This window comes from Hippopotamus amphibius, chromosome 14 (assembly GCF_030028045.1).
Source record: "Hippopotamus amphibius kiboko isolate mHipAmp2 chromosome 14, mHipAmp2.hap2, whole genome shotgun sequence".
Taxonomy (NCBI): domain Eukaryota; kingdom Metazoa; phylum Chordata; class Mammalia; order Artiodactyla; family Hippopotamidae; genus Hippopotamus; species Hippopotamus amphibius.
In genome coordinates this window covers 38,843,149-38,915,237 of record NC_080199.1, presented here as the reverse complement: position 1 = coordinate 38,915,237, position 72,089 = coordinate 38,843,149, and the positions used below count along the sequence as shown (strand labels likewise).

The 72,089-nt window shown below is 34.5% G+C and overlaps 1 pseudogene; it reads right to left on the bottom strand.

Moving 5' to 3' along the window:
• Positions 1–15,348: 15,348 nt before the first annotated feature.
• On the bottom strand, positions 15,349–41,367 carry LOC130835562 (eukaryotic translation initiation factor 4E-like; annotated as a pseudogene).
• Positions 41,368–72,089: the final 30,722 nt, after the last annotated feature.

Sequence of the window (72,089 nt, the reverse complement as noted above, 5' to 3'; positions counted from 1 at the left end):
CTATAATATAAAGTAATACATAGTTTAAAAAAATCATTTTCCTAGTTCTTAAGTCATTATATTCCTTAGACTGGATTAAGTTGAATGAATGTAGTTAATTTTAGAAAAATAGACTTTTCAACTCAAAGATTGTTTTTTAAACAAAAGGGTCAATGCTTACAAATTCTAGTAGTAATAAAGTAAATCACTATTACAATTTATTGTATTGTGAAATGGGAAGTGTAGATTAAATACCAAGATCACATAAGTAGCCATGACTATGAGACAGCCTAATTCTCTCTCCTGATTTTTGAATGTGCTATGAATTGAGAATACTTAGTTGTAAGTTATAAAGTCTCCCCTTAAGAAGCATATATGTAGGGTTTTTAAGTTCAGGCCAGATATGACATTCTTCTTTGCTTCCCATTGCCATGCACAAGGATTAGGATAGAGTAGTATCTCATAAGAATGGTGATTTTAAATCAATGACTTTATTTCTCAAATTAGAAGTGACTGTTATTTTATGGGAATTTAGAGTACTGCAGCTGGGTAAATGTACAAAAAAACCCTCATTCTATCTCATCTATTTCTGTTTGCTATTAATTTGATCAACAACAAAACAAAAAATAGGCAAGTGAAAATCTAAAACATGATCTCAGGAGATATGTTAAATGTCATCATACATCAATAAAATACATGTGAGGTTTTTCACAGTAGATAAGAAAATGAAAGGACAGAGTGAAATAAAGGGTACACTGGCATAAGGCAAACAATAAATCACTGTATATTTTCAATACTACAAACATTCTATCAAGGGGATATATTTTAGATAGATAATCAAGTACTCTTGAAAGATAACAAGACAGCAATACATCATATTTTAGGAAAAGACTTTTGGCATGCTAATAGTGTTTAATGAGAGCAAAGAATAGGATGGCTATATGTCTATAAGTCTTCTGTCTGTGTAAAGTATAATTTTTTTTAATGAGTTGTTGTAATCCTTTAATTTGTAGTCAACTTATCTGAGTATCTTTCAGGTAAAACTAGTTTGGAAAAATCCCCATAAACTAAGTTTCTTTTCCAAGTAAATGCTATTATCTAGCTATAGGCTAAGGTTCCCTTTTGCTTTCATGAGAATCTTGGATTCATCATCCATTTCCTAAATATTCTTTAATTAAAACCCTAGCTTTTTCCTCTTAACATATAAAAATCTTTTAAAATCAGTCTGACCCTTGGTCTCATTACACTTTTCCTTCATCAGTCAAGCTTTTAAAATATATTATTCTCCACTTTTTCACTACTTAATATCTAGTTAATTTCAAAAAACATTGTATTATTTCATCTGGATTATTTCCTTACACTGCTCTGAAATAGTCATCAACCCCACTTTAGTTGTGAAACCCATAGGATCCCTTAAAGATGAAATGAAGCTTCATTATTTACTTAAAATCTCCATACTTTTTCTCACTGTCAGGATTTGGACTATTTATTCCCTGTACTTGAAACCTATACTAAATTTTACCACTAGTTTCTCTTCTTCAAATCCCCTTCCTTTTCCTGCCTATTAACTAAAAAACATTCATTTTTTGGTGATCTCTTTAAATATTAATTTTTCTAAAAAGTCTTCCTTGCCCTTGCAGACTTGGTTAATTGATCCGACAACACCATGTAATTATCTTTGCAAAGTATATATACCGCATTAGAAATTGTTTGCTTAGTTGTTATCTTTCCCACTAGATTGCCAACTCCTATAGAATAGGATCCAGGTCTTTCTTGCTAGCAGGCATGCAATAAATATTTTCTGAATGAATGAATTGCCACCCCTAATATTTGCCTTTGATGGCAATCACCTTCTTATGAAAATGCTCAGCCTTTTTCTTTCCACTATCTTTATTCTTTCTTTCAGAGGTTTCTAAACATTATTTGAATGTCCTTCTTATATCTTGGAAATTTCCAACTTTGTATAACCTACCATTTATGTGTAGAAGCTAAGATCTTACTTTATTTCCTTGCTTGTACATGGATGCAGGTTTATGATCTGGGATCCACCAATTTGTACAAGACTTACAACAAGGAATCAAGCTTTCATGTAAGACTTTCTACAGCAACAATGCAGAGTTTCTAGTGTACAATTCCCAATGCAAGCAGTGCCCACTGGAATGTTTGCTCCCAATTGTGACAGGGGAGTTTGCAGTGGAGAATCATTATAATGTGTTGTATCATTCATAAGCTGGCTCTGAGCCAAACTCTCTTGCCTTCCCAGAGATCCACTGAGCTGTCAGATTTTTTTTAATTTTGTCATCTTTATTGGAGTATAATTGCTTTCCAGGATTGTGTTAGTTTCTGCTGTACAAGAAAGTGAATCAGCCATATGTATACATACATCCCCTTATCTCCTCCCTCTTGAGCCTCCCTCCCAACATCCCTATCCCACACCTTTAGGTTTTCACAAAGCATCAAGCTGATCTCCCTGTGCTCTGGAGCAGCTTCCCACTAGCTATCTATTTTGCATTTGATAGTGTGTATATGGCAATGCTACTCTCTTACTATGTCCCAGTTTCCCCTTCCCCCACCCCATGTCCTCAAGTCCATTGTCTACATCTGCATCTCTAATGCTGCCCTGCCACTGGGTTCATCAGTACCATTTTTCTAGATTCCATACATATGCATTAGCATATGGTATTTTTCCTTTCTGATTTACTTCATTCTGTGTGACAGACTCTAGGTTCATCCACCTCACTGCAAATAATTCAATTTCATTCCTTTTTATGGCTGAGTAATATTCCATGGTATATATGTGTCACAACTGCTTTATCCATTCATCTGTCCATGAACATTTAGATTTCTTCCATGTCCTAGCTATTGTAAATAATGCTGCAATGAATATTGTGGTACATATATATTTTTGAATTATGGTCTTCTCCAGGTTTATACCTTGTAGTGGGATTACTGGGTCATATGGTAGTTCTATTTTTGGTTTTCTAAGGAACCTCCATACTGTTGTCCATAGTGGCTGTATCAATTTACATTCTCACCAACAGTACAGGAGGATTCCCTTTTCTCCACACCCTCTCCAGCATTTATTGTTTCTAGATTTTTTGATGCTGGCCATTCTGACCAGTGTGAGGTGATACATCATTGTGGCTTTGACTTGCATTTCTCTAATGATTAGTGATATTGAGTATCTTTTCATGTGTTTATTGGCCATCTGTATGTCTTCCTTGGAGCAACATCTATTTAGGTCTTCTGCCCATTTTTGGTTTGGGTTGTTTGTTTTTTTTTGATATTGAGCTGCAAGAGCTGCTTGTGTATTTTGGAGACAAACCCTTTGTCAGTTGCTTCATTTATAAATATTTTCTTCCATTCTGAGGATTGTCTTTTTGTCTCATTTATGGTTTCCTTTGCTGTGCAAAAGCTTTTAAGGTTCATTAGGTCCCATTTGTTTATTTTTGTTTTTATTCCTATTATTCTGAGAGGTTGGGCCAAAAAGGATCTTGCTATGGTTTATGTCATAGAGTGTTCTGCCTATGTTTTCCTCTAAGAGTTTTATAGTGTCTGGTCTTACATTTAGGCATTTAACCCATTTTTAGTTTATTTTTTGTGTATGGTATTAGGGAGTGTTCTAATATCATTCTTTTACATATAGCTGTCCAGTTTTTCCAGCACCACTTATTGAACTGGCTATCTTTTCTTTATTATATGTTCTTGCCTCCTCCTGTCATAAATTAGGTGACCATATATGTGTGTGTTTATTTCTGGGCTTTCTGTCCTATTCTATTGATCTATATTTCTGTTTTTGTGCCAGTACCATGCTGTCTTCTTTACTGTAGCTTTGTAGTATAGTCTGAAGTCGGGGAGCCTGATTCCTCCAGCTCCATTTTTCTTTCTTAAGATTGCTTTTGCTATTTGGGGCCTTTTGTATTTCTATAGAAATTGTAAAATTTTTGTTCTTACTCTGTGAATAATGCCATTGGTAACTTGATAGGAATCACATTAAATCTATAGATTGCTTTGGGTAGCATAGTCATTTTCACAATATTGATTCTTCCAACCCAAGAACAAGGTATATTTTTCCATTTGTTCATGTCATCTTTGATTTCTTCCATCAGTGTTTTCTGGTTTTCTGAGTATAAGTCTTTTTTATCCTTAGGTAGGTTTATACCTAGGTATTTTATTCTTTTTGTTGCAATGGTAAATTGGATTGTTTCCTTAATTGCTCTTTCTGATTTTTCATTGTTAGTGTATAGGAATGCAAAAGATTTCTATTCATTAATTTTGTACCCTGCCACTTTTTCAAATTCATTATTGAGCTCTAGTGGTTTTCTGGTAGCATCTTTAGGATTTTCTATGTATAGCATTATATCATCTGCAAACAGGGACAGTTTTACTTCTTCTTTGCCAATTTTATTACATAAATCCCTTTCCTGATTAAGAAGTTAAATTGGATGTTATTTTGTTCAACTATGAGCTCTGATAAATATGCATCTTGTTTTTGGAGTCATATTTTTCCATCAGTTTTGTAGATGTTTTCCTTATTCCTTATTTACATTTATTAATTTAGTTATTCATGAAATATAAAATGAGTCCCTTCTACTGCAATAGAAGCCAGAGATTTTTCAGAGACAGAACAGAAATATTTCCTGCTCTGTATTGCCCATATTCTGGACTGATTCAGAAAATAATATTTTGTGAGTGATAATTGTTTTGAAAAATTAAGTAGGTGAATAGTTGTGGCACATGGATGCTATTAAAGATCCGATATGCAAGGGAAAGCTTCTCCAATCTGGGACATTTTGTGAGAAAACTAAGCCTCCAAGATAGTCTTTGATTTCTGGAGGAACCACATTCTAAGCAGAGCAAACAGTAAATGCAAAGGCTTTCAAGTCATAGTGTGAATCATGTGCTTGCAAAAAATAAGGATTCCATATGGCTAAAGGCAGTGGGTGAGGGAGAGATAAAGGAGATGAGATCAGGACATTAGTTGTGGGTAGACCATGCAGAGCTTAATAGGACATTGTAGGAAGTTGTATTTCACTATGAACAAGTTTGGAAGCCATTAGAAATTTTAAACAGAGGAATGATATCTGACTTTTCAGTGTATCACTAATGATTGCTCTAATGGTAAACAGATGAGAGAGCATGGGTTGTGGTAGAAATAGAGAGATGAATAGCTTTACTAGAAAAGAGGTCAGAGCACCAAGGTTGGGCTTTTCAGTCACAAGAAGAAGAGGGATATCTATCAAAACAGGCTGGAAATGTGAAAGGAGGAAAAGAAATAAGATTGTGTCACAGAAGGCATTTGAAGACAACATTTCAAGGAAGGGGATATTAACTATGTCAACTCTGTGTTGACAAAATGAGGACTGGGAGTTGGTGATATGGAGATTATTGATAGTATGAACTTAGAATCCTTCATTTTGCTTACACTATCCCATTATTATCTACTGCCTGATGACATCCACATGCCTATTTTTTATTTATTTATTTATTTATTTATTTATTTATTTATTTATTTTTTTGGGGGGTACACCAGGTTCAATCATCCGTTTTTATACACATATCCCCATCTTCCCTCCCTTCCTTGACGCCCCCCCCAAGCCCCCCCCACCCTCCCCACCCCAGTCCTCAAAGGCATCTTCCATCCTCGAGTTGGACTCCCTTTGTTATACAACAACTTCCCACTGACTATTTTACAGTTGGTAGTATATATATGTCTGTGCTACTCTCTCGCTTCGTCTCAGTTTCCCCTTCACCCCCCGCCCCCTCCCATACCTCGAGTTCTCCAGTCCATTCTCTGTATCTGTATCCTTGTTCTGGTCACTGAGTCCAACAGTACCATTTTTAGATTCCGTATATGTGAGTTAGCATACAATATTTGTCCTTCTCTTTCTGACTTACTTCACTCTGTATGACAGACTGTAGTTCTATCCACCTCATTACATATAGCTCCATCTCATCCCTTTTTATAGCTGAGTAATATTCCATTGTATATATATGCCACATCTTCCGTATCCATTCATTTGTTGATGGGCATTTAGGTTGCTTCCATGTCCTGGCTATTGTAAATAGTGCTGCAATAAACATTATGGTACAAGTTTCTTTTGGGATTATGGTTTTCTTTGGGTATATGCCCAGTAGTGGGATTACTGGATCATATGGTAGTTCTATTTGTAGTTTTTGAAGGAACCTCCAAATTGTTTTCCATAGTGGCTGTACCAATTTACAGTCCCACCAACAGTGCAGGAGAGTTCCTTTTTCTCCACACCCTCTCCAACATTTGTTGTTTCCAGACTTTGTGATGATGGCCATTCTGACTGGTGTGAGGTGATACCTCATTGTGGCTTTGACTTGCATTTCTCTGATGATTAGTGATGTTGAGCATCTTTTCATGTGTTTGTTGGCCATCTGTATGTCTTCTTTGGAGAAATGTCTATTTAGGTCTTCTGCCCATTTGTGGATTGGGTTATTTGCTTTTTTGGTATTAAGCTTCATGAGCTGCTTGTATATTTTGGAGGTTAATCCTTTGTCCATTGTTTCATAGGCAATTATTTTTTCCCACTCTGAGGGTTGCCTTTTAGTCTTGTTTATGGTTTCTTTTGCTGTGCAAAAGCTTTTAAGTTTCATGAGGTCCCATTCATTTATTCTTGATTTTATTTCCATGATTCTAGGAGGTGGGTCAAAAAGGATGGCGCTTTGATGGATGTCATATAGTGTTCTGCCTATGTTTTCCTCTAGGAGTTTTATAGTGTCTGGCCTTACATGTAGGTCTTTAATCCATTTGGAGTTTACTTTTGTGTATGGTGTTAGGAAGTGTTCTAATTTCATTTTTTTGCATGTTGCTGCCCAGTTCTCCCAGCACCACTTATGGAAGAGGCTGTCTTTTTTCCATTGTATATTCTTGCCTCCTTTGTTTCGACCTCTGCAAGGCAGGCCAGCAGTCTGGAGACCTAGGGAAGAGTCGACGCTGCAGTCTCGAGTCGAATGGCAGTATGAGGAAGAACGCCGTCTTGACATGCCTATTTTTTTGTCTGGTACCTATATTTGTTAACTAGATGCTTCCAACTCAGATTGCTTTAATCAAATTCAGACCACTTTTCCAAATTCTGTTAGATATTTCCTCTGAAACTCAACATATTCTACTCAATAAATTATTCCCTTTACTCACACCTAGATTATTATTTTTTGTTTCCTTTTCAGTTTAGCAGAAAATTTAGATTCAATAAACTTTCCATGGTTCATAAGTCATATTAATTTCATCTCTGAAATATCTGTCAAAAGTTTTCCTCCTATCCATCTTATTACCACTTAATAGTTTATGCCCATATCATGTCTTGGTTGGTTTATTGCTATAGCCTCTTTGTCAGTATCTCAGTCTTTAGTCTTACTTCTCTTTTGATATTCTCAATCTCCTGTCACATGAATTATTCTGAAGGGCAAACTCGATAGTGTGATATTCCTACTCACAATCATTTGGTGGCCTCCCATTACATCACGATGAAAATCTGCATCTCAGGGCATGATATTCCTGATACACCCTTGCATATTAGTTAAATTGAATCTCCTGGCTATGTTCCTGGAGCTGTGCTTTAGGAACTCTCAGCTAATTTTATTTCCCTGATATTACCATGCTTCTCTCATTTTCAGTGTTTTTCCTTATTCAGCTTTCTCTGCCTACACTACTTTATATATTTGTCCAAATGGCACTGGGGAACTACATTGGCACTCTTAGTAAGCTTGATAGTGTAATAGGGACAGAAATTTAACTCATTTATAAAACATTATATTGAATTTGGGTAACTATTGGGATCTAACAGTGTTTCTAATATGCAGGACCTTGAATGTGCCTTTTTCCTACATGAACGAATGCCAGACAAAAGGTGTTTATATAGTCTTTATGGAATTCCTAGAAAGGATTTGACTTTAGCACACTGTAGCAAACATAATTTGACTTACTAAATGTTTAATTCTGAAATAACAAAGATAATGTGAAATAGATTAATATATGTAGATGCTAAATTTTAGTCTTTAAAGTATATGAAAGTAAATAAATATGAGGATGAGTCAAAAATTATCTGCACTCCAGTTATATTAAAACTTTTGTAAATTCTACAGCCAGGGTGTGGATAATTTTTGACTCACCCTCGTACATGTGCCTTTATATATATTATTGCAGTATAACCTTCAGGATCTTAAGAGTTTATTTTTAAAGAAAGAACACATATATAGTAAATTCCTCTAGAATACCACAGGAAAAACATTGTTTAAACTATTTGTGATAAATATTCATTTAGAAATGAAATTGATCAAAAGAGCATTGTTGTTTAGAATGACTTGCAATCCTCAGAATATGAATTTTGAGTAATAGAAATTATTCTACATATTTGAAAAAAATATTCAGACCATTTATGAACTCTTCACAGTTTAACTTAAGAATCAATCAAAGTTAATTATTATTGTAAGTAATAATCATACCTCAATGATAATACCTCAAATACCTATGATACCAAAACTATGAATCGAGCAAGTGTTGCAGGTTCTGTGAGCAAACAGGCTGGTAAAAGCACTATGTTCTAGCATAAAAGTAAATATTAATATCTGGAAAAGAAGCATACATGGTAACTGAGACCTGTGTTTTGTTTATAAATACATCAAGTTAAAATAATTATTGGTTGCTGTTTCAGGAAAGCAAGCTTACATATTTATTTTTTAAATAAAATAAATTACTTTAGAGAGCACATATGAAGTTTCTCTATGAAATAGAGCTCTAAAGATAAATTTTTACTCCCCTCTCCTCACCTCCAGGCCCATGCAGCCACTATTCTACTTTTGTCTCTATGAATTTGCCTATTCTGGACATTACAAGTAAACAGACACATACAGTTTTCTGTTTGAATTATTTCATATAGCATAATGTTTTTGAGGTCTATATATGTTTTAACATATGTCAGTTTTAACATACTTCATTATTCTTTATGGCTAAATGATCATTCTTGTATAGATATACCTTTAATTTATCCATACATCAACTGAAATCTGTTATATACCTGGGGGAATGTATTAACCCTGCTAAAACAGCCTGTAGTGGTTATAGCCTTAAAAAAATTCTTTGTTACCAAAACTACACCAGCAGAAAGTGGTCTAAGAAAATAGAGAAATCACCAAGAAGCACAAAGTCTTCATTAATCACCTCACTAAGGGCAATGGAAAAAAACATGGCTAGTAAATGTGGTGGGCAATAAGCTGAGTTTATTCTTGTGTGCAAACTTTCCTAGGAGTAGGGTTATGGACATTTACTCCATGTGTTATTTCTAGATCTTTGCATTTTGGAATATAGGTTTATATCTACAGAGAACAGTCAGGCTCTAATTTCAAAGATAACTTCAGTTGATCTAGTACTCCAGCAAAATAATAGCAATCTAAAACAAGACTACCAGCAATGTCCTGCACAGGTGATGATACATTTTGGTAGGTTTCTTATATTGGATTAGATGTGGAAGACATTCAATATCACACAAGTGCCCTCGTAAATGTGAAACAGTCACTATCTTGTAAAATACCTAGCAATCACAGGCAAGGTTATTTTCTATGTCAGTAACATCGTTAGTGTATATGTTTTCTCAATAAATATAAATATGAAACAATTCAGACTTACCAAAATTGTTGTTAAACACCAAGGTTGCCATTACCCTTGTTAATAACCATGTCCTTGGAACTTTATACATACGCCAGGGTTTATGATAATTTTAAAGTTTAACAGGTATACTTAAACTCTGTGTCAGATGTTTTGGGGCTAGAATATTACACCATGATTAAAATGGTAGATGGGTCCTTCCAGGCTTAATTGCAGGATGTTCTGGTATTACAAAACAGTTAATGCCTTTCTTGAAGAAAAAAAAAATTACCTAACTGCTTATATTGTCCATCAACGTTAATGCTTTGATTTTATTTGATTTCATAACAATTATAAGCAAGTATATTATTCTGAATCACATTTAGTTTATTTTTTAACAAGTTTATAAATTACAAAATGTAAGGGATGTATGAAAGGTTAGAGTGACTTATAGACTTCCACTGTAACAAACAAAAATGAAATAGACATTTATCATAGATACTAAAGAGGTCAGGAGTGCAAGATAAAGAAGAAATATATTATTATGTAACAAGTTCTACACTGGGAAAAATAAGGAATATATTGTTCAAATAGACTATGAAAGGAGATTTTTTTAAAGTTGTATGTGATCACCTCTCACTTTCATCTTGAGGAAATGCATAGCAAATATTGGTTACAATTACATTAATGTAAACCAATTAGGTACATATGGAGTATTCATATAAATTTAAATAGATTGAGCAAAATGATTGGTTGTGATCAGAATATACAGCCTTTTCTCATTTTGTCTCATGATTTTATTGAAGGAAATCTATATTGATAAATTAAGATATATAATGGATGTGTTTGTGATCATAAAATTTGAAATCTACTGAAACCTTTAAGGGAAAAGAACATTATTTATGAGGTAAAGATCAAAGTACATTTACATGCTCATTTAAAAATGAACATACTTCAAATGTACCAAGTTCATTCATCTGGAAGTTATTTCAAATTGTAAATAAATTACTGAGTGACATTATTTAATGAATTTCCTCACATTTTATATCCTAAAATTATTTCAGTTGACACAAATATAAATGACATTCATTTTTTCTTTCATAAGTGTTCACTTCTCCCTTTTTTCTGTTTCAAGATGCTGAAATAGGAAAAACAAAATCAAATCTTGAGTGTGGCAGGGAATGTAAAACAAAGTACATGACTTTGAATAATAATAGGATACACTGAGAGTATAGGAAACATGCATTTGTGGGTTTTGCTTCCTTTTTAAATTTTTTCATTAGTTGGAAACAAAAAGAAACTTGGTGAATTTGCATTCCTTCATGAGTGAAATTAGTGTGCATAATTCTAGATTGTATTTTTGGTTTCTAAGTACAATCTATAAATACAAATTAGGTAATGTCATTCCACTATAGTAAGTTATGGAGTATCAATATGAGACCTACAATGTTTAAGTTCATAAGCTGTAAGCAGATATTTTTGTTCTGTTTTAGCCTCTAGCATTTCATTAATTGGATGATTTGAAGGGTAGTGATTGTAAGATACAATGTTTTTATATACCAAATTTGTTTGTAGTGTAGTTTGTTAATTAAAAATCATTTTAACTAAAATTTAAATTATTTAAATATTTAATCAATATAAAATATCATAAAAACTTGTTTTAAAATAATCGGCATTTTAAAATATTTCAGTAGGTACTCATGATTCTCTAGTAGATAAAAAGAATTTTTATTAAACAATACACTTCAGTAAACAACATATCTAAACTTCTATGGTCCCCAGTGAAAAATTATCCAAGGTAAAAAGTTTATCTCTGGGCACTTTTGCGCATAATTAACTTATCCAAATGTGCAAAATTGTTCAGTACAAACACATGAATAACAGGATTTGAGAAATACGTGCAGAGGCAGAGCTATTATAAATATATAATATGTAATTTCATGTAAATATGAAGAAACAAAATAGTCAGTATATTTCAGAAAGGCATGCATATATTTAAAACTTTGTTTTTATGATTTTGAACAGTAAAGAAATAAAATCAATTGGTTTCTAAACTGATCAATTGAAGTTAATTTAGTTTTGTTCTGCTGAGAATTATAGTTGTATGATACTGAACTGTTCTGAATAGCTTTTAAGAATACACAATATATGTTAACTTAAGTATGTCTGTATATAACAGGTGTGATATGGACACATGTAATTGCATAGAAATATAAGGGAAAATGACTTATACATATGCATAATGCTGATTCATTGTGTTTCTTTTAAAATTGAGAGACTCCCTTTGCTTCTTTCTTCTTTTCTTTTGTAATTTTTCAGGTAGTATTTTACATAAGCAACATAGTTGCTTTATGTGAGCTATAGGTGTAATGAACTCCTATGGCTCCATCACCCAACTTAAAAACAAGAACACAAATGGTACTTTGCACCTATCCACATGCTCTCCTTTTATGTCATTCATCTGCCACCTCTACCCCAAGAAGCAAGCATTACTGTAAAATCTATTGCATCAGTCACCTTTTCTTTAATAAGAAATCACCACAAAATTTGAATGCGAAACAATATTTATTTCTTATAATTCTGCAGCAAGGATGGGGTTGTTCTGCTTTGAGCTAAGTTTAGTTCAGGTCCTTTCCATACTTGTAGTTTCTAGGGCCCATGGAGAAGGTCAGAAGCAAAAATGTGATGACACACTGTCATTTCCACTCACAATTCCACTGGGCAAACAAGTCACATGGCCAAACCCCAAATCACAGGTATGTGCCAATGAGATGGTATGTATGTGTGTGTGGGGAGACAATAATTGGTGAAAAATAATTTAATCTTTATATCTGTATTTATTATTTATTTGACTCTTCCCCCAAATTACAAGCATTTGCTTATGGCATTAAATTCCAAAGGGAGGGAATAGAGACCCTCACAGGTTACTGGTACTAAAAGCCAGTAGGGTTAATAGCACCCTTCTCTTCATATACTTGAACTCTATAGGAAGTGCATGCTATGCTCCAGGCACTTCTCTCATTCCCCATTTTCCCCTTCCAATTAGTTTTATCATTTAAAACTTCATTTTGTTGAATTCAAAGCATAAAACTTTTAAAGAAAATTATCACATAGCATAGCTAGTTGATGCTATCATATTTATTTGATAATAATAGACAACAGCATATCAAAATATACAGTGAAAAAAAATGGTACCCAGTGAATTGTTGTAAATTTCAGTGAAGTTAAGCTTATAATAATTAGATTAAATTTACCATTTAAATAATAATAACATAATAAAACAATTGACTTTATTTTCTGTTAGACTATGATATTTTATGTATAATGCTATGAAAAAAGGCCCCTTAATAAATGACTGAATTAATTTATCAGTATAAAATTTGTTTCCCCAAGAAGACTTTCAAATATGTCAGCAGTTTAAATTTTCTTACCAATTTATTTTGTAAGATGAAATTTAAAGTTTATAGCTTTTCACTTTATTTTATTTCAGGTAGAGTAAGTTTTCTTTGAGAAAATAATGAGAGTAAGTAGTTTGGGATCTGTTTGCACAACGTTTTCAGAAAATGTTTACAGAGGTAGATTTATCATTCTATTAGACACCTTGAGAATAAGTATTCAGATTTAGGTATTTTCACTAATCATATAATGTGAGTTGAGAAACTTAATTTTAATTGCACATTGTATTGGCCACATTTATTTCACACAGATAAAGAATATTAAATAAGATTTATAAAGAATCATCTATGTATCATATATTAATCAGTTCCATTTCCACTATTATAGGGTTCTTAAACTCCACATTAAAATACTGTCACAGAATGTTCAAGCAGGTTCTTTACCTCACAATCATCTAAGGAAATCACATGCAAAACATATACTAGTTAGTCTCTTTTGACACTGCCATCATAAAAATTCAAAATAAAAATGGAAGTAGAAGAGTTTGGTTTTCATACAGCAATAAAGGAACTGACCTTAGACCCAATTATTTATCACAGTCTGAAAAAGGAAATAAAGGGCCAAGAGGCATAATACAAATATCCTTTGCCCATGTAATTTTAGAATCCTGTTTTGGGAATTAGGGCCATGTTACTTAGTTTGCAAAATATTCAACATAAAAACAGGCTTAAGGAACTTGCTTAAGAACTCTCACAATGTTTAAGCCATATCACTAACTCTGTGTTGCAATAGATGTTTGTATTGGTCAATATTTTAAATTGAGCATCTAAATACTTAGGAGTCTTTTAAATCCTCTCTCTCTGCTCTCTGACAATTCAACCAGGAGGAGAAAACAATAACATACTAAGCCAGTTATGGAAGAACAAATACTGCATGTTTCCACTTATATGAGGTATCTGAAGTTGTCAAACTCATAGGCACAGAAAGTAGAACAGTGGTAAGTCAGGGACTGAGGTGGGGGAGGCAGGGGGTGGAGTGAGGAGTTGCTGATAAGTAGGTAAAGTTTCTTTAAAGTTTCAGCTATGCAAGATGGAAAAGTTCTAGGGATCTGTGCTACATTATTGGGCTTAGAGTTAGCAATATTGTACTGAACACTTACAAATTTGTTAAGAGGGTAGTTCTAGTGTTGTATTTTTTTTTTTTCCTTTTCACCACAACAAGAAAGAAAGAAAGAGAAAGAGAGAAAGAAAGAAAAAGAGACAGAGAAAGAGAGGGAGAGAGAGGAAGGGAGAGAAGGAGGAAGGAAGGAAGGAAGGAAGGAAGGAAGGAAGGAAGGAAGGAAGGTTGGTTTTCCCAAAGTATATCCAACAAAAAATATATGAAAAAAATCATACCATTATTAATGATAGTTTGGTTTTTGCTTTTGTTTTTTGTCTAAAAGACAATTCACTGTACACATTTTATTTACAGTTTTGTACACTGTCTTAATATGAATGGGACTGCTTTTCTACTTTAGCCATTTTTTAACCAAAGCAAAATAACCTAAGTAATACAAAGTGTTGAAATACAGCATAAAGATACAAAAACAGACATACTATTTCTAATTAAGAATGTAATTATGATATTACATTTTTTATAATCCACAATTATGTTTAGGAAATCACACAAACATAGGTCACTGATTTGAATGAAATGCATAAATTTGTCACAAAGCTTTGTAGTTACAAGAAAACAAATTACCAAAGGATGCACAAACTTAATGTTTATTACACCTTCGTGTCATATTCCTGGATCCTTCACCAATGTTACATGAGGAAAAAAACAAAAGCAAAACAAATGAAAAACTGAAATCAGAATCACTAATGTTATCTAGTAGAGAAATAAATTAACATCTAGCAGCCATCAGCAAGAGTACAGCACAGACAATGCCATAAAAAGAAACAAAGAAAATTGCTAGAAAACTGTATGCGTCATACTCTCAAACCAGCAAAATATGCTCCTGCATACAATGGATCATAAACAGAATCATTCCCTTGTAAGGTATAGAAATGAAAATGCTTTTTCTTTTAATATTATAGAAGGATCAAATGTGTTTGTAATGGTTAATTCTATTAAGCTATTACAGAGTGGGCCAGGAACACATTTATGAATTCTGGGGACCATGTGTACTGTAATTCTTTGATTGGGATAATGGACACTCCAGCCAATATATATATATATATATATAACACAAAAGTACAAGACAAAGACGAATGAGACTTCCCTTATATCTTAGCAACATTTAGGTAGAAACATAATTTAAATGCAGTCCACTCTGCTTTTGAAGAGGCTTTGGTTCAGCTCCCAAATCTCGATTGCTTGATGCAGTCTCCTATGAGAATACTCAAAAGATGTCTTCTTAAACAACAAACCTATTTTTAGTGGTGGAGCTGCTCTTAGTAGCTGTGTCTGCATGGGACTGATAACCAATCACTGTCTTTGGAGGAAGTCCTAACCTTTCCTTGTATACCCTCCCTATATGTGTAACAGCTTCTCTGTTTTCACGTTCAGTAGTCCATATTGTTATTTTATCACCTTTAGCTCTAACATTAACAACAGCTCCACATACATCATCACTGTAGCCATCGAAAGATTCTCCAATAAGGCACAACAGTGTCTCTAGCCAAAAGCGATCAAGGTCACTTCCTCTCTGCTGTTTGTTCAAGGTAATTAGCCATCATCTTCCTCGTTTGTTTTTCCCATCTTCCCACATAGGCTCAATACCATCCTTAAAAAGTGAGTAGTCACAGCCAGGCATTAAATTACCAGACAACTGCATACGGTTGTACAGAACCCAAAAGTCTTCAACAGTATCAAACTTAGAAATCAGCTGAGGGTTTGCTTGCCAAGTTTTGCTTTCATCATGTTTAAAAACCCAGAGTGCCCATCTGTTTTGTAAAGGATGTTTAATGTAGTGTTCTGGGTTAGCAACCTTCTGATGAGATTCTGTTTTCTCTTCTTCTGTAGGTGGGGGATTAGATTGATCTGATCAGACCAATAGATGTTTCTTAATTCAACAATTGTAAGAAAATAAATAAAACTTTTAAAAAGTTGGGATTATATGATATCACATATATTTGGAATCTAAAATACTACACAAAGGAACATATCTACAAAACAAAGACAGACTCGCAGATATATAGAATAGACTGAGAGTCGGGGAGAGAAGCATTGGGAGTTCAGGATTAGCAGATTAAACTACTATATATAGGATAGATAAAAAACAAGATTCTACTATATAGACCAGGGAAATATATTCAATATCCTATAATAAGCCATAAGGGAAAAGAATATGAAAAATAATATATATACGCATAACTGAGTCATTTTCCTGCACAGCAGAAATTAAACATGATATTGTAAATCAACTATACTTTAATAAAATTTAAAAAGAAACTTGGGATCATCATCTTTACGATTCTCATACATCACAGGCTATTGCATTGTTAGCCATTACTATTGGCAGATTCAGCTTTCTTAAATAATATAGTAAAAACTTCCAACTATGAAAGGACCTTCTGAACTCTGCATAATTTCATGTTCTTTAAAGCCAGACACAGTAGGGACAGGTAGAGATGAGTCCATGCAGGCTTTAAGACAGAATTACTTCTTTCCAACATAAGGTGGGATGTGAGGATGTGAAGCATACGCAGGTGCAAAAAAGGACATGTTTTGAATCATTGTTCCTGTTTTGAATCATTGTTTCCCTTACAATGAAACCTTTAAGAATTCAACACCACCAAACCAGCCTTACAACAATTGCTTAAGGAAATTTTCTAAACAGGAAACAAAAGAGAAGGAAAAGACCTACAAAAACAAACCCAAAACAGTTAAGAAAATGGTAATAGGAACATACATATCGATAATCACCTTAAATGTAAATGGATTAAATGCTCCAGCCAAAAGACACACACTGGCTGAATGGATACAAAAACAAGACCCTTCTATATGCTGCCTACAAGAAACCCACTTCAGACTTAGGGACACATACAGACTGAAAGTAAAGGGATGGAAAAAGATATTCCATGCAAATGGAAGTTAAAAGAAAGCTGGAGTAGCAATACTCATGTCAGACAAACTAGACTTTAAAGTAAAGACTATTACAAGAGACAAGGAAGGACACTGCATAATGATCAATGGATCCATCCAAGAAGAACATATAACAATTGTAAATATCTATATCCCCAGCATAGGAGCCCCTCAATACATAAGACAAATGCTAAGAGCCATAAAAGGGGACATCAACAGTAACACAATAATAGTGGGAGACTTGAACACCCCACTTACATCAATGGACAGATCATCCAAACAGAAAATAAATAAGGACACAGAAGCTTTAAATGACAAATTAGACCATCTTGACTTAATCGATATTTATAGACATTCATCCAAAAACTACACTTTCTTCTCAAGGGCACAAGGAACATTTTCCAGGATAGATCACATCTTGGGTCAGAAATCAAGCCTAAGTAAACTAAAGAAAATTGAAATTATATCATGCATATTCTTTGACCACAATGCCATGAGACTAGATATCAATTACAGGAAAAAAAAATGTAAAAAACATACAAAGACATGGAGGCTAAACAATATGCTATTAAACAACCAAGAAATCACTGAAGAAATCAGAGAGGAAATCAAAAAATATCTAGAAACAAGTGATAATGAAAAAACAACCCAAAACCTAGCAGATGAAGAAAAAGCAGTTCTAAGAGGGAAGTTTATAGCAATACAGTCCTACCTCAAGAAACAAGAAAAATATCAAATAAACAACCTAAACTTACACCTAAAACAATTAGAGAAAGAACAACAACAACAACAAAAAAACCAAAGTGAACAGAAGGAAGGAAATCATAAAGATCAGATCAGAAATAAATAAAAAAGAAAGGAAGGAAACAATAGTAAAAATCAATGAAACTAAAAGCTGGTTCTTTGAGAAAATAAACAAAATTGATAAACCATTAGTCAGACTCATCAGGAAAAAAAGGGAGAAGATGCAAATCAACAGAAATGAAAAAGGAGAGTAACAATGGACACCACAGAAATACAAAAGATCATGAGAGACTACTAGAAGCAACTATATGCCAATAAATTGGATAACCTGGAAGTGGATAAATTCTTAGAAAAGTACAATCTTCCAACACCTAACCAGGAAGAAATAGAAAATATGAACAGATGAATCACAAGTACAGAAATTGAGAGTATGATTAAACATCTCCCAACAAACAAAAGCCCAGGGCCAGATGGCTTCACAGGTGAATTCTATCAAACATTTCGAGAAGAGCTAACATCTATCCTTCTCAAACTTTTCCAAAATATAGCAGAAGGAGGAACACTCCCAAACTCATTCTATGAGGCCACCAGCACCCTCATACCAAAACCAGGCAAAGATCTCAAAAAAAAAAGAAAATTACAGGCCAATATCACTGATGAATATAGATGCAAAAATCCTCAACAAAATACTAGCTAATGGAATGCAATAGCACATTAAAAAGATCATACATCATGATAAAGTGGGGTTTATCCTGAGAATGTAAGGAGTCTTCAATATATGCAAATCAATCAATGTGATATATCATATCAACAAATTGAAGGATAAAAACTATATGCTAATCTCAATAGATGCAGAAAAAGCTTTTGACAAAATTCAACATCCATTTATGAAAAAAACTCTCCTGAAAATGGGCGCAGAAGGAAATTACCTCAACATTATAAAAGCCATATATGGGAAACCAAAAGCTAACATCATTCTAAATGGTGAAAAACTGAAAGAATCCCTTTTAAGAAGAGGAAAAAGACAAGGGTGCCCACTCTCACCACTATTATTCAACATAGTTTTGGAAGTTTTATCCACAGCAATCAGAGAAGAAAAATAAATAAAAGGAATCCTGCCGAGGCAAGCTCGGCGACTTGGGGCAAGTGATGGGTGCTGCAAGCTTAAAGAAACACAGACACAGATTTAAGAGAAAGATGGGATCACGGGACTCAAGACCTCTAGGATCAAGAGACTTGCTGATTGATCCCACGTTGCTTTTATTGAGTTCTCAGCATAGTCTAAGGGTCTAACACTCCCAGTTTCATCCCACAAACAAGGTTATCTTTGAAGTAAACAAACAAAGGCCTCACATGACTAGGGACAATGATCTCTGTTTGCCTCCTGGGTCATGATTTGAGCTGGGTGTGGATTTGAGCTGGGCATGGAAAGCAAAACAGCCCTGGGGGCAGGAGATCTCTCTCAGAAGGATAAAGGGTCTGAGACCCACCCCTGTTGGCCACTCTGCAACTGTGCCTGTCTTAGGTTGTTCCTCCCCTGAGGAATCTTACCCATGTCTTGCTAACCAGCCATCCTCTGGGGCCAAACAGGGTGATATGAGGTGTGCAAGTGAGAAAGGGGCTGGGGCCCCAGAGAGGGTCAATTTTCTGTTTCCATGGTAGCCGATGCCCCCATGGTCTTCATGCACAACACCCTTAGTTCCTCCGCTGCTCAAGCAGGACATCCTGCATCCAGTTGCTTGGCCCACATACTTTAATTACATTTAGTAACATTTTCAAGTTTTCAGAAAGACTTCTGAATGTTCTCCCACAGAATCCAAATTGGAAAAGAAGTAAAATTGTCACTCTTTGCAGATGACATGATATTATACATAGAAAACCCTAAAGATTCTACCAGAAAACTGCTAGCACTAACCTATGAATTTAGTAAAGTAGCAGAATACAAAATTAATGTGCAGAAATCTCTTGCATTTCTATACACTAACAATGAAAAAGCAGAAAGAGAAATTGAGGAAACTCTCCTATTTAACACTGCAACAAAAAGAATAAAATACCTGGGAATAAACCTGCCTAAGGATGCAAAAGACCTGTATGCAGAAAACTATAAGAAACTGATGAAAAAAATCAAAGTTGATACAAACAGATAGAGGGACATACCATGTTCTTGGATTGGAAAAATCAACATTGTGAAAATGACTATACTACACAAAGCAATTTACAGATTACATGCAACCCCTACCAAATTACCAATGGCATTTTTCACATAACTAGAACAAGAAATCTTACAATTTATATGGAAATGCAAAAGACCCCAAATAGCCAAAGCAATCTTGAGAAGGAAAGGCAGAGTTGGTGGAATTAGGCTTCCTGACTTCAAACTATACTATAAGACCACAGTGATCAAGATAGTATGGTACTGGCGCAAAAATAGAAAGGAAGATCAATGGAACAGAATAGAGAACGCAGAGGTAAACCCAAGCATATATGGGCACCTTATCTTTCACAAAGGAGGAAAGAATATACAGTGGAAAAAAGACAGCCTCTTCAATAAGTGGTGCTGGGAAAATTGGACAGCTACATGCAAAAGAATGAAATTAGAACACGTCCTAACACCATACACAAAAATAAACTCAAAATGGATGAAAGACCTACATGTAAGGCCAGACACTATAAAACTCCTAGAGGAAAACACAGGCAGGACACTCTATGACATCCATCAAAGCAAGATCCTTTTTGACCCACCTCCTAGAACAATGGAAATCAAATCAAGAATAAACAAATGGGACCTAATGAAACTTACAGTTTCTTTTGCTTTTGCACTGTGAAAGAAACCATAAGCAAGACAAGAAGACAACCCTCAGAATGGCAGAAAATACTAGCCAATGAAGCAACTGACAAAGGATTAATCTCCAAAATATACAAGCAGCTCATGCAGCTTAATATCAAAAAAGCATATTACCCAATCCACAAATGGGCAGAAGACCTAAATAGACATTTCTCCAAAGAAGACATACAGATAGCCAACAAACACATGAAAAGATGCTCAACTTCACTAATCATTAGAGAAATGCAAGTCAAATCCACAATGAGGTATCACCTCACACCGGTCAGAATGGCCATCATCAAAACATCTAGAAACAATAAATGTTGGAGAGGGTGTGGAGAAAAGGGAACTCTCCTGCACTGTTGGTGGGAATGTAAGTTGGTACAGTCACTATGGAAAACAGTTTGGAGGTTCCTTAAAAAACTACAAATAGAACTACCATATGACCCAGCAATCCCGCTACTGGGCATATACCCTGAGAAAACCATAATCCAAAAAGAAACATGTACCATAATATTCATTGCAGCACTATTTACAATAGCCAGGACATGGAAGCTACCTAAATGCCCATCAACAGATGAATGGAAAAAGAAGATGTGGCACATATATAAATGGATTATTACTCAGCCATAAAAAGGAATGAGATGGAGCTCTATGTAATGAGGTGGAGAGACCTAGAGTCTGTCCTACAGAGTGAAGTAAGCCAGAAAGAGAAAAACAAATACTGTATGCTAACTCATATATAAGGAATCTAAAAAATAAAAATTAAAAACATAGCATTGATGAACCCAGTGACAGGGTAAGGATAAGGATGCAGTTGCAGAGAATGGACTGGAGGACATGGGTTTTGGGGGGTGGGAGGCAAAGGGGAAGCTGGGATGAAGTGAGAGAGTAGCATAAACATATATACACTACCAACTGTAAAATAGATAGCTAGTGGGAAGTTGCTGTATAACAAAGGGAGATCAACTCGATGATGGGTGATGCCTTAGAGGTCCAGGACAGGAAGGGTGGGAGGGCATCATGGGAGGGAGGGGATATAGGGATATATGTATAAATATAGCTGATTCACTTTGGTGGACCTCAAAAGCTGGTACGAGGGTGTAAAGCAATTATATTCCAATAAAGAGATAAAAAAATGAAATCTTTAGACATCGAATTAACTTTTGTGGAATTGTGAACATATCAATATATGTCATCTGAATTCTTTGCACATTAAATCATTATATGTTCTGTTGAAAATAATAACTTGCCATGATATTAATTATATCATGTAAACTTGAAAAATGAACATGATTTATATCCAAAATTACTTATTATCAAAAGAATTTGTAAAACCAATATACTGTGGCTCAATCACATGCAAATTTCATAGCCTAAAGCTAGTTATGCTCATTTAGTCATTAACCAGTCAAAGTCACTTAACTATATATTCCATAATTTTATGTGATAATAATGTATGAATCAAATAAAATAAATGAGAATGCAATTAAAACCATAAAATGAATACATAAAGACAGTAATTGCCATACTAAATTATGGGTAGATCAGGAAATATTGGAGACATAGTCAATCTTAGAATGCATTGTGTGTCGGAATATTTTTTTTGTGCAATGGAAGACTTAAAAAATGAGAAATATCCAGACAGGTCAGATTTTTTGTTGCCCATAGTCAGTTTCCACCAAGAAACCTTCTCCTAGATTTCTAGGCTTCTTGTACTCTGTTTAGGGTTTTGGAGGAAACAAAAGTATTCCCTTTTTTTAGTGCTGCTTCTGTTGTCATTACTGTCTTCTCAGAACTCCAGTTATTTCAGCTACAGAAGCAAAAATCAGAAAGAAATGCCCCAGTAGCCCACCTCCTTCTCTAGCAATAGCAATAAAATATAAATAGCAACAGGTAGAAGGAGTTTAACATGAATATCAAGAGGAGCAAAATTAGAGTAAATTTTGCTGAAACAGGATTCAAAAGAACTACACAGTTCTGTTCAATTTGGGCTCTAATAGCAGATTGCCATTTTGAAAAATGAATCAGAAGAATTCAAGTGTACTCAAAAGCATCTAGGCATTCAGTCTAATTTCTCTTAGGCTCTCCTTCATTTCCTTTAGGAATTAGACTCATGAGGGCATATATTGAGTTGTAAGTTGCAACATTTGGGATGGGAGGGATTGGTGGCAACTCACTGAAGAATTTTAATACTGAGCAGTTGCCAGAGGCTTGCAGAACACTGCAGATGACCCAGATATGAATGATTTTAATAAGAAATATTGTGAAGGGCAAAACACCAACTAAGTTCCTAGAAATCTGCACTGAAAAATGGGAGATATAGAAGAACATTTGGTAGTTAAGTCCCTGGTAGCAAAAAAAAAAAAAAAAAAAAAAGCTTTTGAAAGAATTAGATGTTTTAAAGACTACAGATGATGAATCTATCACATGAAAGTCAAAGATTCTAAGAGTACTTGGTAGGAAATAATAAATGTGGTAGCCCATTGGGGTTATAAAATTTTTCTTTTTTTTAAATATTTAATACTACAGTAAACATCCTAGAACAATGACCAGAATGCAAGCATAAGATAGAAGATTAGTTCTAAAGATGGGAAGAGGGGACCCTCCCCAAAGAGAAGTGGATTTTTTTTCAATTTGGATGAATAAAATATAAGAATAAATAAAAATAACCTAAAAATTGCTTATGTCTTAAAGATAGACTGAGATTTTTAATAAGAAAATATTGAGATGCCTCTATTTATGAAATATTGATGATCAACAATCATATTGATCATTATAACTACACTTTTAAAGGCTCAATTACAACAGAGATTATTAATTTGAACTCTAGAGAATATTGCTCCTCCTAAACACACAACAGAAGCAAAATAAATGTTGCAATTAATATTTTTATCCTTTCTGAAAAAAATATTGTATTCAGGTGAAGTGACTGATTTGAAATGGAATTAACCATTCTAAAACTCAGGTTAGTCACATTGTATAAAAGAATGATATACACATGTTCTAATAACCTTTCATGAGAATCAGGCTATTTCTGCCCCAAATAATTTTTAATTGTACCTTTCATTAATTTGAATTTTTAAATGTTTATGGATGATTTCTATGGTGTTTCTCCTGGAAAAATTGATGGTTTCTCTTTATAAAAGAGGAAATATCATTTTTTAAAATCAAAATTAAGTGCTAATATACTTTTTCTCAAAAAAAGTACTTTCTTATTGAACCCTTGATCTGAGAAAACATGTTTGTTTTAAATCATAAGAAAATGGATTCTATTCTGTTTAGTATCAGAGCATTTATTCCTTATGTACATGCTAAATATAAAACCAGCACCAGTAGTAATTATGAAGAAAGAATTAAATTGCAGGGTGCCATATGTAGTGACTTCTATAGTTGCATTCATATTGATTACATGTAATTTGTAATGTACCTCTTAACTTTATAAGAGAATATGGCAGTTAGATGTTTTTACTTTACAATATTATTTAATAGAAGTGCTATGGAAAAGCTATCTGAATTTAGATGCATATTTTCACTACATTTAAAAATATCCTGCTTGGTATTTTAAGAATTGTAGAACAGATAGTCTGATACTACTATTTGTTTTTATGATCATCCCCATTCTGTGAAAACTAATCAATGCGATTGAATTGCAAAATTTAAAGGTGTGTTTCCCTCAGATCTACTGATATTATGATTACTGACTTTTAAACTTTTAAAAATAACATCTATATTAATGAAGACTGTCATTATCAGATTTTTAATAAAATGTTATTTTTGTGCCTCTATAAATTATATGTATGTCATTGTATTTAATGCTTATTCTCTTGCTGTTTTATAATGTGAAGATTATGGATATTACATAATCTCTCAACTGAAAGATATTCCATTTTAAATACAAAATGTATGTGTATAGGATCCTCACACTGCTGCCATGATATCCACATACTTACTAGTCTGGGGCTAATTGATTTGTTGGACTTGTAGGAAAAAATCAAATACATAAGGGTTTTTTTTTTTTAAAACAATTTGAAGGTTTCTAAGATATCTATAATTTGTTCAGAATGTGGATTTCCGTTACGGTAAATTGTCTTTCTTTCCCATATAACATTTTTAAAAGACTATTTTTAATATGATTTCCATTTTCCCCAATGTTTTTTCTCTTTAACAAATTTAGTTTTAGTTATTTCTGTGAAGTTTTCAAGCTAATTTATATATAAAATCCTATTGTAGATTGTGATTTCATTTTATTCTACGTAAAAGCAAAACATGTTGCCCCTTATGAATAACATTTTTTATCTACATAAACTAAAAATTCCATTCTGATGTTTCTATTTGAAAAATGAACATTTTCATGTCTCTCTTCATGCTGCATTGGCCAGCACATACTCCAGAGATGTGATTGTACCAACTTAAAAGATGAGAGAAGAACATCTTAAATCTACATATCTAACTTCACATATTACAAAACTTCAACATTCAAAACATTTCAGTTCTCCTTCAGTCACTGCTTGATAACATTTCCATGGCATTTCTTTAATATAAAAGCCATTCATTCTAAATACAATGTGCTTCTGGAACAAAAGCGTACTATAAGAGAGATCTTTTTAAAGATGTCTGTATAAAGATATCATCCTGAAAAGACTTAAATGAACTGCACCACCAGCAGCTGAAAAACAATATGCAGTTAATTGGGCCACATGAGGATCAAGCTTCTGAAGTTGGCCACAGTGGTACATAGACAAAGAACAAAGTTTCCCTCAGATGCTTGAACTCAGGGCATGCTGCAGTGAGCTGCACATACTACCTTCCCCCAAGAAGGCAGTGCAAATCTGTTTCTCTCACAAATTTGATAGAAAATGCTGGCATGTGATACAGATTTGGATTATTTATTCTTAACACACTAAAAATAGGAAGTGTCATCACACTGCTGCCACAGATGAACATAGAAACATATGACATGTTAGAAAAGATTGCAATTGTGGAATACCAGAAAGAGTGAATTATTTAGAGATCTGTGTCTTATTCCCAATTCTGCTACCACCTGGCTATACAACTGATGGACCTTGATTGTTTCCTAAAGTAGCAAGGTTCAACTACAGAATCATTAATATTCCTCCACAATTTCCCATGATTTTACCCTCATCCAAATTATATATTAATTTTTACCAGCTTCAACTATATGAATATAATCCCTATATGCAAGCAATCATCCGATATAAATATATTTGTGGATAATTATTACAAATATAAAATATTTATATGGAAAAATAATATTTTCATAGTTTATTGATAATCACAACTAAATATTCAACGATTTGAATATTGCTTAGTAAATCAAGGGGATGATAATATCTGTACTATACAAGTTAGTGAGAAAAATGAGCTAATGTATGTAATGTGTGTTTCACCAATTTAAATCACAATTTGATAATTTGATATGTGTGATCACTTCCTAGTTAATTACCTTATTATCTCTCTGTATTCCTATCTAGTGGCATCTGAAAAATAAAGGGTAATCCAAAACCTTGGGTCTACTCTGGTTTCTATTTTATGACATCAGCAATGAAGCATGCAGAAACAACAGCAACAAAAACAACAAAATATGACTATGACTCACTCAAGGAAAATGTGGAACCTCTCTAAAGGATAGGTTATTACTGGAACTTCTTCCTCTAGGTGGAGTCATTCATTCAACAAATGCTTATCTAACACTTGCACTGTTTTAGCTTCAGCTGGAACAGTATGAACAAGATATTCTTTCATTCTGAGTTTTATACACCAGGTAAGAAGACTGACACTGAAAAAATAATTACAAAGTGAAGGTTCTAGACCTTCACTGATAGCTAATTTTAGATGCTTAGGAAAGGAAACTGCTTCCCAATCAAAAAACCAGTATAAATAAATTTGATTGATAGTCATCATAGAGATAACATGCGGTTAAGAATACTAGTTGACTGAAGTGGTTACTTATAGATACATTAGTTGGAAACTCAAAGATCAGGACAGGTGACTGTTTCCATGGGTGATAAAAGTCAGAATGATTAAAGGAGAAACTGCTGGACAAATCCATGAGAATTTGTTTCACGTATTCAGAGAAGTCCCAAGGCAGAAGTATTTTGATAGAAACCCAGAAGACCAGTTTCTCCAAAATAGCATAGGCATATCTGCCTAATGGAATTCAATGGTGTTAATAGTACAATATTCCTTAGGAATTATGGGATCATTCTTATAGCTACTCAAATACCTGAGAAGCTTCAATCAGGTGGAAAGATCATGCCTGGTTTTCATTACATCGAGCTCTGTTGGTGATTTCTCTATCCTCAAAGAATAAAAAAAGTGTGCCAGGTAGATGGAAGGTGGAATTACCCACCTTCTTTATTGCTTTACTACTTTTATATAATGCAAATGTATTTTAGGCCAAGATAGGGAATTGAACTGTTACTGAAATATTGATATATTTAAACCATAACTCTAAAGAGGTTGTTAAGCATTTGACACACATTCATGATTTAGAACTAAAAAGAATAGAAATTTAGATATATTATGATACATTCCCTCATATAGCAAGTGACAAAGATTAGAAAAATACCAATTAAGTGATTTTTGTCCAAGGTCACACAGCTACCTCATCGGTCAAGGACAGACATTTGCACTCAACTCAGGACTATTATTTCATGACACTAAATCTTATTGATAGCTTTCCTAGCACCTGCTTTGCAAGATTAATTTCAGAAAATTCATTTATAAAGCATTTGTGGAAAATTTTCTTCAAACAAGGAAAATTAAGCAAAAATTATGATAGTATGAATATATTTTAATGTCTAAGGACATAAATTGTAACATTAAATAAAACAAGAGGGATTTTCTTATAATTTTGAATTTAATAATGAAATAACATTTAACATAATAATGGTGTCAACACAATTTTATCCAGTAAAGTACCTACAATCAAACACCTAAGCATACAATTCTAATTATAAAGATATTCATATATGTATATCTATAGAATAGAAAGATAGTATTTTTCTCTTCTATAAAGTGTTTCACAATGGCAAAAGACATTATTTATGTAAAAATATTCAAAGTACTTTCTTCAGTGTTATACACGTATTCCCTGAATCCTTTTGATGGTCCTCTGAATTTACTAGAACTCCATGTATAAGAGCTGTGTATCAGAGCCTAATTTGCACACTTTCATATGACTTGCTATTTGATGACTGCTAGAACCAGAGTAGCAGAAACTTCTTTTCTTGAGTCTGATTATAAATACTTAATACATGACTGATTTTATATGTGATTCCAATATTCTTATTGCACTATTTATTACAAAGCATCTTTTCAAAACAAATGAGAATAAAATATGTTGTTTGCATACTGCCACATTCATTATCATTTTGCTAGGAATTTGCAAAAGATTTTAAGGCTTTCTAAAGGTCTGTAACAAAACCCTTTCCCATCTCTACATACTGTGAATTCTTTTCATGCCCATTTGACTAAATTGAAAATACAATTTTACTTTTTGGGTATTTTATTCTGTCTAAATGACTTTTTGTCATGTAGATATTACAGCAATATGAAAGCTTTGATTAGAATGCATCCAATTTTTTGCTATAAGTTCACACAGACGCACACAATTTTCAATGAGACACCTCTTTGCAAGTAAGCAAGAATCTAAGATACAGTAAAATCAGTCTAAAAAGGAATCATGCTCTGGTCATATTAGATCATTATCAAGAATTAAAATATCACCTGAAGTGTTATTTCCCTGTATCATCAAGCTTCTAAATTTCATTGCCATCAAGTACATACAATGATATTTTGCCATGAATATTTCTAGTATGCTAAAAATAGGTTCCATCAGATTGATTTTTAAGATTCATCAGTGAAGCAAATCATCATTCCAAATTACCAGAAGATTGTGTCTACATAAATGAGTATTTTCTGTCCATCCTGAATACATATGAGCTACTACTCACCAGTATAGCTGGCTTGTTTTTCAGCAGGTATCTATTTGGAATGATCTGTTTGTCCTTTCTTATTGGTCTCTCTGCTTTGCAGCACTGGTTGTAAAACATATTTAATGTAATCCCAAAATTTACAATATAAAATGGTTAATTATAAAGAATTAAATATTGCATTCTTGATGACTAAACTATTGTAGAGCAAATATGCAATCTCTCGGTCAAGTTTTGAATATCTCTTTGAATCTAACTTCTAACCAAGTCTCTTTTATATGATCAGTCATACTGCTTCAAATGAAATATTTTGATCAATTATTTCTCTTCTTCCAAAAGAAACTACATGCATGTATCTACCTCAATTGTCAAAAATGCATTTTCTTCTCTTCAGTTTTATCATTGGTGTGTATGTGTGTGTGTGCGTGTGTGTGTGTGTGTGTAGAGAGAAGGAGAAAGAGCACTAAGGTAAAAGCTGGATCAATTTAAAAGTAGCTTATCTCATAAAGTAATATTTGTATAACTCATAGACCAGGAATGCTCTTTCATTCTAATCAGCTGACTCTTGACACATCATTTTAACCCTATGAATGAACTCATGCCATATCTTCAGATTTCCTGATCATTTTCATGTAACAAAGTGCCTTTTATCATGAGTCATTCAACAATGGGCTGTTAATGAAGATATCTAATTGACTTTTCTCATTCCCTAGGCACATTCCGTAGGCACCCCAGCATTGTTGAAAAGCCTCCTCAGAAATGGACTCAAAAGCATTACTGATTCTCTTTCCATCACCTCCTCTTGGCATATACATTTTAGGAAGGCAGCTCGGTCACTGAATGTGACCAAGAAAGAGATCACCTCTTGGCCAATATGTGGTTAGCGATGAGGACAAAAGTAATACAGGTTATAAAGAATTTTAGAAAATTTAGGACTCTGCTCTGAACTTTTCTGGACCATGCTTCTCTCTTTCCCTTAAGGCCAACCCCAAGCCAGCCTGATTTCTATAACCTCCAGATTTCAGCAAGGTAAAATGTAAGCCTAGAGGATTCAAACTTAATTCTGGATCAGCTGTCTAGATTACATTCTCAGAATGGCAGGGCTCCAATTATAATGATATTGACCACTGAGCTGAGTACACTGTTGACAAGGTCTGCTCCAGTGTCTGATGTAGGTAAAATTGTGGAATATAACGCATTTCTGTATCTTTTGTAAAATATATTTTCATCTCTCTTGCACCTGACATTTCCAAATTAAAGATGTGGGTCTGATATTAATTTTTAAGGTAATGTTATTTTTCCCGTAATGGGACGAATTTTGTGGTAGTATAGGAAAACAACTTTGGCACCTGGAAAGGAAATACCACAGAAATTGAAAGAATTGGAAGCGTTGGTTTTCAGTAATAATCTATGTCTTTTTATGACAGCCCTTGGAACCTTCTTAATGAGCAAAAAATGCCCTGTTTTATGTTTCCTAAAATGTTATAGAAACCTTGAGCTCAATGGACCTCTGTGTTGGCCACTGCTGACCAGGCAGCTCTCACTATGGTTTGATTGCATTCTCCTCATTCCTAAGTAGAAACCTATAAGAAACAGCTACTAGAGGACCCCAGACACTGCATTTCCTTTCAATATTTCCAAGTCTCCATTTCTGAAGTCATTGGTCAGACTTTCTTTGAGGCAGTAGAATTCCACCCAGTTGGTAGTATACACTAACAGGACAGATTGCATCATCTGTTTTAACTCACTCTCCTCAAAAACAAAGACTGGAATCAATTATTCAAACTGGGCATGAAACTCTAAAGTTTAAGGCAATGCCAGCTTATGCACCTTGATGTAGGTCACACTTGGAAACATCCAACAATTTTTTTATATATTTATTGGATTATGATTGTTTTACATTGTTGTGTTAATTTCTGATATACAAGAAAATGACTCAGCTATATGTATACATATAACCCCATATCTCCTCCCTCTTGCGCCTCACACCCACCCTCCCTATCCCACCCCTCTAGGTCATCACAAAGCACCAAGCTGGTCTCCCTGTGCTTCCCACTGGCTATTTTACACATGGTAGTGTATATACGTCAATGCTACTCTCTCAATTTGTCCCACCCTCCACTTCCACCTCTGTGTCCACAAGTCTGTTCTCTAGGTCTGCATCCCTATTCCTGCCCTGCCACTATGTTCAGCGGTACCATTTTTCTATATTCCATATATATGTGTTAACATACGGTGTTTGTTTTTCTCTTTCTAACTTACTTCACTCTGTATGATACTCTCTAGGTCCATCCACATCGCTACAAATGACTCAGTTTTGTTCCTTTTTATGGTTGAGTGATATTCCATTCTACACATGTAACCTTTCTTCTTTATCCATTCATCTGTCAATGAACATTTAGATTGCTTCCATGTCCTGGCTATTGTAAATAGTGCTGCAATGAACATTGGGGTACATGTATCTTTTAGAATTATGGTTTTCTCAGGGAATATGCCCAGTAGTGGGATTGTTGGGTCATATGATAGTTCTATTTTTAGTTTTTTAAGGAACCTCCATATTGTTTTCCATGTCAGCTGTATCAATTTACATTCCCTTCAACAGTGTATGAGGGTTCCCTTTTCTCTGTACCCTCTGCAGCATTTATTGTTTGTAGATCTTTTGATGATGGTCATTCTGACTGGTGTGAGGTGACACCTCTTTGTGGTTTTGATTTGCATTTCTCTAATGATTAGTGATATTGAGCATCATTTCATGTGTTTACCCCCAACAATTTTAACAACATTGTTTTTCAAGGCTAACAGATGTACCATTGGGACTTATACTTTCTGTGTGGAAGCCAGATATTAACTTAGTCATGAAAAAGCAAAAAATTATACTTTAGAGGAGTTTATAAAAGACTTTCAAGTATCTAAGTAAACATCACCAGTAAATCATGTAAACCTCGGGTGAATACAGGTATTTCTTTAAAATGAGACTTCCCTTGGTTACTCAGAGGAACTTACTAGAGGTATAACTTATACATTATTTTTGTGCATATTTTCAGCAGTTATCCCTAGAATGGAGTGTACACAAATACAAAGGTTGTTATAAAATTTGTCTCTGATGCTAACTGAAAGAATTATTGATTCTACTTCAGATCATTCATGTCAGCTTTTACTCACTGGTCAGGGCTGTTATGGAAGATGGAATTGTCCTAGTCTTTCTCCTTGTGAGTCAAGATGTAGTGTGTAAAATTGCTAATAATTCCTGCTCTAAGTGGAGTTATTCCTTGGAACAAGTACAAGGGTCAATACATAAACTTAAGGAGAAAGCCACCTAAATCTTGATAGTGTACTGGAATTAAATAGCTGGTTGATTCCAAGACCCTGGAAAGTCTGGTTGAGGTCAATACTTCTGGTTGGTCTAATGCTACTGTTTGGTGCCCTGATGCTAGAAGCTTTAATTAAACACTGTATGAGAGAAATTTAGTGATTTTGTCCCAGCCTTTGTCAGTCAGTTAACCAGAGTGACCAACACAGTGCACACTCATGTAAAAATTTACCAGGACTTATTGAAAAATGAGGCATCGAACACTGTTGGGAGATGATTCTACATAGCCTTTTCACTATTCTGTCTTGTGAGTAGGGAACAGACAGCACTTTTGTCAGGACTGACTTTTCATGAATGGTTTTATAGCCAACAACATTGGAAAAATTATATTGTAATAAAGCAAAGGACAGGTTTACTTATAGCCTTGGAAGTTAGGTATTGGAGCAAAAGGCAGTTTTGCTTATTGTCTATTATAAAAGAGTTAGGTTTCCAAAATCCAGGTTTCTTCTACTTTAGCACCAATCCAATATGTGTGCAAGTGTCATCTTATCCTTTTTGCATTCCCCAGTGAGAACTAAAGTTCAGGAAAAAATACGCATTGGTTACTACTAATGTTGTGAGTAATAATATGTCCCTCATCTCTGACCCATGAATCTCATTTCTTCACCATCCATGAAAGTGTGCCAGTCCAAGTGACCACCATAAGGCAGTTAAAATTTCAGACTTCTTACAGTTCTTGATAGTAGTTCAATATTGTAGAACCACTTTTGTTATTGAATGGAGGTGTTTCCTTCACACTTAAATAAACACTCTCAGTTTGATTTTGCTTATATGTCTATGATGTTTTAGCCAAATCTGTCATTTTTGGATTCAAAAATTGCTTTATTTACCCTCAAGCCCTTCTGCAATTTCTTCTCTTGGTTCTCGATTAACTTTATAACATTACATAATTCTAATAAATCTTGTATTTCAGAGCACACATAGGGATTTGCTTCCTAGTTCATCTTGGTATATTACCCAATATCCACCATCTGCCATCCAACCTTACTTTTTGCTAAGTTTCCTCAGACATCAGGTTGTAATATGTTCAGAAAAAGAATTGCCTTATTCCTGGCATTGGAGGATGAACCTTAAACAGTACTAACCAGTTGTAATAATAGCATTCCTCTTGGACTTTAATTAGATTAGGAGTAAATGCATGATTAAATTCTCATTAATCAGATATAAGGAGAAATCAATTGAGAAGTTAATGGGATTTATAAAATTTCATATTACAAATAGTAAGAAGAGGAAAAATTCTATTCTTCGTATCTTTCAGTGAACTTCTAAGAATATATGATGCTTCAGGCTTCTGCAGCTTTTTTGTGGTGATGAAGATACAAGCCTGAGGACAATAACAGATATAGAAGAGATGGCTAAGTAGAAGAAGCAAGAGCCAAAGTTTGGACATTTTCAAGCTGCTATACCAATTCTGAACTATTGTCCTTTAGGAAATCTGGTTAAATACATATAAAAACATTTCATTTTGGTTGTTAAGCCACATTTAGTTGGACTTTATGTTACTTGGAGATTAAAATATGTCCAAAAAAGTGTGAGAAATAATGTACCATTACTATTAGTTGTGTGAATTTGCTCAGTTTATGTTATTTTGCAAATATCCAGTTTCTGTTACCAACATTTTACTTCTGTTCATCCAAATGTAGTGCGTGTGTGTGTGTGTGTCTGTATGTGTGTGTGTGTGTGTGTCTGTGTGTCTGTGCATGCATTTACACATCATAATGGATTGTGGTATTGCATCTAGTCATGTATCTAACTCATTCTTAAATCTTAAGAACTTTAGTTAAAATTAAACCTTGTTTTAAATGTGTACCTTGTTTTAAATGTGAAGGAAGACTTCAAATAATACATAATTAAATGTCAGCATGAATTTTATTAGAATATAGTGGCTGAATTTATGCTGACTCTAATCTAATCTATGCCCTAACTAAAATTTAGATAACTTATGTGAAAATCAACAAAATTATTATATAATTGAAAACAACTTGTTACTTATACTGTCACAGTGTAGAGTGTATTATTGTGAATAGAGTGCCACTGTAACAAAAGTGTTATAGGAGACAAACAAGTCTTAAAAGTGATGCTAAATTTCTTAATTTATCTATTCATTTCCACACATAAACTCAACTTTATGTTTAATCTTATTTTGTTACAATATTTTATTGTAATATTACTTGTTCAGATATTTGCATGACATCATAATACAAACCAAAGTTAAATAAGTTTGTCCTTTCGGGTAAGGAAATTTGAGTTTAGATACAATATGTTATTGTTGAATGCAAACTGCAAACTTTATGGTTTATTTGCATTTAGATACAATTTGTTATTGCTGAATGCAAACTGCCTTCATGGCTTATTTAGTGAAGTACTTAAAACACTGTACTGTTACTTCATTTTTTAGGTTGCATACACAAAGGTTTATTAATAAGTTTATCATAGTCAGCCAAAATATAATGCTCTATAGTATCACTGTTATGATTCTTGATTTTAATACTAAGCTATATTAATTGATTAAATATAAATGAAAGAAGAGTCATTTCAATAAAGAACAAGCATTGCTAATCCTGTGTTACCTTATTTTCTAGATACTATCTCAGAAAGATGAAATTGCTATCAATCTATATGTTATTAATCTAACTAATGAAATAACAACTATGTTAATATGTTAATTAATCTTGGTAATATGCATTTCACTTCACAAATTTATCTAAAATAGACCAAGAGGTTTTCTGCGACATTTAGATAAAAACTTCTTATTTTTAAAGCCCAGGGAATAATTTTATTTTAATCTTATTTTAACACAGTGAGAAGTTTAAATAAAAGCACTGTCTTAACATGTCCCATACTAGTCCCTCAGAAAATGTATTTTATGTGTTTTTAAAATATGTAGTTACATAAATTAATACATATATTTGCCCCTTTGTTCTTGCTTGGTATTATTTATTGTAATTTACCAATAGAGCCAGCCATGCAATTCTTTAATTTATTTAACTTATTTAGCTCTTTATTGGAATAAAATTGCTTTACACTGATGTGCCAGTTTTTGATATACAATATAGTGAATCAGCCGCATGTATACATATAACCCTGGATCCCCTCCCTCCCTCGACTCCTTCCCTCTTTCCCTATCCCAGCCCTCTAAGTCATCATCCATCATGAAGCTGCTCTCCCTGTGTTATGCAGTAGATTCCCACCAGCTATCTATTTTACATTTGGAAGTGTATATATGTCAATGCTACTCTCTCACTTCGTCCTGGCTTCCCCTTCACCACCCCCACCCCGGGTCCTCAACTCACTTCTCTACATCTGCATCTTTATTCTTGCCCTGTCACTGGGTTCATCAGTACCATTTTTTTAGATTCCACATATATGAGTTAGCATATGGTATTTGTTTTTCTCTTTCTGGCTTACTTCACTCTGTATGACAGGTTCTAGGTTCATCCACCTCACTACAAATAACTCAATTTCATTCCTTTTTATGGCTGAGTAATATTCCATTGTATATACATGCTACATCTTCTTTATCCATTCATCTGTTGATGGGCATTTAGGTTGCTTCCATGTGCTGGCTATTGTAAATAGTGCTGCAATGATCATTGTGGTACAGGTATCTTTTTGGATTATGGTTTTCTCAGGGTATATGCTCAGTAGTGGGATTGCTGGTTCATTTGGTATTTTTATTTTTAGTCTTGTAAGGAGCCTCCATAGTGTTGTCCATAGTGGCTGTACCAATTTATATTCCCACCAACAATGCAGGAGGGTACCATTTTCTCTGCACCCTCTCCAGCACTTATTGTTTCTAGAATTTTTGATGATGGCCATTCTGACTAGTGTGAGGTAATACCACATTGTGCCTTTGACTTGCATTTCTCTAATGATTTGTGATGTTGAGCATCTTTTCATGTGTTTTTTAGCCATCTGCAGGTCTTCTTTAGAGAACTGTCTATTTAGATCTTCCACTCATTTGCAGATTGGGTTATTTGCTTTTTTGGTATTAAGCTTCATGAGCTGCTTGTATAATTTGGAGATTAATTCTTTGTCAGTTGCTTTGTTGGCAAATATTTTCTCCCATTCTGAGGGTTGCCTTCTTGTCTTATTTATGGTTTCTTTCGTTGTGCAAAAGCTTTAGTTTCATTACTTTCCATTTGTTTACATTTGACTTTATTTCCATTATTCTAGGAGGTGAGTCAAAAAGGAACTTGCTTTGATTTATGTCATAGAGTTCTGCCTATGTTTTCCTCTAGGAGTTTTATAGTATCCGGCCTTCCATTTAGGTCTTTCACACATTTTGAGTTTATATTTGTGTATGGTGTTACAAGTGTTCTAATTTCATTCTTTTCCATGTAACTGTCCAGTTTTCCCAGCACCACTTATTGAAGAGGCTGTCTTTTTTTCATTGTATATTCTTTCCTCCTTTGTCAAAAATAAGGCACCCATATGGGAGTGGGTTTATCTCTGGGTTCTCTCTTTTGTTCCATTTATCTATATTTCTGTTTTTGTGCCAGTACCATACTGGCTTGATCACTGTAGCCTTGTAGTATAGTTTGAAGTGAGGGAGCCTGATTCCACCAGCTCCATCTTTCCTTCTCAAGATTGCTTTGGCTCTTTGGGGTCTCTTGTGTTTCCAGACAAATCGTAAAACTTCTTGGTCTAGTTCTGTGAAAATTGCCATTGGTAATTTGATAAGGATTGCGTTGAATCTATAAATTGCTTTGGGTGTGATAGTCATTTTCACAATGTTAATTTTTCCAATCCAAGAACATGGAATATCCCTCCATCTCTTTGTATCGACTTTGATTTCTTTCATCAGTGTCTTATAGTTTTCTGCATACAGGTCTTTTGTGTCCTTAGGCAGGTTTATTCCTATGTATTTCATTCTTTTTGTTGCAATGTTAAGTGGGAGTGTTTCCTTAATTTCTCTTTCTGCACTTTCATTGTTAGTGTATAGGAATGCAAGAGATTTCTGTGCATTAATTTTGTATCCTGCTAATTTACTAAATTCATTGGCTAGTGCTAGCAATTTTCTGGTAGAATCTTTAGAGTTTTCTATGTATAATATCATGTCATCTGCAAAGAGTGACAATTTTACTTCTTATTTTCCAATTTGGATTCCTTTTATTTCATTTTCTTCTCTGATTGCTGTGGCTAAAACTTCCAAAAGTTGGAAGCCACAGCAATAATAGTTGTGAAAGAGGGCACCCTTGTCTTGTTCCTGTTCTTAGAGAAATACTTTCAGTTTTTCACCATTTAGAGCAATGTTGGCTGTTGGTTTGTCATACATGGCTTTTATTACATTGAGGTAATTTCCTTCTATGCCCATTTTCTGGAGAGTTTTATCATAAATGAAAGCTGAATTTTGTCAAAAGCTTTTCCTACATCTACTGAGATTAACATATGGTTTTTAACCTTCAATTTGTTGATAGGATGTATCACACTGATTGATTTGCATATATTGAAGAATCCTTGCATTCCAGGGATAAACCCCACTTGATCATGGTGTATGATCTTTTTAATGTGTTGTTGCAATCTGTTAGCTAGTATTTTGTTGAGGATTTTTGCATCTATATTCATCAGTGATATTGGCCTGTAATTTTCTTTTTTGTGTGTGACATCTTTGCCTGGTTTTGGTATGAGGGTGCTGGTGGCCTCGTGGAATGAGTTTGGGAGTGCTCCTCCTTCTGCTATATTTTGGAAGAATTTGAGAAGAATAGTTGTTAGCTCTTCTCGAAATGTTTGAGAGAATTCGCCTGTGAAGCCATCTGGCCCTGGGCTTTTGTTTGTTGGGAGATGTTTAATCATACTCTCAATTTCCATACTTGTGATTCATCTGTTCATATTTTCTATTTCTTCCTGGTTAGGTGTTGGAAGATTGTACTTTTCTAAGAATTTATCCACTTCTTCCAGGTTATCCAATTTATTGGCATATAGTTGCTTCTAGTAGTCTCTCATGATCTTTTGTATTTCTGCGGTGTTGATTGTTACTACTTTTTCATTTCTATTTCTGTTGATTTGCATCTTCTCCCTTTTTTTCCTGATGAGTCTGGCTAATGGTTTATCAATTTTGTTTATTTTCTTAAAGAATCAGCTTTTAGTTTTATCAGTCTTTGCTATTGTTTCCATCATTACTTTTTCATTTATTTCTGATCTAGTCTTTATGATTTCTTTCCATCTGCTTACTTTGGGGTTTTATTTTTCTTCTTCCTCTAATTGTTTTAAGTGTAAGATTAGGTTGTTTACTCGAGATTTTTCTTGTTTCTTGTGGTAGGACTGTATTGCTATAAATTTTCCTCTTAGAACCACTTTTTCTTCATCCCATAGGTTTTGGGTTGCTATGTTTTCGTTGTTATTTTTTTTAGTTATTTTTTGATTTCCTCTTTGGTTTGTTCAGTGATTTCTTGGTTGTTTAATAATGTATTGTTTAACCTCCATGTGTTTGTATTTTTTACAGTTTTTTTTTTCTGTAATTGATATCTTGTCTCATGGTGTTGTGGTTGGAGAAGATTATTGATAAAATTTCATTTTTCTTGTATTTACCGAGGCTTGATTTGTGACCCAAAATGTGATCTATCCTGGAGAATGTTTTGTGTGCACTTGAGAAGAAAGTGTATTCTGTAGTTTCTGCATGGAACATCCTATAAATAACAATTAATTTTAGATGGTCTAATGTGTCATTTAAAGCTTCTGTGTCCTTATTTATTTTCTGTTTGGATGATCTGTCCATTGGTGTAATGGGGTGTTAAAGTTTCCTATTGTTATTGTGTTACTGTTGATGTCCCCTTTTATGGCTCTTAGCATTTGTCTTATGTATTGAGGGGCTCCTATGTTGGGTACATAGATATTACAATTGTTATATTTTCTTTTTGAATTGATCCCTTGATCATTATGCAGTGTCCTTCCTTCTCTCTTGTAATAGACTTTACTTTGATGTCTAATTTTTCTGATATGACTTGCTACTCCAGCTTTCTTTTAACTTTCATTTGCATGGAATATCTTTTTCCATCCCTTTACTTTCAGTCTGTATGTGCCCCTAAGTGGGTTTCTTGTAGGCAGCATATAGAAGAGTCTTGTTTTTGTATCCATTCAGCCAGTCTGTGTCTTTTGGTTGGAGCATTTAATCCATTTACATTTAAGGTGATTATTGACATGTGTGTTCCTATTACCATTTTCTTAACTGTTTTGGGTTTGTTTTTGTAGGTGTTGTCCTTCTCTTGTGTTTCCTACTTAGAGAAGTTCCTTTAGCACTTGTTGTAAGGCTGATTTGGTGGTGCTGAATTCTCTTAACTTTTGCTTTTCTGTAAAGCTTTGATTTCTCCATAGGATCTGAATGAGATTTTTGCTGGGTAGAGTATTCTTGGCTGTAGGTTCTTCTCTTTCAAGACTTCAGGTATATCCTGCCACTCCCTTCTGGCCTGCAGTTTCTGTGGAACAATCAGCTGTTATCCTTATGGGTTTTCCCTTTTATGTTATTTGTTGCTTTTCTCTTGCTGCTTTTTATATTTTTTCTTTGTGTTTAATTTTCATTAGTTTGATTAATATGTGCTTCAGTGTGTTTCTCCTTGTGTTTATTCTGTAGAGGTCTCTCTGCACTTCTTAAACTTGATTAACTCTTTCCTTTCCCATGTTGGAGAAGTTTTCCACTATAACCTCTTCAAATATTTTCTCAGACCCTTTCTTTTTTCTTCTTCTTCTTCTGGGACATCTATGATTTGAATGTTGGTGCACTTAATGTTGTCACTGAGATCTCTGAGACGGTCTTCCATTCTTTCTATTCTTTTTTTCCTTTTCCTAATCTGTGGCAGTTATTTCCACCATTCTATCTTCCAACTCACTTACTTGTTCTTCTGTTTCAGTTATTCTGCTGTTTATACCATGTAGAGTATTTTTAATTTCAGTTATTGTGTTGTTCATTAGTGTTTGTTTGCTCTTTACTTCTTCTAGGTCCTTATTAAATGTTTCTTGTATATTCTTTATTTTCTTTTCAAGATTTTGGATCATCTTTACTAATATTACTGTGAATTCTTTTTCAGGCAATTTGCCTATTTCCTCTTCATTTATTTGGTCTTACGAGGTTTTATCTTTCTGCTTTGCCTGCAAGCTATTTATTGTTTTCTCATTTTGTCTAATTTATATAATTTACTGTCTCTTTTCCCTATGATGCATAGTAGTAATTCCTTTTGTTTCTGTTCTCTGCCCACTGTGGTGGGGTTGGTTCATGTCTTAAATAGGCTCCCTGGTGGGAGAGTCTGTTGCCTGCTTTCTGGTGTGGATCTGAGTCTTTTCCCTCTGATGAGCAGGGCCATGTCAGGTGATGTGTTTTATGGTCTCTGTGAGCTTAATATGGCTTTAGGTAGTCTGTGTGCTGATGGGTGGGTTTGTGTTCCTGTCTTGTTTGTAGTTTGGTGTGAGGTATCCAGCACTGGCAATTGCAGGCAGTTAGGTGAAATTGGGTCTTCGACTCTGATAGAGGCCTCCATGAGAATTCTCTGTAGTTAATGTTCTTTGTGGCTGAAGACTCTCTAGTAGTCTAGGATCCTGGACTCAATACTCCCTCCCCAGAGCCTCTGACTTGACTTCTAGTTGAGGAATCCAAACTCGAGAGGCCGCTCATTCCAGCCAGTTCTTCAGATCTTTACAGTCCTTTCTGCTGTCCAGAGGTTTCTGCTAGTGTTCAGCCAGTTTTCTGTGGGAATTTTTTCATCTTTTGATGTATTCCTGATGCATCCTTGGAGAGAGATGCACTCCATGTCCTTCTACTTTGCTGCCATCTTTTTCCTCCATAATTCTGTCCAGTGTAGTTTTTGCTTTGATAATTCTTATCCACATGGAAAATGAATTATGTCCTGCAGGATTCCAGTGGAGGTGCCACTCACACAAGTCACAGGTAGAGAGAGCTTGCACATCTAAGTCTCATCACCCTCTTGGGCATCAGCACAAGGTGGGAATCAACTGCATTCTTTATTTATCACTCTGATTTTTCTAGAATCTTTCCTTCAAGGAGAAATCTCTGGGATCTTCAGGAACTGTGAGTGGTGACCATCAGGTATATCTGAGACCAGACCAAGTTCAATTTCAACTTGTGATTCTTATTTCCCTTGTAGGAGTCTACATGGTATTAAAGGCACCATGGAAGATTATTTTAGTAGTTACCATATCTTGGGCCCTGTGGATTACCTTTTCCTTCAGCAGCACCACCTCCCAGCAGGTTCTGAAGAGACCAGGGTCCTATCAGAGAGAACTCAACCCCACAATGTACCAAAGCTGAAGCCCCAGCAGGTCCTGTGTGCTCAGCCCCAGGTTGTCCTGAAACCCAGGCTGTCAGCATGGACTCAGCCTTGCATGTTCCAGAAGCCAAAGCCCCAGCATGTCCTGAGGAGATGGGGCTCCTATCAGCTGTGCCTTGCCATCCTTTTATAATGAACATCTATCTATCTATCTATCTATCTATATCTAAGTAGCTATTAATATATTCATAGTCATTTTTATTTGCAATTTTAGACCACATAACCTTTTCAACTTTGCTGTGATATTGCTACTGAATTAAGCTGAAGGAAGATAAAGCTACATATTGACAATATTTTTACATTATAGTTTGTCACATGGAATTTGTAATATTGCCTTAATACATAAAATTTTAAGATTTGGTGCTTTAAAATAACTGGCAAATATTGTACATTAACACATTTATGTGGAATCTAGAAGAATGGTACAGATGAATCTGTTTGCAAGGCAGAAATAGAGACACAGACATAAAGAACAAACATATAGACACCAAGTAGGGAAAGGACAGATGGGATGAATTGGGAGATTGCGACTGACATATAGACACTAATATGTATAAAATACATAACTAAAGAGAACCTGCTGTATAGCCTAGGGAACTCTACTTAATACTCTGTGGTGACCTAAATGAGAAGGAAATCCAAAAAAAGAGGGGATATATGTATATGTATAGCTGATTCACTTAGCTGTACAGCATAAACTAATGTAACACTGAAAAGCAAATATACCCCAATTAAAAAAAAAAAAAGAAAAATGTCTTATTTTCCCCCAAATGAATATTTTATAATTTAAAATAAGCTAACTGATTATATATTAATTTATAATTCTATATCTTATATGGAATTTGAATAATATGTATAGAAACATGAGTATTTATGTGTATATATTAAGTTCATACATTAATTTTTATAATAGATAACACAAATATAATCAGTTTGCAAGCTGTTTTTAATATTCTAAACTAATGCCACTTACCTTAAGATATATTCTTTAAAATCCAAAATTTAGCAGCTTAAATCAACAATTGAATAATGACTTTCACACTTATTACATTTATAATAATTTACAAATTGACTTGCATCAAGCAGATGCCTCTAGTTGAGGTCTTTCACACAAGTCCAGTCAGATGTTGTCTGGGATGTTAGCCTTCAGAATATGTTAGACAAGGAAATCATTGAGTTCCTAGGTATAAGAACTGGGGCACAAGAATCAGTGAGGAGGAGGAGAAGAAGCCATCTGTGGCTTATCATTTCACTTTCTTAATGGTGTTTTTTTAAGTAAAAAATAATATGATGAGGTACAGATTGTCAATTTTTCTTTTATAGACCATGGTTTTGGTGTCATACCAAACTCTTTGCACAATCCAAGGCCACGAAGATTTTCTTCTATCATTTATTCTATAATATTTCTATTTTAAGCTCTTAGATTGAGGTGTATGATCGATTTACAGTTAATTTTGTATATCGTATGAAGTAGGAGTGTGAATTTATCTTTTGCACCTGGACATATCTCTTGAGAAGACTATCTCTTTTCCCAATTAAATTGTCTTGCAAATGGCTTATTTTCATACAAAGTTTGCTTTTATATTTTTTTTCCCTTTTTTTCCTTCCAAATATCAATTCCGTTCCTGTTTCTGTAGGTTTTGCTGACTCTTCAGTGTCTTCAGATTATTGTTTTTCTAAAATAGTTGTCAGGACTTTTTTTTCCGGAAACTTGGTCCAATTCTACTTCCCCTTCCTTATTCAAAACAGGACCTCATATTCACAGTTCTGTTGGATATTGCCATTATGACCAGTGGCTAACGTCATCTCAGACAATCACTTGAGTGTAGTGTTTTGTTGACATGAGGATGCAATGCTCTATGAGGATACCACACATTACATTGCCAATTGGAGAGCTCTTATTGATGAGTTAATATGCTAATGTTTATACATACACTAATATGTTTAAACATCCTAAATTACAAAATTTTGCCGTGGTATATGCTATAATCAGAGAGAATCTTTCTGTCTTCACTTGTATTAATATCAATCAAGATGTTATCAATGATTTTTTTCATATATTTAAGTTTGACATCCTTTGAATATTAACAATTTCCTTGTTGTGTGCATTAGGGTGATGGAACCATGAAGGATGAGAGTAGGGAAAAATCAGAGTAACAAGAAATATACTAAATTCAGAATGATCATTTCTTCCTAAACTTGGGATTTTGTTATTCAGCAAAGCTTATCTTACAGCCTTCTTCCATTGGAACAAATTGTTTCACAGCTACTTACTCTAGAAAAAGACTCCCGGAGGACCTAGACATTTCTCAATATCACAGAAAGCTACTATTAAATCCAGGGCTATAGAACAATAAATAATTGTATGTGAGTAATAATCACAATGGTAATAAAAAGGATAAACACTATAAATAAAGACAAATAAATTAATATTGATTTCTTCTGGTGGTAAAATTAAAATATTATGTTCTTTAAATTGTCTTTACATTCTCTAATTTTCTATGATAGTGACTACTTCTATAATCATGAAAAATGCAAAAAAAGTTCAATAATATATAGAGGAATACAAATAAGACAGAGACAACATTAATACTTTGTTAAACATCAACTTGCATGTTAGAGAAAATCCAAATGACTGAATTAAAAAAAAAAGAAAAAAGTTATACCAGCCCTATCTCAAAAGGTCACAAGAACAAGAAAAAATAATAGTAGTTTTAGTGAGGCCAAACTTTTAAAATCTTTTACCACAAATATTCAATAAAAGTATCAGTGTATTTACTTTATGTGATTCAATCCAATCCTTCTCATGAAATTTCTACTTTGCCTGAAGAACAGTGAAATGTCAGAGATTTTACCCTTTTGCTATGCTACCAGGTTAGTTAGCCACCTTCTCATGGATACCGCAGAGGACAGAACAATCTTTGGTCACATCACAGCTGACAGCATGAACTTCATCTTGCCATTAGTTTTCTTTGTGCCTCAGGTCCAACAGGGACAATGACAGCCATCTGGGCACAGACTGTGCACAGATTAAAGCTGCTAAAGCTAGAGAAACCCAAATTTAGGAAACCCCGGTATTTTATAATGAGATGTAATATAAGCCTGTCCAACCTTTGTCCCAGAGGAAGAGTTTATTTTTATGAATCTGATCAGCAAACCAAAACCTGCCACCTATGAGATGCAACAAAAACATTTCTAAGACGGATGTATATAGTGATACAACCCTACCTCAGGAAACAAGAAAAATCTCAAATGAAGAACCTCAACTTACACCTCGAAGAGCTAGACAAAGAAAAAACAAAATTCAAAGTTAGAAGGAAAGAAATCATAAAGATCAAATGATAAATAGATGAATTAGAAACTGAAAAAAATAATAGAAAAGATCAATGAAGTTAATGCTGATTCTATGAAAAGATAAACAAAAATTGATAAAACTTTAGCCAGATTCATCAGGAAAAAAGAGACAGGGCCAAAATTAATAAAATCAGAAATGAAAGAGAAGTTAAACTGACACTACAGGAATACAAAGGATTATAAATATTACTACAAACAATTTTATGCCAATAAAATGAATAACCTAGAAGAAATGGACAAATTCTTACAAATATACAATATCCCAAGACTGAAAAAGGAAGAAATAGAAAATATGAACAGACCAAGTACCAGTAATTAAATTGAGTTGGTAATAAAACACCTCCCAAAAGACAAAATTCCAGGACCAGATGGCTTCATAAGTGAATTCTACCAAACATTGAGTAGAGTTAATATCTACTCTTCTCAAACTATTCCAAAAATGTTGCAGAAGGGACTTCCAAACTCATTCTACAAGACCAAGCATCACTTTGATACAAAAAACAGACAAAGACTACACACAAAAAAAAGTACAGCCAATATCACTGGTGAACATAAATGCAAAAATCCTGAACAAAATATCAGTAAGTGGAATTCAACAATACACTGAAAGAATCATATATTATGATCAAGTGAGATTTATTGCAGGGATGCAAGGATGATTCAATATTCACAAATCAATCAACGTGATAGACCACATTAACAAATTGAAAAATAAAAATCATATGATCATCTTAATAGATGCAGAAAACACTATTTTGGCAAAATTTGATATCCATTTATCAAATAAACTTTCATCAAAGTGAGTACAGGAAAAACATACCTACACATAGTAAAGGCCATATGTGGGAAGCCCACAGCCAACATCATAATCAATGGTGAAAAGCTGAAAGCATTTCTTTTAAAGATGCCCACTTTTATCACTTTTTTTCAACATAGTAGTGGAAGTTCTAGCCAATCAGACAAAAAAAGAAATAAGGGAATCCAAATTGGAAAGAAAGAAGTAAAACAGTCACTGTTTGCAGATGACATGATAGTATGCACAGAATATCCTAAAGACACTGCCAAAAAAACTATCAGAATTCATGATGAGTTTGGTAAAGTTGCAGTACATAAAATTAATATATAGAAATCTGTTGCATTTCTGTATGCTAACAACAAATTATCAGAAAAAAATTAAGAAAACTATCCCATTTAGAATCATATCAAAGACAAAATACCTAGGAATAAACCTACCTAAGGAGGTAGAAGACCATTACTCAGAAAGCTTTAAGGCACTTATGAAAGAAATTGAAGATGACATAAATAGATGGAAAGACAAAGTGTGTTTATGGGTTGGAAGAATTAATATTGTTAAAATGACCATACTACCCAATGCAATCTACAGATTCAATGCAATCCCTATAAAAATTCCAATTGTGTTTTTCACAGAACTAGAATGAGCAATTCTAAAATTTGAATGGAAACACAAAAGACCCAATAGCCAAAACAATCTTGAGAAACAAAAACAAAGCCAGAGGTATCATGCTCCCTAATTTCACAGTATACCACAAAGCTCCAGTCATCAAAACAGTATGGTAATAACACAAAAACAGAGACATAGTTCAATGGAAGAGAATAGAGAGCCCAGAAGTGAACTCCCACTTATATGGGCAATTAATCTGACAAAGGGTATAAGGATATACAATGGGAAAAAACAGCCTCCTTATTAAATGGTGTTGGGAAAACTGGACCTCTCCATGTGAAAGAATCGTACTGGATTACTCTCTCACACCATTCACAAAAATAAGTTCAAAATGGAATAAAGACTTAAGTGTGAGATGTGAAAGCACAAAGCTTTTAGAAGGAAATATAGGCAGTAAGCTCTTTGACATATATCTTAGCAATATTTTTTTAGATATATCTTCTCAGGCAAGGGAAACTAAAGCAAAAATAAACAAATGGGACAACATCAAACTAAAAAGATTTTGCACAGTGAAGGAAACTATCAACAAAAGGAAAAGTCCACCTCCTGAAAGGAGAAGATATTTGCTAACATTATAGATGATAAGGGGTTGATATTCAAATTATACAAAGAACTCATACAACTTGGAGATTCCCAAAAAATTAAAAATAAAACTACCATATGATCCAGCATTCCTACTCCTAGGTATATATCTGAAGAAAACAAAAACATTAAAAATATATGTTCACCACTATGTTCATTGCAGCATTATTTACAATGACCAAGATATGGAAGCAGCCTAAGTACCCATCAATAGATGAATGGACAAAGAAGATGTGAGATCAGATTTAGATATGAATATACATATAGATACAGATATAGATAATGGAATATTGCTCAGCAATAAAAAATAATGATATCTTTCCTTTTGTGACAATATAGATGGACCTAGATCATACTGTGCTAAGTGAAATAAGTCAGACCTAGAAAGAAAAATACTGTATGCTCTCGACTGTATGGTAAAAATACTGTAGACTGTCAAGTGCATGAGATTGCCAGAAGGGAAAGTGTTGTGAGGAGGCAAGAAATAGGTGAAAGAGATTAAGAGAGCCAGTTGCAAAATAAATGAGACAAGGATATGAAATGTATAGTGTACAATGTGGGGAATATAGTCGATAACTAGCATTTTGTATGGTAACATATCATAACTAGACTTCTTGTGGTCATTTTGAAATATATAGAAATATGGAATCACCATGTTGTGTTACAGAAACTAACATAGTGTTGTAGATCAATTATACTTCAAAAAACAAACAAGGTATAAACTCATAGAAAAGAGATCAGGTTTGTGGTTATCAGAGGCAGTGGAGGTGAGATGGGGAACTGAATGAAGGTAGTCAAAATGTACAAACTCCCAGTTATAAGATAATAAGCACTAGGGATGTCATGTGTAACACTATCAATGTAATGAACACTCCTCTACGTTATATATGGAAGTTGTTAAAAGAGCGAATCCTAAGAGTTCTCATCACAAGAAAAAATATTTTATTTCTTTAATTTTGTATCTACATCAGATGATACATGTTCACTAAACTTTTGTAATAATAATTGTATGATGCATGCCAGTCAAATCAATATGTTGTGCACCTTAAATAGTGCCATGTCAATTACATTTCAATAAAACTACAAGAAAATATAAAGCTTAAATTAAATATACATATTTAAAAATTACATATATATATTTATCAGTTCAGATAGTCTCCTTGGATTATTTGTTTTTAGTTGGATAAATGCTCAGACTTTTAGATTTTCTGTAATGTAAGCTACTTTTCTGTGCGTTGAGTTCTTTGTACATTGGAGTTGTGAGAGGCTTAAATGAAATCATTGGAATAGGGATCCACTAATTTTGATAGCAGTATAACTTTGACTTTTAATCACCAGTTGGTTTGATATTACCTATTGTGGAAATGTGTGACCAGTAGTTTTTGTATTGTTCTCTTGCCTTAAAAAGGTCATAGAGATGGAGGAGTCAAGATGGCTGACTAGAAGGATATGGAATTTGTTGCTTCTCACAAGTACATCAAGAATATATCTACAAATGGAACATTCTCATAGAGCACCTGCTGAACATTAGCAGAAGACTTCAGACACCTAAAAGGAAAAGAAAAATCCCCTCACAACCACATAAGATGAAAAAAAGAAAAAGAAAAAGAAAAGAAAATAGGAATCAAAAAAGGGACCAAAGGAGAACCCAGTGGATGGTCTGTGGAAGGCAGGCAGACCACATGGTCTATACTGCAGCTCTGTGTATTCCAGCCTGAGTTGTGAGTTGTGTGTTGCAAAGGGGTACTGGGTGCTGGAAAGTGGGGTTTGGAGCACAGACCCAGGGAGGGGACAGCTGTTGGCTGTGAACAGACCACCTGAAGGGACAGGAGTAAGGAGGTCCACAACTGGGAAATTCTGCAGAAAAAGCCCAGGATATGATAGAAAGAAGGAATCATTGTTGAGTGGTGCACAAGGGGTGGAGCTACCATTACAACCCCTTTCCCCACCCACTGGCTTCTTCAGCCTCCATGGGCAATGAGCTCCAAGGGCCTGGGCACCACCCATCCCAAAGCCTCCTTGGGAATCAGCTCTGGGCCCTCCTGCCTGGGACAAGAGTCTACAGATGCTGGCAGGGGCTGAGTGCTAAAGTGTGGGTTTGGGAGAATGGATCCAGGGAGAGGAGGACTGTTGGCTGGGTGGATACAGCAGAGGAGATGGGAGTGAGGGGATGTGCAGCCAGGAAAGCCCCTAGAAGAAGCATGGTCTCCATGGAAAGCAAGGTGCCATCATTGAGAGGCACACTGGAAGTGGGCCCGCCACTGACTTCACATGCCAGCTCCTGCCTCCGTGAGCACTGGGGAGGGACTCCCACCAGAACGAGCCACCACAGTTTGCTGCAATTGACTGCCAGTCCCCACCACTGCAGGCAACTCACACACATCCCAGTTGTGGCCACCATAGCCCTGCCAGGCCTGAGTGAGTTAGTGTGCCCCAAGCATCCACTGTTTTTGTTCCCTCTTGCTTTGGCAGGGAACAGATGCCTGAGGTTGGTGTATATGCAGAGGTGGGGTCAAAACCAAAGCTGAGCCCCAGGGGTAGTGCAACTAAGCAAGAGGAATGGAAATCTTTCCATGCAGCTGCACAAGATGCAGATTAAATCACTGAAATCAGCTTGGTAAATCCTGTATCTGTGGAATACCTGAATAGACAACAAGTGTTCCCACAACTGACACTGGTCTAGCCTTTGCAGCAGTGGGGCAAGTACACAAAGGAGTCAGGCAAGGTCAGAGTCTGAGCTGACCCCACAGTGCCTACAGCAGGTCCAGAGACCTACCTAGAGGTATTGGAAGGCCTCCTGGGGAGGCAGGGATTGGCTCTGGCTCACTGTGGGAGCAAGAACACTGACAGAGGAGGCCCCAGGAAAATATTCTTATTACTATTATTCTTTTTGTTTGTTTCATTTTGTTCAATTGTTGATGTTGTTGCTGTTATTATTTTTATCTTTTATTTTTATATGTATTTTTATTTTTCTAATTTTACTTTAATTTTTTGTAGTTTTGTGATTTTTTTCTTGTTTTTTTTCTTTGCTTTTTATTTTATTTTATTTTATTCTTCAATTTTTTATTGCTTTTATGTGTATATTTTATGTCTTCTTTGCTTTTCTTGTTGTTAGCTTTCTGTTTTTGTTTCTTTTTTTGTTGTTTTATTTCAGCCCTTATTGACTGTTCTCATTTTTGAATTCTTTGTTCTCTTGTTATTTTTATTTTATTTTATTTATTTTTTTATTTTCTCTGTGTGTGTGTTGTGTTGTTGTTACTATTAGTTGTTTGCTATTGCTTTTGCTATTTGTCTTGAATTTGGTTTGTCTATTTTCCTCTCTTTACTTTTTTTCTCTTCGTTTCTTTTCTTTCTTTTATCTCTGGCTGCACTGTGCAGCTTACAGGCTCCTGGTTCCAGCCATGGGTTTAGCCTGGGCCTCCAGGGTGGGAGCGCTGAGGCCAGGATGCTGGACTGCCAGAGAATTCCCAAGCCCAGGGAATATTAATTGGCATGTGTGGGCCCAGAGGTATTGTTTTGCCTTTACTTTTGGTTTCAAGGTTCATAGGATTGGCTGGCAAAATAACCACTCTACACTTAGTTAAGCATTAGCTAAGAAAGAATAGTAAAGACAGAGGCTCACAAGTCACTGAATTGAGGAAGCAGCTACATCCAGATCCAAACAGCCCTGGAAAGTCCTAAGTGACAGCAATCTGGAGTCCCACTTGGGAAGGGTCCCAGGCAGTGCATCCACTCCGTGGGTGAGACTTCAGATTGGAGTTCTGGGGGCTCCTGCTTATAATTCTGGGCTGCAAACTGATATCATCAATTTGCATGTAAAAATGCAGCGCTGGATTTACTTTAACAATGTTGTTGGTTTCCTCATGTGAGTCACAAGATTCTCCAGTCCCCAGGGGACTAGCAAGGTGCCAAGGGCTCAAGAAATTCCAAGACCCACTCCCTTTCTTATTTTAAGTGCTGTTTGACTTGTTGGCAGCAATTGTTAGGTGTATAAACAAGTGCACAATCCAGGCAAGGACACAGGTCAGTCAGAGAACTGTATCTGTCTCTGAGTCTTGAACAAGACTCTATTACTAATTTTGCCAAGAGGTATCCATATGAACACCAAGACCTTGCCCCACACAACTGCCTGCAGGCTCCAGTGCTAGACACCTAATGCCAAACAACCAGCAAGATAGGAACACAAACTCACCCATCAGCAGACAGGCTCTCGAAAGTAATAGTAAGCTCACAGACACCCCAAAGTGCACCACCTGATGTGGTCCTGACCTTCAGAGGGAAAAGACTCAGCTCCACCCACCAGAACATAGGCACCAGTCCCAAGTACCAGGAAGCCTACACAAGCCCTGGGACCAACCTCACTCACCAGAGGGCAGACAAGAGAAGCTATAATTATTACAACCCTGCAGCCCATGGAAAGGAGACCATGAACACAGTAGGTTAGACAAAATGTAACAATAGAGAAATATGTTGCAAACAAAAAAGCAAGGTAAAAATCCCACAAGATCAAATAAATAAAGAGGAAATAGTTAATCTACCTGAAAAATAATTCAGAGTAATGATAGTAAAGATGATCCAAGATCTTGGAAATAGAATGGAGGCATAGATCAAGAAGTTACAAGAAATGTTTAACAAGGACCTAGAAGATCTAAAGAACAAACAATCAATGATGAACAACACAATAATCGAAATGAAAACTACATGAAAAGGAATCAACAGCAGAATAACTGAGGCAGAAGAATGGATAAGTGAGTTGGAAGATAGAATGGTAGAAATAACTGCCACAGAGCAAAATAAAGAAAAAATAATGAAAAGAATTGAGGACAGTCTCAGAGACCTCTGGGACAACATTAAACACACCAATATTCAAATTATAGGGGTCCCAGAAAAAGAGAAAGAGAAAGACTCTGGGAATGTATTTGAAGAGATCATAGTTAAAATTTTTCCCTAGCATGGGAAAAGAAGTAATCAAGTCCAGGAAGCAGAGAGAGTCCCATATAGGATGAACCCAAGGAGAAACATGCTGAGACACATATTAATCAAACTACCAAAAATTAAGTACAAAGAAAAAAACAGTAAGGGAAAGGTAACAACTAACATACAAGGGAATCCCCATAAGGTTATCAGCTGATCTTTCAGCAGAAACTCTGCAGGCTGGAAGGGAGTGGCAGGATATATTTAAAGTGATCAAAGGGAAAAACCTATAACCAAGATTACTCTACCTAGTGAGGACTTCATTTAGATTCAATGGAGAAAGCAAAAACTTCACAGACAAACAAAAGTTAAGAGAAATAAACACCCCCAAACCAGCTTTACAACAAAGTCTAAAGGAACTTCTGTAGGAGGGAAACACAAAAGAAGAAAAAGACCTACAAAAACAAAAACAAAACAATTAAGAAAATGAAAATAGGACCACACATATTGGTAATTACCCTAAAAGTGAATGGATTAAATGCTCCAACCAAAAGACACAGACTGGCTGAATGGATACAAAAACAAGACCTGAATATATGCTGTCTATAAGAGACCCACTTCAGACCTAGGGACACATACAGACTGAAAGTGAGGGGATGGAAAAAGATATTCCAGGCAAATGGAAATCAAAAGAAAGCTGCAGTAGTATCACTCATATCAGATAAAATAGACTTTAAAATAAAGACTGTTACAAGAGAAAAGGAAGGACACTACATAATGATTAAGGGATGACTCCAAGAAGAAGACGTAACAATTATAAATATATATGCACCCAATATAGGAGCACCTCAGTGCATAAGGCAAATGCTAACAGCCATAAATGGGAAATTGACATTAACACAATCATAGTTGGTGACTTTAACAACCCACTTATACCAATGGACAGATCATCTACAGAAAATAAATTAGGAAACACAACCTTTAAATGACACAATAGACAAGATAGATTTAATTGATATTTATAGGACATTCCACATGAAAGCAGAACAATACAATTTCTTCACAAGTGCACACAGAACATTCTCCAGGATAGATCACATCTTGGGCCACAAATAAGCCTAGGTAAATATAAGAAAATTGAAATTGTATCAAGCATCTTTTCCAATCACAATGCTATGAGACTAAAATCAATTACAGGAAAAAATAACTGTAAAAAACACAAACATATGGAGGCTAACAATACACTACTAAATAACCAAGAGATCACTGAAGAAATCAAAGAGGACATCAAAAAATACCTTGGGACAAATGACAACAAAACATGATGATCCAAAACCTGTGGGATGCAGCAAAAGCAGTTCTAAGAGGGAAGTTTATAGCAATATAATCCTACCTCAAGAAACAAGAAAAATCTCAAATAAAAAACCTAACATTACATCTAAAGCAACTAGAGAAAGAAGAACAAGCAAAACCCAAAATTAGCAGAAGGAAAAAAAGCATAAAGATCAGAGCAGAAATAAATGATGTAGAGACAAAGAAAACAATAGCAAAAATCAATAAAACTAGAAGCTGTTCTTTCAAGAAGGAAAACAAAATTAATAAACCATTAGCCACACTCATCTGGAAGAAATGAGAGAGGACCCAAATCAGAAAAATTAGAAATGAATGACCATGATCAAAAAATCTAGAAACAATAAATGCTAGAGAGGGTGCAGAGAAAAGGGAACCCTCCTGCTCTGTTGGAGGGAATGTAAATTGGTACAGAAACTATAGAAAACAATATGGAGGTTCCTTAAAAAACTAAAAATAGAACTACCATATGATCCAGCAATCCCACTACTGGGCATATACCCTGAGAAAACCATAATCCAAAAAGATACCTGTACCCCAATGTTCACTGCAGCACTACTTACAATAGCCAGGACATGGAAGCAACCTAAATGCCCATCAACAGATGAATGGATAAAGAAGATGTGGCACATATATGCAATGGAATATTACTCAGCCATAAAAAGGAATGAAATTGAGTTATTTGTAGTGAGGTGAATGGACCTACAGACTGTCATATGGAGCAAAGTAAGCTAGGAAGAGGAAAACAAATACCATATGCTAACTCATATATATGAAATCTAAAAAAATGGTAATAATGAACCCAGTGACAGGGTAAGAATAAAGATGTAGAGAATGGAGTTGAGGACATGGGGGTGGGGAGGGGAAGCTGGGATGAAGTGAGAAAGTAGCATTGACATACATACACTACAAAATGTAAAATAGAGAGCTAGTGGGAAGCTGCTGCATAACATAAGGAAATCAACTTGATGATGGGTGATGATTTAGAGGGCTGGGATAGGAAGAGTGGGAGGGAGTTGCAAGAGGGAGGGGATATGGGGATATATGCATAAATACAGCTGATTCACTTTGTTGTACAGCAAAAACTGGCACAACAATGTAAAGCAATTATATTCCAATAAAGATTAAAAAAAAAAAAAAAAGAAATGAAAAAGAAGTTACAACTGACAACACAGAAATGCAAAGGATGATGAAAAACTACTACAAGCAACTCAATCCCAAATAAATGAACAACCTGGAAGCATTGGACAACTTAGAAAAGTACAACCTGTTGAATATGAACAGACAAATCACAAGTAATGAAATTGAAACTGTGATTAAAATTCTTCCAACAAACAAAAGTCCAGGACAAGACGGCTTCACAGAGAAATTTATCAAATATTTAGAGAAGAGACAATACCTATCATTCTCAAACTCTTCCAAAAAATTGCAGAGGGTGTAGCACTCCCAAACTCATTCTACAAGGCCACCATCACCTTGATACCAAAACCAGAAAAAGATATTACACAAAAGAAAAGAAAATTACAAGCCAATATCCCTGATGAACACAAACACAAATATCCTCAACAAAATACTAGCAAACCAAGTTCAACAACACATTAAAAGGATTACACACCATGATCAAGTGAGATTTATCCCAGGGACTCAAGGATTCTTCAGTATATACAAATAAATCATTGTGATACACCATATTAACAAAGTGAAGAAGAAAAACCATGTGATCACCTCTGCAGATGCAAAAGAAAAATCTTTCTACACAATTCAACAGCCATTTATGACAAAAACTCTCCAGAAAGTGGGCATAGAGAGAAATTACCTCAACATAATAGGTCATATATGACAAACCCACAGCAAGTATTATTCTCAATGGTGAGAAACTGAAAGAATTCCCTCTAAGATCAGGAACAAGACAAGGATGTCCACTCTCACCACTATTACTCAATATAGTTTTGGAAGTCCTAGCCATGGCAACCAGAGAAGAAAAAGAAATAAAAGGAATCCAAATAGGAAAAGAAGTAAAACTGTCACTGTTTGTAGATGATGTGATACTGTACATAAAAGATCCTAAATATGCCACCAGAAAACTACTAGAGCTCATCAATGAATTTAGTAAATTCACAGGATACAAAATTAATAAACAGAAATCTCCTGCATTCCTACACACTAAAAATGAAAGATCTGAAAGTGAAATTAAGGAAACACTTTCACTTACCACTGCAACAAAAAGAATAAAATACCTAGGAATAAACCTAACTAAGGAGGCAAAAGACTTGTATGCAGAAAACTATAAGATACTGATAAAAGAAATCAAAGATGACACTAACAAATGAAGAGGTATACCATGTTCTTGGATTGAAAGAATCAATATTGTGAAAATGACTATACCACCCAAAGCAACCTACAGATTCAATGCAATCCCTATCAAATTACCAACAGCATTTTTTACAGAACTAGAACAAAAATGTTTACAATTTGTATGGAAACACAAAAGACCCTGAACAGCCAAAGCAATCTTGAGAAGGAAAAATTGACTGGAGGAATCATTCTCCCTGACTTCCGAATATACTTACAAAACTACAGTAATCAAGGCAGTACGGTACTGGTACAAAAACAGGAATTTAGATCAGTGGAACTGGATAGGAAGCCCAGAGATAAACCCAGGCACCCATGGTCACCTAATCCATGACAAAGGAGCCAAAAATATACAATGGACAAGACAGCCTCTTCAAGAAATGGTGCTGGGAAAACTGGACAGCTACCTGTAAACGAATGAAATTAGAACACTCCCTAACTCCATACACACAAAAGAAACTCAAAATTGATTAATGACCTAAATGTAAAGCCAGACACTATAAAACTCTAAGAGTTTTTGACATAAATCACAGCAAGGTCTTTTTTGATCCACCTCCTAGAGTAATGAAAATAAAGGCAAAAATAAAAAAAAATGGGACCTAATGAAACTTAAAAGATTTTACACAGCAAAGGAAACCATAAACAAGATGAAAAGACAACCCTCAGAATGGGGGAAAATATTTGCAAATGAAGAAATGTACAAATGATTAATCTCCAAAATATACAAACAACTCATGCAGCTTAATATCAAAAAAACCCAACAACAACAACAACAAACAACCCAATCGAACAATGGGCGGAAGACCTAAGCAGGCATTTCTTCAAAGAAGACATACAGATGGCCAACAAACACATGGAAAACATGCTCAAAATCGCTAACCATTAGAGAAATGCAAATCAAAACTATAATGAGGTATCACCTCACACCAGTCAGAATGGCCATCATCAAAAAATCTATGAACAATAAATGTTGGAGAGGGTGCGCAGAAAAGGGAACCCTCTTGCACTGTTGATGGGAGCATAAATTGATACAGCCACTATGGAAACAGTATGGATGTTCCTTAAAAACTAAAAATAGAACTACCATATGATCCAGCAATCCCACTACTGGGCATATACCTGGAGAAAACCATAATTCAAAAAGACACATGCACCCCAATGTTCATGGCAATGCTATTTACAATAGCCAGGATATGGAAGAAACCTCAATGTCAATCAACAGAGGAATGGATAAAGGAGATGTGGTACATATATACAATGGAATTTTACTGAACCATAAAAAGTAACAAAATTGGGTCATTTGTAAAGATGTGGATGGACCTAGAGAGTATCATACAGAGTGAAATATGTCAAAAAAAGAAAAACAAATATCGTATATTAATGCATATATGTGGAATCTAGGAAAATGTTATTGATAATCTTATTTGCAAAACAGAACTAGAGACATGGACATAGAGAACAAATATGTGGATACCAAGGGGGGAAAGGGAGGGCAGGAGGAATTAGGAGATTGGAATAGACTCATACACACTATTAATAGCAATACCATGTATAAAACAGATAACTAATGAGAACATACTGTATAGGACAGAGAACTCTACTTAATGCACTGTGGTGACCTAAGTGGGAGGGAAATCTGAAAAAGAGTGGATATATGTGCATGAATAAATGATCCACTTTGTTGTATAGTAGAAACTAACACAACATTGTAAAGCAACTATACACCAATAAAAATTAATTAAAAAAAGAAAAAAATTATGGAGATCTCTCTTGCTGGATTCATCTGACCCTGACCCATACTGGTCCTGTAGATAATTCTACATGTCAAGTTGTTTTCCTAGTTCATCCATCCAATTATCCAGCAACTCTAGCAGCATTATTCTGCCTCTTCTTTGAAAGTCTCTTTAGCCACTGTACAGGATAGCTGATTATCTCCTTAAATGTCAGACTCCTGAATAATTTCCATGGTACAAAGGAGGTATGAGAGTGTTAAGAGTGTTATCTAGGGCTCTTTTTCTATAACAAGTTACCTGTTTTCTGAATCTGTTACTTATAGTACTAGGTGATGCTGCTTAGTTGTTCATCCAACTGCTTTCAATCCACTAGAATTCCTAATGGTGACCATTTTTTTTTCTTTTCTTCCTACTTTTTTTAAATCATATGTTCCCTAGGTTAGAAGAAGTAGGCTTTTCCAACTCTGTGCCTGAATAATTTTTGCATTGTTTTCATCTACCCAGAGAATATAGCATGATTGCCAAGTTATTATAATTGAAATGTGTACTTTTTTCCAGAAAAAAAATTTCTTTGTTATTGTCTTGTTTCTTAACATGGGAATTAACTAAAATTATACATTTGAACCAAAATGTAATATTAATATTCTGAAATTATTATCCATCTTACCCAATATTTAGTGTTATGACCAAAACCATAACACATATCATTAAAGTATTAGAGGCAATGATGAATGCACAAATTATAAACAAAATAAGGAAACTACTGACTCATATAAACAAGGATGTGGGAATAAAGAAAAAAAAAATCACCAAAAAAGTTACTCTCTGGAACAATGGACATTTTATTTAACTAAAGAACTATTAAGTTAGAATAAATATTTACCAGAAGTATAAAATCAATTAATGTAAAGAAAATGGAAGATCAAACCAATAATAAGTGAACAAAGGAGTATTGAGCTTATAAGAAATTGATAATCAAATCTATGTAATTACTATTTGTTTATGAGGAAGAAGTAGGTATAATCAAATGTATGTCTTTTATAAATATTTATTATAATAAATAACATAAATTTATATATGAAATTATATTAATCAAAATATTCTCATTTAGGTGTATCATTGTTAAAATATTTTATCACTTATTCATTCAAAAATGACTTATTAAACACTAAATGGCATTGTAAATCCCAAATTAGTAAATGAAAATGGGAAAGAAAAGGAAAAGGGTTTAAACTAGGAAAAATAGATTGACTTCAATTCTCAGGAAGTCTCAGGACACCTGGTCCTACACAAACTTACTGCTATCTTCCATCTCCAACCACAAGGCTAGCAATACAGATTTCCTAGAGATTTCAATGCTCATTCCAAGTGCTCACTGGAGTAGTACAACTCTAAGAAGAATATACCTTTGCAAGGTAGTGCAGTTTTTTTTTTTTTTTTTTTTTTTTGATTAGTCACCAAACTGACTTTAGTGCGGCTTTTCTCATCTTAAAATTCTGTAGACACAAAGAAAAGTAATCATATGCTTGTAGTTCAGCTGGTTCAGTGAAAAGAAAAATGCTCTCCATGAAACATTTATTTTCAATTGGAAGCCATAAAATATCCATTTGTTTTATTGTGCTATAGAACTAATACAACATGAAAGTTTCATAGCAGATAAAGATAGATGAGTGAAGTTGCAAGCTCACTAAGAAAGTTATGGTGACAGATTGATACAAAAGAATCATATACTGTGGTTGACAAATGGGTTCTATAACAGTATTTTTTATAGAGTAGGCTTGATTTCTCATCTACCCATTTTCCAAATGTGATTGTAAAAGGCCATACTCAATCTTCATGGATAAATGGTTTGTACAAAAAAGTGTGATAAAACTAAAATCATTTTAGAAGTGCTATGTTTATTCTATACAGAGCTTCATGTGAATGACATTGATTGTTAGTTAAATGCAAGTTATTTTACAATTTCCCCATCCATCTGTTCCCTTAAAGGAAATTAGGACATATGCAAATATATTTATATCTTCTTCAACAGTGAGAACTTTGATTTCAGTAAATATGAACTCTCAGTCAACTTTTGGAATAAGAACTGAGTTATGAATAGAAATAGAAATTAAGTCATAAGACTAAAAAATAGAAGATAATTTTCTTGCTTAATTATAGGGAAACAAAGGGAGGATTAAGGATTAAGGTCCATATAGAAAATAATATTAATATTCAGAATGTTAGTGCAAAAATATATACAATGTACAAAAAAATTATTGAAAGAGGGAGGGATAATCATCAGATTTTAGAAGTAAGATATAATAAATAGGAGGGTTAGAAAATAAATAATTTACAAGGTAGGATGATAAAAGCAATAATAGAGAACACTGGTGGGGGAATTGAGGCAACATAGACTGTAATAGTCTTAGCTACATCGAATGTTTTAAAATGTTGCTTTAGTAAATATCATACTGCAAATGCAGATTGTATTTTAGTAAAACATCAGTATCCACTATATTTAACAATATAAATGCAAATGCTATAAATTCAAAGTTATGTTTAAAGTTAAGAGATACATTTCTGTGTAATTTAAAGTAATGTGATAAAATTAACCACTGAATAACCACTACTTGGTCTTGTTTGAAAAACACTGACTTGATCATAGTGACTAGAGTGTAACAAAAAACTAATATCTATGGTTCAAAATCTTGCTTTAAAAACCTCACATAATTCAGTAAAATCACATACTATTTAAGCAAAGCAATTTAAAAATTAAAATAGCTTGTCATTAACAAATAGTATTAGCTATAAGATATATGTTTAAATTAGTCTTTAAATCCTACAATTATATTAAACTCTACTCTAGATTAGGTGATCCATGTTGAGTTTCTTAGTTTTACAATTCAATTTTGCACTGAAAGATGGCATTTCTATTTAAAAAACTCCACAGATAATTACTAATTTTATCAGCTATACTACCAAGTCAAGGAATGTATTAACATCAATGTTTTTCATGCCAGATATACACCATCAAAAGGAAGTTGTACAGGGAGATGAGTTTGGAAACCACATAATAGAGAGCTGCTACAGATTTCAAAATGAAGGGGAGATTGTGCTTTTCTCAGATTTTGTAAGAACTATTGCACTTTTAAAGAGAACTTAACTGTGAAAATTAGATCAAATGTTAGGAGTTACAAGTAAGCAGAGAGTGAAGAAATTATTAAGGAAATAAGTTTTTGGTGAAGTGATGTGTGTTCCACTGATTTGTACAAACACAGCTATGATGTTCCCACTCAGGCTACATCAGAAAAGAACTTTCTATCCAAAGAAGTAACTTGAACCAGATGTTCTTTAAGACTTCCAGAGTTGTACACGTTAAATTTCTCTATAGGGACGTGTAGCTGGAGGAGACATAGCAGTACAGAGACAGAGATATTAAATGCTTGGCAAAGTGTTACATGCTAATAAGTGAAATCCTTGTCTTCTTGCAGGTTGGTCCTATATTTTAACCCTGCAAATTTTCCTAATAATTTAATATTAAACATTAACACTGTTGCAATATTATTGGCATTTAAAATTTAAGAAACCATTAATTCCTTAGCTCATCTGAATTAATATGTTTAAAAAGCCTTTGTTAAGACATGCCATTGCTTGCCATGAATTCTTTTTTTTTTTAAAGCTATTTATTGGAATATAATTGCTTTACACTCTTGTACCAGCTTTTGAGGTACACCAAAGTGAATCAGCTGTATTTATACATATATCCCCATATACCCTCCCTCCCATGACTTCCTCCTGCTCTCCCTGTCCTGGCCCTCTAAGGCATCACCCATCATCGAGCTGATCTCCCTTTGTTATACAGCAACTTCCCATTAGCTATCTGTTTTACAGTTGGTAGTGTATATATGTCTATGCTACTCTCTCACTTCATCCCAGCTTCCCTTTCGCCCCCTGCACCCACAACCCCATGTCCTCCAGTCCATTCTCTGCATCTGCATCCTTATTCTTGCCCTGTCACTGGGATAATGATAAAGTGTATAAAGGACACATGAATGATAAAGTGTATAAAGGACATGGTAGACTTGGGAAGGACATGGAAGTCTTGAATTCTCTGTGGCTTTTCTAACTCTCTTTCCCAAATCTACCATGTCCTTTATACACTTTATCATTATTTCATAATTTTAAACTCCAATTTTTTTCATACTCCTGTTTTGTTTTGGTATTTTTTGTGTGTGTGCTTTTCTTTTTCTATTTGCTATGGCTATCTTACATTTTATTTCACTTGGAAAATCATCTTTAATAATGTTTTTCCTTCTACTTTCTTAATGTTTAATTCCATTCATTTTACTTGACATACTTTTTAAAGTAACCTAAATATCCAATAATGGGAGAAGAGGTAGAAAATATATACATTAAACCTTAGATTAGTGGAAAAATATGCATTCATAAAAATGATAATATTTAAGTACCAAATACAAACTATCAATGCAGTAAAATATGACCAATATTTGTGTTGGAATTATGACTACTCTAGGTAAACTCGCATTGCAGATTGATTATTGTCCATGCCACATCATCTCCATTCACATTTTTCCTGAAAGAAACCTCAAACTCCTTTCCCAAAAAAAAAAAAAATAGGAGAAGCTTTTGTTCTCTCTTGGCTGCTGTGGGCAGGCAGCTGAGATCACTGTAGGTAACTTCCTCTGGTTCCCAGATGTCCTTCAGTGGGTTACACACTGAAGATCCACAAGCTGCAAGAATCACCATAGTAGCTTCCAGATTGAATCGCAAGATTTAGCAAATTAAAACTCAGGGCACCCAGTTAAATCTGAATAGCAGAGGAATGAATAATTTCTAGCATGGATATGTCCTATGCAGTGTTTGGGATATAGATAGTCTAAGAAAAATGTTGTAAACCTGAAATTCAAGTTTAATGAGGCCTATTGTGTTTTATCTGGCAATGGTACTGCCAGGGTCTCTAGGTATGCTCTTGAAAATGATATGTTTTGGTTTCCAGAGGGAGCTGGGATCATTAATGGCTGCTTCGCTCAATCCCTGGGTCCCCATACTTTCACATTTCTGGAAAGCAGTCTGAATTTCTTTCCCTAAGCCCTTCTAACTGTTGTTTAAGTCTGTAACTATCTGTGATAAACTGGTAAACTTCTTTCTTTTTAAAACAGTTTAGTAAATTCTGTTTCTTAACTGAATGCAGATAGATAGTATTTGACAGATAGATAATAGATAGATGATAGGTAGATAGATGATAGATGATAGATAGATGATAGATCAATCTTCTAAATCTATATTTCAAATGTTATATATTTAAGAGAAAAGACATGAATTTAAATGTTGCTTATGGGTCATTTACTTTTCAAAATAGTCTTCATGTTTATGTTCTTGGTATGTTACTAACGCACACCAAAGTATCCTTAAATATGTGGCTTGTGGGTACATAAACTCTTACGTCCTTTACCAATTTTCCTCTTTGTAGAAACAATTTTAATTACTTGATTAAAATAGTTTGCAAGGTCTTGTCTTACTCTGTTTCTCTGTTTCAGTTCCCCATTCATTGTAAGTTCTAAATCTCAAAGGATTTTATAGAAAGAAAGAGTTATAGGACAAAAGATCTTCATAGACATTACATTACTCTTTTATAGATCTCCTACTGACAGTTAAATTTCATCTTAGGGAAGTTCCCAATAAAGGTATAAACTTGTTAGGTTGATTAAAATAAATGGATCACAATATGAAATGTAATTATTGGTAGATATAGAAAAGAGAAAATTTTCTCTATAAAGCTAATGCTTAATGGAATTAATTCCTCTCTCCAAATGTGATAAAGTTTTTAGTCAAATGTTTTATGTTTATTTTGTTTTTTTATTGATTTTAATCTCTTTATTAGAGTAGAATTGCTTTACACTGTTGTGCCAGTTTCTGCTGTACAACAAAGTGAATCAGCTGTTTTTATATGTATATCCCCATATCCCCTCCCTCCCGCAACTCCTTCACACATTCCCTATCTCACCCCTCTAAGTCATCACCACTCATCGAGTTGATCTCCCTGTGTTACGCAGCAGCTTCCCACTAGCTCTCTATTTTACATTTGATGGTGTATATATGTCAATGCTACTCTCTCACTTTGTTCCAGCTTCCCCTTCACCACCCCCCTACCCGTATCCTCAAGTCCATTCTCTGCATCTGCATCTTTACTCTTGCCCTGCCACTGGATTCATCATACCATTTTTTTTTTAGATTCCATTTATATGCTTATCATATGGTATTCGTTTTCTCTTTTTGGCTTACTTCACTCTGTATGACAGACTCTAAGTGCATCCACCTCACAACAAAGAACTCAATTTCATTCCTTTTTATGACTAATATTCCATTGTATATACGTGCCACATCTTCTTTATCCATTCATTTGTTGATGGGCATTTAGCTTGCTTCCATGTCCTGGCTATTGTAAATAGTGCTGCAGTGAACATTGTGGTACATATTTCTTTTGGAATGATGGTTTTCTCAGAGTACACACCCAGTAGTGGGATTACTGGATCATATGGTAGTTCTATTTTTAGTTTTTAAGGAACCTCCGTACTGTTTTCCATAGTGGCTGTACCAATTTACATTCCCTCCAACAGTGCAGGAGGGTTCCCTTTTCTCTGCACCCTCTCCAGCATTTATTGTTTCTAGATGTTTTGATGATGGCCATTCTGACTGGTGTGAGGTGAAACCTCATTGTGGCTTTGACTTGCATTTCTCTAATGATTAGTGATGTTGACCATTTTTTTCATGTATTTGTTAGCCATCTGCATATCTTCTTTAGAGAAATGTCTGCTTAGGTCTTCTGCCAATTTTGGGGCTGGGTTGTTTGCTTTTTTGATATTGAGCTGCATGAGCTGCTTGTACATTTTGGAGATTATCCCTTTGTCAGTTGCTTCACTGACAAATATTTTCTCCCATTCTGAGAGTTGTCTTCTTGTCTTGTTTATGGTTTCTTTTGCTGTGCAAAAGCTTTTAAGTTCCATTAGGTTCTATTTGTTTACTTTTGTTTAATCAAATGTTTTAAATAAAACATAATATATGGTATGTACATTGTTCATTAAACTGGGGCAATAATCCAAATAATTTAATACATCAATTTTTTTCAAGCAAATGACAGCTTTGCATATAACATTTTAAAATAGTATGAGAGAAATGCAGATGGCCAACAGGCACATGAAAAGATGCTCAACATTGCTAATCATCAGGGAAATGCACATCAAAACCACAATGAGATAATAGAATGCACACAGAATGACATGTAAAATGTCATTCAAAATATGCACTTTGTAATATAGCTCTCATATTTTTTAATTGAATGAAAGACTTTAATTTCTGTCACTCTTGGTTCTATCACTTACTAGCTGAGTGAACTTAAGTATTTCTCACTTTATTTTCCTTCTTTGTAAAATACACATGATAATACCTATGCGTCAATATTGTTGGGAGCTTTAAATGAAATTATATACATCTATGTGAGTATGCTTGTATGTGGTGTCTAAAGCATAGAGTTGCCATTTTAAAAATAACTGATAGATTGTACTAGCAATTGGCCTCGTATATTTTTACTATGATCAATTATAGGTGGAGGAATATATTAGCCAAACTACAGTTTTATGCTATGAATAAGGTAACCAGAATATGAAATCCTGTAGTCATAATCAGAATCCTTCTTTCTTCAGGAAGGTCTACTTTATGTCTGAATGATTTGTCCACTTTACCAACATTCCATAATATTCTATATCCAAAAGAACTTCAATGTATTTTAAAGAACAAGATTTTTACATTTAATTTATATTATTTTTAACAATATAATATTATTACTAGGAATTATAGGAAAATTTTACTCATAATCACACTAATCACAGTAAAATCAACCTGCTTGCATTTTTCCACATAATCCTTCTTCATAATAATATATTATTTTATTAGTAATATTTCAGTTTTATGATATGTTTTCATCTAACACAGTGTTTCTATTTTTCTGACTTCCAAGATGTCAGTGTTGGAGTGGAAAGAACACAAATACAGGAGTTCAAGTCTCAGTTCTAATTCTTACTAGACTTGTAATTTTAGATAAACCACTTAACCTACCTTAAGTTCAATCTTCTTTATAAAATGTGGATTCTAACAATAACTACTATGAAGGACTATATTGAAGGTTAAATGCCACACAGTTTAACGTGCCTTATATTAAGCTCTCCTGACAACTCAGGTATGTCTGCATTTGGATGGTTTACAATTTTTTAAAATAAGTTACTGCCTAAAGATGATAATCCTAAATGACTGCTAAGATCATGAAAAGACAGATGGTTACAGATAGTATGTGAATCCTCCTGAAAACACATAACATCGTTTAAGAATTAATATTGAAAAAAATGAGCATGAAATTTACTAGAGAAGGAACCATTAATTTATATAAGTACAGAGAACAGATAAGTAAGTTATATGATATCACAGGGAAGCAATTATCACAATCCACTACAGTACTAATTATTAAACTTCTCTTAATAAGAATGATGAGGAAGAACTAAAAGAGACAGAAAAAGAGAGATGAAATCTAGTTTTCTAGTACTGTCCTAAGAAAGTACCACATTTAGGTGGCTTAAACAGCAGAAATTTATTTCATCACAGTTCTTGAGGTGGCCATACTGAATTAGTACCCAGGTCAATGACTTTATTTTACTTTACCTCTTTAAAGCCCCATCTCCAAATACAGTGACATTCTGAGTTATTGTAACTTAGGATTTCAACATACAAGAAAGACAAATACTATATGGTATTGCTTACATGAGAAATCTTAAAAAGGAAAAAAAAAGCCAATTTCCCAGAAACAGAGGAAATAGAATGATGCTTGCCAAGGTTTGGAGTGGGGGGAAATGGGGAGATGTAGGTCAAAGGGTATAAACTTTCAGTTGTAAGAAGAATAAGTTCTGAAGATCTAGTATATAGCATGGTGGTGATAGTTAATAATGTGATATTGAATACTTGAAAGTTGCTTAGAATGGATCTTAAGTGATAAAATAAAAGTTCACTATGTGAGATGATAGATATGTTAAGAATCTGGATATTATTAATCATTCCTTAACTATGTATATATCATCAAATTATCACATTGCATACATTAAATATAAACTATTTGTCAATTATTTCTCAATAAATTTGGGGGGGAGAAATTTTCACTTGTCTCATTTTGGTATAATGTCAAAGATGAATATTTAAGATTATGTAAGAATGTTATTCCAAGTATTTCTTCCTTTTCCAACTACATTTGTGTGTGTGGGGGGGTGGTATTTCTTCACATACTTTCATTAAACAACAGATGGCAACATATTGAATGTAATGTAAGATAAGAAACTAGCAGTCTTCTATCATGCAAAATATTGAAGATATCTGCAAAAAGGTAAAGGAATTCTACTCTTCTCACTTTTAAGGGGAAATTAGTTATTTTTTTCATTATAGATGTGGAATCTGTATTAAAATTGATTTGAATTTTAATGTTGTTTTTAAATTAATGAATAAATACCAAAATTAATTTCTTAGCTTTAACTTATGATAAAATGAATATCAATAGAAATAACCTGATAAGGCAAAAGATGTTTGGAAACTTCAATAATATTTGAGTGTACAGAGTTCCTGAGACCAAATAATTTGAGAACCACTACAGTAGATAAAGATATGTAAAATTTGACTGGATATTTAAGCAATATTGAGAAGCTATTGTTAAATATTTTAAACAAAATAATGTTATTGAGAAAATATTATTGAGTTTTGAGCCCAATTATTTAAAGATAGATATTACAATATTCAGAAGAAATAATTTGATATCTGGATTTTATTGAAAATTATCTGGAGAGATGTTGAATTGAGCAGGGGATAGCACCTACATGAGATAAGATTGTTGGTAAGTTTCTAAATATTGAAGCTGGGTGATATATACTTGGCATTTTAATACTGTACTCTCCTCACTTTTGCTTAATGTCAAATATTTCAATTTTTAAGCAAAATATAACTCTCACATTCTGATTAATTCTGCTTTTTATTGCCTCACTTATGGTTTCTCCTACTTAGCATTTGTGTTAATTGACTTTTCTCCTTGATGTCTACTCTCTAGCACTGTTCCCTACATATTCTCAAGAAGTATCTATTGAATGTGAAACCAATTAATGTCTCTTCTAAACTACTCTGCAGTATATGTCCTCTCTTCCTCATTGTCTGCCCATCTACTCTTCATCCATATCTTCTATACAAAGTCTCTGAGAGAGAAAATTCTTGGTTTCACCAATTGTAATCCAGTAAATGGTTTACCTATTAGGAAATACTGACATTGGTAACCATATCAGGCAATGCAAGTTGTCTTTTGTTAAACTGTCCACACCTGATCTAATCAGTTATGGGCCATGGGAGAAGAATGACCCACAATCTCAAGAGTAAACTGTTACATGACAGAAATACTAAGTCTTCTTGAAAGATATGCTATGTAATGGGGCAGGACCTTTGCTTTTCAGTAGAGATTATTGTATTTAAACTTTCATTTAGAGTGTCAAAGGTGGACTTATACATCTTCAGGATCCCTTAGAAAGATTTCCCAACTCCAAAATATGATGTGTCAGTTCATTTTAACAAGGCTTTTCCATTCTGTAACTAATGGAACAGCCTAACATATAAACCTCCCCAGGAGTAGTTAAATAGTAATTCATATTAAGAATAAATATCTGATATTTATTTCCTGAAGTCAGATTTAACCAAGGAAAAGGGTGTTAAAGAGTACTGGACAATTGTAAATATAAGGAAATGGAAAGAGTCCTGAAACACAAGAACTACAAGAACACATTCACACTCTCACCCAGTCCAAACTTTTATCCTAAAAACAAAGATGATAGAATTCTATAAATATTACATTTGGTAAAATATCTCTGAGGTAGATTTTTATAACTCTTTGGCATTCTGTTCACTTAGCTAGATAGTGTTTGTTCTGACAACATATAGATTTATTTCTATAAAATTCCTCAAGACAAAAAGAAATGTTCTGATATTACTGAATGTAGGCACCATCATTCAAAAATCTTGTGGACAAAACAGTATCATCATTTATCAAGAGCTGTGCTATCTCATAGACTTCATCTTTAGCATTGTCAGCACCACAGAGTACATCATCAATCTTCTCCCCCCTCTTTTTTTTTTTCTTTTTGGAAATCTGGTTCTGTAACATTTTGAATTAAAAGAATTAATTTTTTATTCAGCTGTGATGAAGAGAAAGAACATTTCTTTGTAGCTAAGACATGAGCATTGTGGAACGGATGCTATGCTTTTGGATCTATTTCATTTTTCACTAACTCATTTATTACACATATTTTGATAATTAATAATATTGTAACATAGTGCTTGTATTACTTTACTAGGGCTATAAGAAAACAGTATAAACTGGGTGGCTTTGACAACATAAGTTGACTTTCTCACACTTTTGGAGGCTAGAAGTCTGAGATCAAGGTGTCAGTGGGGTTGGTTTCTCCTGAGAGGTATCTCTGTGGCTTGCAGATGACTGCTTTCTTGCTGTGTCTTCACATGGTTTTTTCCTGTGCATGTGTTTCCCTGGTGCCTCTATTTGTATCCAAATTTCCTCAGTCATATGCAATTAAGGTCCACTCTAATGGCCTTTATTTATTTATTTTTAATTGAAGTATAGTAGTTTACAATATGGTGTTAGTTTTAGGTATACAGCAAAGTGATTCAGATATATATATACACACACACATATAAATACACATACATGTATATATGTTTTTTTCACATTTTTCTCTATTATAGGTTATTACAAGATATTGAATATAGTTCCCTGTGCTTTACAGTAAATCTTTGTTGTATATTTTATATATAGTAGTAGTGTGTATCTATTAATCCCAAGCCCCTAATTTATCCCTCCCCCCTCTTTCCCTTTGGTAATTATAAGTTTGTTTTCTATGTCTGTGTGTCTGTTTCCTTTTTGTAACCAAGTTCATTTGTATCATTTTTTTAGATTCCACATATAAGTGATATCATATGATATTTGGCTCTCTCTGTCTGACTTACTGCACTTAGTATGACAAACTCTAGGTCCATTCATGGTGCAGCAAGTGGCATTATTTCATTTTTTTATGGCTGAGTAGTATTCCATTGTATATATACCACATCTTCTTTATCCATTCACCTGTCAATGCACATTTAGGCTGCTTCCTTGTCTTGGCTATTGTAAATAGTGCTGCTATGAACACTGGGGTGCTTGTACCTTTTCAAATTAGAGTTTCTGTGCTTTTTATTCCAGATACTATATGCCCTGGAGTGAGATTGCTGGATCATATGGAAGCCCTATTTTTAGTTTTGTAAGGAAACTCTATACTGTTTTCCTTAGTGGCTGTACCAATTTACACTCCCATCAATGACACAGGAAACCTCCCTTTTCTCCACACCCTTTCCAGTATCTATTATTTTTAGACATTTTGATGATAGCCATTCTGACTGGTGTGAGGTGATACCTCATTGTGGTTTTGGTATGTATTTCTCCAATAATTAGTGATGTTGATCATCTTTTCATGTGTGTTTTGGCCATCTGTATTATCTTCTTTGGCAAAATGTCTATTTAGATCTTCTGCCCATTTTTTTTATTGGGTTTTTTGTTTTTTGGATAATTGTATGAGCTGTATATATATTTTGAATATTGACACATCATTTGCAAATATTTTCTCCCATTCTGTAGGCTGTCTTGTTTTGTTGATGGTTTCCTTTGCTGTGCAAAGCTTTTAAGTTTGATTGGGTCTCATTTGTTTATTTTTGCATTTATTTCTTTTGCCTTGGGAGACTGATCTAAGAAAATATTACTATGATTCATGTCCAATGATGTTTTGCCTATGTTATCTTCTAGGAGTTTTATGATGTCATGTTTTATATATAGGTCTTTAAACCATTTTGAGTTTATTTTTGTGTATGGTATGAGGGAATGTTCTAATTTTATTGATTTACATGTAGCTGTCCAGCTTTCCCAGTACTACTTGCTGAAGATACTGTCTTTTCTCCATGGCTTCTTTTTAACTTAATCATTTCTTCAAATAAATGATTCTGAGGTACTGGGACTTAGTTCTTCAACATGTGAAATTGGGGAGAGACACAATTTAGCTCATAAGATGATAATCTCTAGAAATTCAGGTAGGAGTAAAACAAATATGATCCCAGTTCCCATAGTGAGGGATCTGAGATTTCTTTCTACTACAGTGCTAGCCTGTCACAGTTTCATTGATGTCTGCAGAAGACATGAAGCTCTTGGATCCAACTTAAGAAGTTAGCTTGGGAATTCCCTGGTGGCACAGTGGTTAAGAATCTACCTGCCAATGCAGTAGACATGGGTTCCATCCCTGGTCCGGGAATATCCCATATGCTGTCAAGCAACTAAGCCCATGCACCACAACTACTGAGCCTGTACTCTAGAGCCTGTGAGCCACAGCTACTGAGCCCACATGCTGCAACTACTGAAACCTGTGTGCCTAGAGCCATGCTCCGCAACAAGAGAAGCCACAGCAGTGAGAAACCTGTGCACCACAACAAAGAGTAGCCCTGTTCACCACAATTAGAGAAAGCCCATGCTCAGCAACAAAGGCCCAACACAGCCAAAAATAAATAAATTAATTAATTAATTTTTAAAAGTCTCTGTTAAAAAAAAAGAGGAAGACGTTAGCTTGCTACAGTTAATGCCTGAACTTCTATAGAAGGAGTATAGTCAAGAGAGTGAACATGGGATTCCTCTACCATGGTTAAAATCTAGATCTATCAGCACCTCTGATATGGTCTCCAGACTGACAGATATGTCTAAGGATTCAAAATTTATTTAAAATAATTGAGCTTCATCTTTGTTCCTGGAGAACAAAGAGAAAACATGTCAAAAGTGTTGAGAAAAAATAAGTTAAAAGTGTCCTCTTTGTCCATGCTGTCCAACCCATGAAATGATTGACAGATAAGTTGGAGAATGGGAGTAGATAAATCAAGAGGTGTATTGAAGCTGGGGGAATGCCCAGCTATTTCTTATAAAATTCTCAGTAAAATTAAGGAAAATTACAATGACATCATGGCGAGAACCTTCTTAGAGGTAATGGCCAACCAAACCATTACTTAAATTTAAAATAATCATAATTGGATCAGGATCAAAATGACAGATTAGGAAGATCCTGAGTTCAGTTCCTCCCATGGGCATGACAAAATTGCAAATACTGACTGAACAACTATCTCTGAAAATGACCTGAAGATGAGCAGAAAGCATTTTCCACAACTAAAGATATAAAGAAAGGGGCTGCGGGCCACTAAGCTTCAGCTCTTAGAGGGCATGCACAAATTTCACATATTCCAAGTTCCATACAGAGGCAGCCAATTGAAAGGTGCCTGGGTCAGATTTATGTGCTGATCTGAGCAAGCCTTCCAAAGAGGCAGAAGGCAGCTGGGGCTTTTCTTAAGGACTGGGATACTGATAGCTACCATTTCTGTGATTTCATCTTAATGTGCTGACACCAGCACTGGCAGATGCCATGTTGGAATCCTCCTTCTAGCCAGTTAGTACTGGGGACCATCAGCACATACACAGCAGTCACACTACTGCCAAACCTTGTAGCCAGGTGCCTACCTCACCATCAAAGCACACTTAGGAGTCACATACAGCCAGGCCTCACAGCCAACTGTGTTAGGGGCCTGTCTTGCTCACTAGTGCACTGGTGGCAACTGCATAAAGTAAAGACTCACAGCCTATTGGGTCAGGGGTCTGCCTCACCTACCAGTGCACCAACAGTAGTCACTCATGATACAACAGAAGAGTGTACTCAGCCCATATAGCAAACAGCACCAGAGCATTCTAGCTCTGGTGGCCACATGAGCATGTTGCTGGGCCACACAGGACATCTGCATGAGGCCACTTCTCCAAGATTGAAAGACAGAATGGACTTATCTATAACACAGAAATAAAGACATAAAATTAGCCAAAGTGAGGAGACAGAGAAATATGTTTCAAATGAAAGAACAAGACAAAATGCCAGAAAAATAACTAAATAAATGGAGACAGGTAATCTACCTGACAAAAAGT